General features: G+C 35.9%; 1 protein-coding gene and 2 long non-coding RNA genes across 5 annotated transcripts; 1 reads left to right on the top strand and 2 right to left on the bottom strand.

Moving 5' to 3' along the window:
* Positions 1–14596: 14596 nt before the first annotated feature.
* Positions 14597–15243, bottom strand: LOC145109785 (uncharacterized). The gene is made up of 2 exons (XR_013709209.1): positions 15129–15243; positions 14597–14865 (listed from the first exon to the last, which is right to left on the bottom strand). It is a non-coding gene; the product is annotated as an uncharacterized LOC145109785 (long non-coding RNA).
* Positions 15244–26476: 11233 nt separating this feature from the next.
* On the top strand, positions 26477–44227 carry LOC145109777 (uncharacterized). The gene is made up of 2 exons (XM_079046940.1): positions 26477–26529; positions 41811–44227. The coding sequence occupies exon 2, from the start codon at positions 41847–41849 to the stop codon at positions 44085–44087; it is 2241 nt and encodes a 746-aa protein (XP_078903066.1). The 5' UTR covers positions 26477–26529; positions 41811–41846; the 3' UTR covers positions 44088–44227.
* On the bottom strand, positions 28589–30669 carry LOC145167396 (uncharacterized). Of its 3 annotated transcripts, none has more exons than XR_013741115.1 (4): positions 30232–30668; positions 29856–30031; positions 29595–29703; positions 28589–28785 (listed from the first exon to the last, which is right to left on the bottom strand). It is a non-coding gene; the product is annotated as an uncharacterized LOC145167396 (long non-coding RNA). The 3 variants fall into 3 exon arrangements; XR_013741116.1 differs by lacking the exon at positions 28589–28785 and adding an exon at positions 29127–29387 and having other exon boundaries at positions 30232–30669; XR_013741114.1 differs by lacking the exon at positions 28589–28785 and having other exon boundaries at positions 29376–29703; positions 30232–30666.
* Positions 44228–72089: the final 27862 nt, after the last annotated feature.

Below are 72089 nucleotides of genomic sequence, written 5' to 3'. Positions count from 1 at the left end.
GGAGTTTATATTATCTTCATCAAGAGAATTCAAGATAGATACTATAATTATTAGAAACCCATAACTCTTTAACTTCATAATAAATGACTATATCATTATATTTTAACAATAAAACAGTTCAAAGTTCAACTTCTTAACCATTACAACTTAAAATGTTTTTTAAGTTATGTTATTTAATTGATACCTTTGATATATATATATATATATATATATATATATATATATATATATATATATATATATATATATATATATATATATATATATATATATATATATAAACCAAATTGAATGTTTTGATATTTCTATAAATAACTATGAACACATAGAGATGAACTTTGTAAATCAAAATATGCTTTAAGACGTGTAAAAATATATAATAATTTTGAAGATGAGCCTATGTAGTTTAATATCCTTGGAGTATTGCAAAAGAAAAGTAGGTAAAAGGGTTTAGAATAGCCTAGAAACAAGTTTATTTAAAAAAAAAAAGTTGAGATGAAAACCCAATCTTATGATTGTTGTAAATAATACGTAAGACACATAAGAGAACAAAGTATCCCAATCATTGGAATAGCATGAACAATAAAGAAAAAGAAAAAAAAAACATGTGTTGTTTCGGTGTTTAGATCATCCGTTATACTTACCACTAACCATATTAATGGTGAGTATCAAATCAACACCACACACAACCACTAAAAGGTTATATATCCACCACTATAACCCTCTTATTTTTTTTATTTTTAAATAAAAAATATATATTTTTTATTATACAAAGATAAAGAGAAAGTTAGACAGAGATAGAGAGAAAGAAATATATATGACATTGGCTTCCATTGTTTGTAACACAATCCATCACGACCACTAGCCATGATATTAAGGGGACCCCCCCAATTGTTTTTTTGTTTATAACTAGTTTCCCACTATATCTTATGTATATTAGACATAAAAACATAAAATTTAGACTTTGAATCATACTGTTTTTTTTAAGAACTATAGTTTTAATTTCAGCTCCTAACTAATTTGTTCAAGCTCCGCCACTGTTCGTAAATATATGTTTTTTACATAGTTGTTCATTCGTGAACATCAATTTCAAGACGTGTTCACTTATGAAACATATATGAACATGATCTGCAACTTAAAAGTAAAACATGTTACGTCACTAAAACATGTTGATGAAGAAGTCGAAATTGTCACCATTGATGGATAAATTGTTTTTCCTAGATGTTCACAAAAAAAAATCATTCGACGGCACTTAGACCATCCGTTATACCCACCACATACCACATATGTGGTGGGTGCCACATCAGCACCACATTCTCCTACCACTAGCATTGGATACCTATCACTAACACACCACTCCACCTCATTTTTTTTATTTAAATTTAATTCAAAAATACATTAAAATCATTTTTTTAATACTAGTTTTTCCATTAAATTAAAATATTATATATATATTAAAGTTGTGGAATAAAAGAATAGTAAACTTGAGATACTTTGTCCAAGTTTGGTCCCTTGATTTACATATTCGGTCTCTGTACTTCTTTAATTAATTTATTCATGTCCTTTTGTTTGTGTTTCATTCAACTTCTCATTTTTTTTGCAGAATTGGTCCCTATATTATTGTTGGAAGTTAGGAATACTAAATTTGGATGTTTTTTGGCAACTTTGGTCATTATTCTTTACCCATTTTGACATTTTTGGTCCTTGCAATCAATATTTTTACACTTTTTTGGAACCTTTTAATATTTAAAGTTTGGCCACAAAACTTTAACGGTTTGACAACTTTGATCCCTTTTCTAAAAAGTTGCTAATTCTTACCCCTTTAATTCTTTAGCCATTTTCACACTTCTGGTCCTTGCAGTCAAAACTTTTACATTTTTTGTCCGGGGCAACGCCCGGACTTTTCATCCTTGCACTTTCTATGTCTGTCATATTTATCAATTCGGAAACAACATTGAAAGCTTCTGGCCCCCGCGTAGCGGGGGTAACCTTTCTAGTTGAAATTAAAAAAAATACAATTAACAATAAAAATAAAAATTACATTAGTTAAAATAAAAAAAATTAAAAAATAAAAATAAAAGTTCCAACCATAAATAAAATAAACTACCCCCTACGCCTACGTCGGGCTTGAACCGACTCTTTCATCGCTTGGAAAAGTTCCAAGTCTTCGCCCTCGAGGTCGTCCGCTTTCATTTTCAAGATTTCCATATCGGTTTTTGTTTGGAGTGTCTCTTGTGCGTCTTGAAATGATGATTGTGCTTCGATCATTTTTTGTTCCATCCGAGTCATCACCTCGGCCTTCGTTTCTTGAAGTTGCACATATCGATCAAATATATCGCCAAACATATCCATAACACTAGAATTCGAAAATGTTGACGCCGCTTTTTTTGTTTTATTTCTTCCAACGGGCCGACGAAGAGGTTGGTCGTTTTCAAGATCTATCGGATCGTCGTTGATGTCGATGTGTGTTCGGCCGCCTGGTTGTTGAGAAGTTGCATTGGGGTTTCTCGAACGCTTTGAACCGGAAGATTGCGAAGTTCCTTCCATTTGCTCTTTCCATTTTGGCGCGTCTTTCAATTTTAGCCACGATTTCATATACGGAAAAGCTTTGCGTGTTGGCGTTGTTTTTTCAAATTGGTCCATGGCTGCCTTGAAAACATCAAAATCGTTCGAGCCGCTTTTGCGTATGTTTAGGAGGTTGTTGTAGATTCCTCCAAACTAGGTGCATTTTAGTCAAATATCTCGCCATTTCGACGTAATTTGATCGGCATTTCGAGTTTCACTTTCCATTAACTCCTAAAAAATGGCTCGGACTTTTTCCCAAAAACTTCCGTAAGGCTGACTATCTCCTACAATCGGATCTTCGGAAGCCGCCACCCATGCCTCCGCTAACTTTTCTTCTTCTTCTTTTGTCCATGGGACCCTTTCTTGAGTGGTAGTGGGTGGGACCAGTTTTTTTCCTTTTTTTCTTTTTTGGTTGACGTGGTGGTGAAGGTTGCGTTTCCGCAACAAAATCCGGTGAAAGTGGTGGTTGTGAGCTTGGTGGTTGTTGTTGTTGTGACGATTGTTGTTGGAGTTGTTGTAGTTGTTTGAATTGTTGAAATTGTTGGTATTGTTGTTGCATTTGTTGTTGTTGGAAAGACGGAAAAGGTTGATATTGTTGTTGGAAAAGTGGTGTTTGTTGGATAGGGGAACCGCTTTGAAGTAGATTGATAAAACCGCCTTGAGGTGACTCTATAGTCGGGAATTGGCGAGGAGTTGTATCTAACGCAAAAACGTTATCGGGCTTGCGATTTCTGTAGTTTGGAGGGGTATTTTGGTTGGGATCCATGGTTTTTGCTTGTGAAAATGTAGTGTGTAGTTTGTGTATAGAGAAAGAAAAGAATGGTGTAAAAATTAAGAAGTTAAGGTGTTGTATTTATAGGTAAATAAATTGGGTAATTTTTTTTAAACCAAAGTAGCCGTTGAACGGCTATAAAAAGTGGTCAAATGTGGGCTGAGATTCTATTGGCCGTTTACGTCCGTTGTGTGGAACACGAAAGTGTTGGATTAGTGTCTAAGGCTATAACTATATTTGGTAAGTACTTGACCCGGTTATGCATGGTCCTTTTGGGTTGCCTTCACCATAGCAACTTGACAGGATGATTTGTTAAGAGAGAAGAAATATTATTAATATATTATGAGAATAATATATTGAGGAAATAATAATATTATTTGATTAATATAAGTCATATATTAATTGAGAATTAATTTGGTGACTTAAAGAGGTTAATTGAATAAAGGGACATAAACTGTCAAATGTATGATAGTTGTATTTTGGGCTATGTATCCTTATGGATATTAGGGTGAACGAAATTTAGGGGCTTGGGAACCTTAATTTCGTCCAAGCCTATAATCTAGAAGGATCTTGGATTGCTTAGGGCCTAAGTCATTCAATTAGGGTTAAAGGAGAAACCCTAATAGCTCATAGTATAAATAGGACCCTTGGGATGGAGAAATCGACACTCTTGCAAGCCAAGGAACCCTAGGGCCGATTTCTATCCCTCCTCCCTCTCTCTCAAGATCATCTTCTTGCTATTTGGTGTTTGTAAGCCATTAGAGGAGTGACAATTGTGACTCTAAGCTCCAAGAAGAAGAAGTATCAAGCAAGTAATTCAAGGTATTCTTTCAGATCTGATTTCATATGATTAGATTCAATATATTACATTAGATCTAGTATTGAAAGTCTTGGATTCAATGCATGTTCAATTAGAGAAACCTAGATCCAAGCAATTAGGGTTTGCATGTGCACATAGGAAAGTTCTTATGGCTCAAACCCATCAGTGGTATCAGAGCTTTGATTGATTTCTATTGAATTGATGCATTGGTTGATTGCTTGTTGCTTGAAAAATTCGATTTTGTGATTCTGACTGCTGTACTCGGCGAGTTCCACTGTGGACTTGGCGAGTCCATAGAGGTACTCGGCGAGTGCATAGAGGTACTCGGCGAGTTCGAGCGTCAGAAGGAGGAAGTTTCGGGATTTCTTGCTGTTTTACTTGAGGATACTTGCCTTAACTGTTTTGGGTCATTAAAATCCGATTTTAATCATATATATGAGTATATTCTTTACCTAACAAAAGATAATTACCAATTAGTTGAATAATAATTTCCTTATATGATAATTGTTGATTATTTGAATTGAATTGGTAAATTGTTTTGCAAGTAACATTAAATAAGATCAAATTGAGATAATCTAATTAGATGATTTATATTATTTGCTATTTGATCCTTATGCTTTGAAAAAGTTCAAGACTTGTCCTCAAGCTTTGAAATTTTAAATTTTGTGATTAAAAGTTTAATTTGGATAATTTTAAATTTCAATCCATAGAATTTTACAAGTTTAAAATTCAACCCTATACTATTATATTATTACAAGCTTAATATATATATATATATATATATATATATATATATATATATATATATGTATAATTTAAAATGCTAGTCTTACCGTTAGTAGGCCTCATTCACGAAGCCAGACTATAAGGTGGGTATAAGGTTGCTGCCTATAAAATGGCGCTTAATGGGTGTACATTCACACCTACCGCTTGCTTGACTGGTGGAGGGTCGTTAGCCGAACGGGTAGGATAGGGCAAACCTCCTCTCATTAATAAGTATAATGAATCTATATAAAGTAACTAAACATGTTTTATAAAATTCCCAATCTTAGTTACTTTAGGAAAAGTGAATTGATGCAATCCCATGAAATTACACTTTGTACCCTCGCTAAGACATTAATGGAGCGTGTGTGGTTAACCGGCACATTAATTGGGTTCTAAGCAAAGGTGGCAAAGGGTGACTCATTATTTGTTATAGTTCAATGGAGCGTGTGTGGTTAACCAGCACATTGAATAGGTAACTGTAACAGTGGGGGCACCTTGTACATTTGCATGGTTATTCACACCCACTTTGTGATCCTCGGCATCCCAGTCACAAACGAGAGGGGCATATCGAGATTTAAACATGTCATTGAAAGGTTCAATGAATCTCAATGAAATCTAGGAATTCTCAATACATTTAAAACTTAAAGCTTATGTTTTTCATGGTGAAGAATTAGTGAATCGTCATTCACTTACCTCCAAATTATTTGCATATTGGATTACGGCATCCCTTTTCTAATATGTAAATAAAGTTGTTGGGTCCTAGCCCTAAATTTTTCATTTTGGGTGTTAATTAGGGACTTAATCTAATCAAACTTTGTTCTTTCTATTTGTAGATGTCTAACGCAAACAACGCAGCTACTAGCTCATTTCCTCTAATGAGCCTTTGTCAAAAGGTGACATTCGATGGAACGAACTTTAGCGAATGGATAAGATACATTCGCACAATCGCGCGTTACGAGGACAAAGAGTATGTTCTCGATGAGAAGCTCGAAAAGATCAATCCAGAAACTGCTACTCCTGAAGAAATGGCTATCTTTGAGAACCATGAGCGTGATGCAACGAAGGTCCATTGCATCATGATAGCCACAATGAACTCAGAATTCCAAAAGTCCTATGAGGACATGTATCCTTATGAGATGCATCTAGACTTGATGGAGAGGTATCACCAAAGCGCGAGGCAAGAGCGCTATGAAATCATAACGAATATGATTACTGCTAAAATGGGAAGTGGAGAGTCTCTTACTGTGCACTTGCAAAAGATGCAAAGGTATGTTGATCGTCTTCGCAAGTTGAATGTCAACTTTGGGGAAGATTTGGCTATCGACATTGTTCTTCACTCCTTACCCTCATGCTACAACCAATTTAGGATGACCTACCACATGAACAAGGAAGAGGTCACCCTAAGCAAACTCCAAGGGCTCCTGAGGACTGCTGAGAGCAACCTCAAGGACAAGTCTGTTGCACCAACTCCCAATCCACCCGTTGCTCCTGTTTTGGCTATTGGACAGGGAAAGGGCAAGAAGAGGAAGGCTTTTTCAAAGAACCACCACAAAAGGAAAGTCCCAAAATGGTTCCTCTTCTAGTAGGACCAAGGTTGATCCTGCTAAGCCCAACCCAAACCCAAAGGAGGCAGAGTGCCACCATTGCCACAAAATAGGGCATTGGAAGAGAAGCTGCCCGGAATATCTGCAAGCCATCAAGGATGGGAAGATCAAGCCATCTTTTGCAGGTATTTACACAATTAAATCTAATAATTCATCTCATGCTATTTCTTGGGTTCTTGATACAGGGTGTGGTTACCACATTTGTTCTGATTTGCAGGGACTAGGAAGAAATAGGGATGTGGAGCTTGGAAGAATAAATCTGATCATGGGAAACAGAAGAACGTCGCCTGTCACCAAGATTGGAGTGTATTCTTTAGAGCTTAGGAATGGTTTGAATTTAGAATTAAATAATTGTTGCTACTCGCCAGATATGGCAAGAAACATCATTTCTTTTCATGGTTTATTTAGACAAGGATTTAGATATTCGTTTAATAATGAGAATGGTTCGATTTATGCTTATCTAAATGGTGTTTTATATTTTGAAGAAATGCCTTGTAATGGAATTTATGAAACTGTTATGGTTGTAGATAACCTAGGAAATGATGTGTTGTGTATGGATTCTTCCAATGGTATGAATAAAGCATCCTTGTGGCATTGTCGTCTTGGACATGTCAACAAGAAGCGCATAGCCCAACACCAAAAGGATGGAGTGTTGGAGTCGTTCGACCTTAGGGAAGATGACACGTGCGAATCTTGTTTACTTGGAAAGATGACCAAGTCACCCTTCACTGGCACTTGTGCGAGGGGTGAGGGTTTATTGGATCTCATACATACAGATGTATGTGGACCCTTTAGATCCACCACAAGGGATGCAAATCGCTTCTATGTGACTTTCACAGATGATTATAGCAGATATGGGTATATCTACTTAATCAAGCACAAGTCAGAAACCTTTGAAAAGTTCAAAGAGTTTAAACAAGAAGTGGAGAATCAATTGGGCAAGAAAATCAAGATGCTTCGATCTGATCGAGGTGGAGAGTACCTAAGTCTTGAATTCCACGACTACCTCAAGGAATGTGGAATAGTTTCACAATTGACGCCACCTAGGACACCACAATTGAATGGTGTAGCTGAGAGGCGTAATCGAACCTTACTAGACATGGTTCGTTCCATGATGAGTCGTGCTTCACTACCTATCTCATTCTGGGGGTATGCCTTAGAGACTGCCGCCCATATCCTTAATTTAGTACCCACAAAGAAGGTTGCTAAAACACCTCACGAGATGTGGACAGGGAAAGCTCCCTCGTTGGCACACATCAAGGTTTGGGGCTGTGAAGTTTTCGTAAGACGAGAAACTCACGACAAGCTCGAACCTCGTAGTGAGCGATGTATATTCATCGGCTACCCACAGAAATCCTTTGGATATCTCTTCTATAGGCCGAGTGACAATGTTGTCTTCGTTGCGAGGAGAGGGGTTTTCCGAGAGCGAGAACTCATAAGCCAAGGAGACAGTGGGAGGCAAGTCGATCTTGAAGAAATTCAAGAGTCTAGCGATGAAGGAACCTCTAACACTGGCGCTCAACCCGAGGAGGAAACTCCAGTTGAACCAATTGACGAGTCCTTACCTCTTAGACGTTCCGAAAGAGTTAGAGTTCAACCCCAGTTTTATGGTTTTCATATTACCACCGAAGGGGACACGTATATTAGTGATGGTACACTAATAAATCTAGATGAACCTAATAGCTATAAGGAAGCCATGGCAGGCCCAGAGTCTGTAAAATGGAAAGAGGCGATGGACAGCGAGATTCAGTCCATGTATGACAACCAAGTTTGGAATTTGGTTGACAATGTACCAGGTCGTAAGACGGTCGGGTGCAAGTGGATCTTCAAGAAGAAGACCGACGTGGATGGGAACGTGCACACTTATAAGGCGCGATTGGTTGCGAAGGGTTTCACTCAGACTCCTGGAGTTGACTACGACGAAACCTTCTCACCAGTTGCGAAGATAAAGTCTATTAGGGTGATGCTAGCCATTGCTTCATTTCATGACTATGAAATATGGCAAATGGATGTAAAAACCGCTTTCCTTAATGGGAAGTTGGCTGAGGATGTTTAGATGGCTCAGCCAGAGGGTTTTGTCGATCCAAAGCATCCCAATAGAGTGTGTAAGCTTGAGAAGTCCATTTATGGGCTTAAGCAAGCGTCTCGCAGATGGAATCTTTGCTTCGATGAGAAAGTCAAAGAGTTTGGATTTGTACGAAGTGAAGATGAATCATGTGTATATGTCAAGGCCAGTGGGAGTATAGTTAGCTTTCTCGTTTTGTATGTCGATGACATACTGCTCATAGGAAACAACGTCCCGACTCTGCAGGAGGTTAAGTCCTGGCTCGGGAAGTGTTTCGCTATGAAGGACCTCGGAGAGGCTTCCTATATTTTAGGAATAAGGATAGTGAGAGAACGAAGTAAGAGACTAATAGGACTTAGTCAGAATACTTACTTGGATAAGGTACTAAAACGTTTTAGTATGGAAAACTCGAAAAAGGGAGAACTACCGATACAGAGTAATGCCAAATTGAGTAAGACTCAAAGCCCGAGTACATAAGCCGAGATAGCTGAGATGAGCCGAATACCCTATGCTTCCGCAGTTGGCTCAATCATGTACGCTATGACTTGTACTCGCCGTGATGTGGCCTTTGCTTTGAGCATGGTCAGTAGATATCAAGGGAACCCGGGCAGAGCTCATTGGATTGCGGTCAAGAATGTGACAACCATCAAATTTCGGTCAAGTCAAAGTCAAACAAAGTCAACTAGTCAAACCGGTCAACTCCATTAACCCTTGTATGATATGGTTTACGTTATGTAATCACTGTACAATTCGCTATTTTAATGAGAAAACATCATTTGGAAAGTTCATGTGTTTGATTTTCCTTAGCCTTAACAGTGCTAAACAATGAACCAAAGCGATAAAACACTATTGCACAATCATCGGGATTGTGTAGGACACTAAATCATGGCTTAACGGGGTCTATGGACCTTGCGTTGCGAAGCCGGACACTCAAAAAGATCACAAACGAAACCTCTCTCAATCTCATTCAAACCCTACTCAAGATTACTTGACGCTAATAGGATCAAAACCCATACACTACGATATAAATTGACGTTAATAGCAACATAGTATAGTACAACGTTATAACTATAATCAAATTAAATTATGATATCATATTAAAATCAAATCAAAGTATAATGCTCTAATTAAATTAAAAGAATCAAACTTGAATGCTATAATTAAACTTCAAATCAAAGTAGATTGTTATAATCAAATCATAACCTATCTTTTATAAAACTCCATTTTTATAAACTTTACATTAAATTTTATAAAACTCTATTTTTATAAACTTTACTTTAAATTTTATAAAACTCTTATATTAATTATGTAAAAGATGCTTGTGTTAGTGAGAAATTATGAAGACCACCAAAAGCAAAAAGATTATTCCCATGGTCTCCCACTCTCACCTCCCATCCACTTTCCTTTCCTTTTTCTCCCAACACATTATTCTCTTCACCACTTAAACCTTCTCTAATCTTTCTCTCACTCTCAATCTCGAAATTCCTCCAAGAAATACTCATATTCCATCCAAGAACAATCTATTATACTCAAATCTTCATCCCTCTTGAAGCATTCATCAATGTATGTTGTTAAAAGATTCAAATTCATACAAGAAACAAATTAAATCCACCAAAATATCTAAAACTCATTTTATGCATAAACCTGATTTTTCTCAGAATACCATCAATAAAATAAGAAGTTCTGGAAATTTTCAGAAAATAACTTATTTTTATTGAATTACTATAATTATTGCAATAAAGTAGGGCAATAATTCACATAAAATACTTTTTGCATTTAATAAATTCTGAGAAAATTCTGGGATGACCTATATATTGATTAAACATAATTTATGAAGTTTCATGCATTTATATTACTGGTTACTATTATTTATGATTTTATTGATTAATTAATAATGAAATATATAAAAAATACTTTTCATAGTCACAAATATCTGAAACTTATACACTGGGCTCTATATCATGTTATAAAACTATGGTTAATTTTACAGAATTTTTGGGAATCATTTATTATTTTTCCCAAATTTTGTTGTTGTTTAATCATTAAAGTATTAAATAAATACTAAAACAATTCAGAAAAATATAAAAATTTTAAAGTAATTAATATTGTATGAAATAATGATTTCCTAATAATTTCATAATTTTTCAATACTGTGTACTATTTAAAACCATTTTCCTAAGTATTTAAGCATGTAAAAATGCATTTTAATGATTATTTCATATAAATAATTGTTAAAATCGGTAAATAATTATAATTGGGCAAGTTATTATTTTAATAAGAAATTATTAAAATCTGGCCTAAATTGAAAATATAAATTAATTATGCAAAGTAATTAATTCAATTTAAATTTCATTTAACAAATGAATACCTTAATATTATAATCAAAATGAATTATTGTTAATTCATCTAATATAAGAATATGTGTCTAATTATTTGTATTAGTACTCTATTCTCGTTTAGCAGTTCCTAAACCAAAACTATTAATTATATTAGGTTCTACGCCATTTTGACTCGAACCGTCTATCGTACGACACACGCATTTTGTTTTGGGACTAATGTGAGTAATCTACCCCATACTTTATAATTTTCAATACTTTTGGGGTGTATCATGTGGTTCTAATATGTTCCAACTTCATTTTATTGTTTTATCACAATTGAGACATTGTTGAGACATTTATACGTGAGTCATTAATTGTATAACTATTGTTTGTTTACGCTACATGTACTTGTAGTGCATTATCATTTTTAGTCTAATCTCCATGACTATGCCCGTATTCTTGAGGTACGTTATGGACAATAATAGCGCTATTGGGTTGACCACCCCGCCTTGGGACGCTAAGATGATTGATCGCACGTGGTTGAGTGTGTATGATGATTAGATGTTCCATCCTATATATATATATATATATATATATATATATATATATATATATATATATATATACATATGTATATATAGGGTGAGGACTTATTGTTGTTGTTATCATTTGTTAATCAATTTTTGATTTATAAACCGTTATATCAAATACAATTGTTTGCCGACTTCAAAAGAAAACAAATTTCCAATTATAAAGGTTTCAACTTCACAATTTTCTCTACTAAAATTAGATTACTCACCAACTCTCGTAGTTGACCCATAAACCTGATTTTTATCAGAATACCATCAATAAAATAAGAAGTTCTGGAAATTTTCAGAAAATAACTTATTTTTATTGAATTACTATAATTATTGCAATAAATTAGGGCAATAATTCACATAAAATACTTTTTGCATTCAATAAATTCTGAGAAAATTCTTGGATGACCTATATATTGATTAAACATAATTTATGAAGTTTCATGCATTTATATTACTGTTTACTATTATTTACGATTTTATTGATTAATTAATAATGAAATATATAAAAAATACTTCTCCTAGTCACAAATATCTGAAACTTATACACTGGGCTCTATATCATGTTATAAAACTATGGTTAATTTTACAGAATTTTTGGGAATCATTTATTATTTTTCCCGAATTTTGTTGTTGTTTAATCATTAAAGTATTAAATAAATATTAAAACAGTTCAGAAAAATATAAAAATTTTACAGTAATTAATATTGTATGAAATAATGATTTCCTAATAATTTCATAATTTTTCAATACTGTGTACTATTTAAAACCATTTTCCTAAGTATTTAAGCATGTAAAAATGCATTTTAATGATTATTTCATATAAATAATTGTTAAAATCTGTAAATAATTATAATTGGGCAAGTTATTATTTTAATAAGAAATTATTAAAATCTGGCCTAAATTGAAAATATAAATTAATTATGCAAAGTAATTAATTCAATTTAAATTTCATTTAACAAATGAATACCTTAATATTATAATCAAAATGAATTATTGTTAATTCATCTAATATAAGAATATGTGTCTAATTATTTGTATTAGTACTCTATTCTCGTTTAGCAGTTCCTAAACCAAAACTATTAATTATATTAGGTTCTACGCCATTTTGACTCGAACCGTCTATCGTACGACACACGCATTTCGTTTTGGGACTAATGTGAGTAATCTACCCCATACTTTATAATTTTCAATACGTTTGGGGTGTATCATGTGGTTCTAATATGTTCCAACTTCATTTTATTGTTTTATCACAATTGAGACATTGTTGGGACATTTATACGTGAGTCATTAATTGTATAACTATTGTTTGTTTACGCTACATGTACTTGTAGTGCATTATCATTTTTAGTCTAATCTCCATGACTATGCCCGTATTCTTGAGGTACGTTATGGACAATAATAGCGCTATTGGGTTGACCACCCCGCCTTGGGACGCTAAGGTGATTGATCGCACGTGGTTGAGTGTGTATGATGATTAGATGCTCCATCCTATATATATTTATATATATATATATATATATATATATATATATATATATATACATATGTATATATAGGGTGAGGACTTATTGTTGTTGTTATCATTTGTTAATCAATTTTTGATTTATAAACCGTTATATCAAATACAATTGTTTGCCGACTTCAAAAGAAAACAAATTTCCAATTATAAAGGTTTCAACTTCACAATTTTCTCTACTAAAATTAGATTACTCACCAACTCTCGTAGTTGACCTGTTTTTACCCATGATGCAGATTTGAAGAATGAAGTTGATGAAAAATAGGTTGTGCCTTAGAAATCCACAAGACTATTTAAATTTGATGTAATAAATGTTGTTCGTATTTGGATTTATATTTGTATGTTGTGGATCTTGTTTGCATACTTAGTACTTAATTGAATCTAATCATATTATAACATAGTTGTCATGAGACTTTGAACAATATATCACGCCTCGATCGATTCCGACAAGGATCGGGGTATGAAAGATTGGTATCAGAGCCCTTGACTATAGGGAATTAGGTTAATTGCATTGACCTAGTCTATAGCCTCTAGGGTCCTCTCGTATGCTAGTTTATAAAATGCACACACAACTGCATGCAATTCACACTTAGAAAATCCTAGGAATGCCTTTGTGTGTTAATTGCTCCCTTATGTGCATACGTATTACTCCTGACACTTATATGTGTGCATACACTTGTGAATATTCTCCACTTTCTCTGAAAATCACACACATACTCAAGTTGTTTAACAAAATGTATATACATATATGTATTCCTTAGAGCTCATAGGAAATTCAAAGTCATCCACTCTAGTTGGGTAGGATCATAGTAATGGACGCGTAGTAACTGGAAGGGGGAGGTGCCGGTAGCCCAAAAGTCCTGACTAGGTAAGCATTCGTATACATCCCAATCAACCGAGGGACCAGTTTGCTTATCTGGGGACCAAAGGCGAGAGTTCCCAAACCTATAGGTCAAAGCGCGTCATTCACATTACTTTTGAGCCATCAAAATACCCGACCTTATCAAACGTATCCGAAAGGATACACTCCAAAATGGCCACCTCATTGGACTATTAAGTTCCCTAATGGGCCTAGAAGTGGGAAAGAAATGTGAAAACTTAGTTTTGTGGGGGCCCACTCAAGTGCTACATGTTTCACATTTAGTAACCATGGAAAGCCCAAAAGGTGCCCAACACTCCTAACCATGGCCCAACAAGTGTTTTACAATTATTTTACCCAACAATGTCTAAAAACTTTATTTCCATAATCAATTTACAAATAACTCACAAGTCCATATGCGTGTTTCTCGTAGTTGACTTGTTCTTTGTTTGGTTGTGGACTTAGGGTAGACTCATTAGGATCAACAGTCTAATAAAATTTTAATTACACGTAACTGGGGGCATGTCGAGTGAATCTTAAAGTGGATCAGACATGGAACAAATCACAAGATTATAATCAAGTTATTCCTACTAAATTCATAAGTCTATTTATATAGACCTCTAGTATAGAGTCGTCGGCGTAGTCGTGTCGGCAATCTAGAATATGGCTAAATACATAATACAAACTATAATACCTAAATTATACAAAATTTTCTGCATAAAAAAAATCAATAGACAAACAAACACAATGAAACTAAAAAGGGTATCAAACTATCAAGAGAAAAACACATACAATGTAGATTAAAATCCACTAATTATAACAAAATGGCTAAAAGAAAAGGTAAGGACTAAGGATTGTTAAGTCCTCTCTTCTTATAAATAGCTTTGAAGCAAGCTTGCCTAAGCTTCTTTGTTCTTTCTGTCAATTCCATACCTGACAATTTCTCCATCATCTTCTTGTGCCCTTCTAACGTCTCTATCTCCTCCTTTAATCCCAACTCCTAGTTTTTTTTTTTTTAAAAAAGGTAGATGCAATATATTTTTCGTGTGAGTTCACAAAATTTACAATGAGTTAAGTTTATATAAATATAAATCAGGAAATCGTAGTAAATCAATTGAATTGATGTGGAATATGCCTAGGGCCATTGTTTATATTATAAATAAACTAATAATTAAAATTTTAGAAAATACCAAAACTAGTTTGGTTACCAAGTGCAGGCATGCATGCATGAGTAATGTATAGAAGGTTATTATCGTAATTTACCTTGGCATTTTGAATGAGGGATTGTAGGCTCGTAAGTTTTCTATGAGGCCATCTGTTTATGTTTAGCTCTCTGCATCTTTTCTTCAACAATGTTAACCCTATCCCTAGTTCCTTTGCCGCCATGATTATCGGCATCTCAAAGTACTTCGCTATCTCTTCAAACTCCAATGGTCTCAATCTCTTTGCCACCTTTCGGCCACCGTGATCAGTGGTGGCAGCACTAGAACTACCTGTAGCCTCACCACCGGATTTACAGTCTTCACTGAAACTAACCAATGGTAAATTACCATCCTCCCAACAATCCCATAAGCTTATGTCTTTAAGGGGATCCAAATCGTGAAACTCATTTCTAGAAATGATGTTTTGATCTTTGTTAAGTACTGTGGAAACGTTCTGATCGAGCACTTCATGCAATTTTTCCGACAACTCGTAATCATGATGGTCGAGCATGTCAACACTGCAAAAATCCAAAAAAAAAAGCCTCAAGATAATCAAATCCAACACGATGAAAGACTCTTTTTGATCACTACAAATCCAAACCATGTTTTGATCAATATAGACAAAATCACTTTTCTGTGCGAAAGATGGGGTAATGAGTGACGTTTATATATACCTTAAAAGATCTTGATGATCAAAGTACTGAAACCAATCGAGGTCATCTATGGGGTTTTGATGATCTGCAGGTGGATCCATTTGTGAGGGAGAAGTTAAAAGTTGCGGTAAGAATGTGATGATTTATATAAGTGAAGTGGGAGAAGTAATTAATAACAAATAAAGAGGAAATGAATATATATGGTCTTTGAACTGTAACCTTCTTCTTCAATTCACACACATATACGTATATGTTGCCGCAAATTATGACTTATGTGCCTCATGCATTTAATACATCACATGCCTACTGCATATTCTTGACTTTGAAGCTACGTACCAGTTTCAAATTTCCCCAGTAGCACACTTTTCATTAGAAAGTACTCCAAGTCTTCACACATGAACCAGTTAGAAAGTACTCCAAGTCTTCACACACGAACCAATTAGAAAGTACTCCAAGTCTTCACACATGCAAATTATGACTTGTGTGTCGCTATAGGTAACTAATAAGACTTTATTTTTTAACCCCTTAAATATCAGTACAAGCTTCTAACCTCGACGTTTAAATTCTAAATTTCTTTTTATTACTAAAACTAGCATCGATTCAAGTATATAAACCATGAATCTTGAGAACACGGCAAAACCCAAATAAGTCTTATCATCTATGTAAAAAAAACTAAGGGTTTTTACTAGTAAATCTATCAGTGGCGGAGCTTGAACAATTAACTTGGGGGGGGGGGGGGGGGGCGAAAATATTATAAACTGAAATTAACATTAAAAAAAACAAACAGATTGTTTTCAACAAATAAACACCAAAAACACCTAGAAAAAGAATTACAACTCAGCCCGACAGCCTTTAATGTCTTTAAAAACAGATTATGAATGATATATTAGTAAGCAGACAACAATTTCTCTTTCAATGTTTTCATCTTTCCCATGATTATATCTAGAAAAATCAAAATGAAGGAACAATTGATCCAATCAAATTCAAAATTAGAACAATAACCAATAACTCATTTAACAATAACCAAATCAATCTTTGTTGTCACTTTTCAGTTTTGTTTGAAGCTGACAAGCTGTTAAGCATAACCAAATCTATAAGTTCATAACTTATAAATCAAATTGGCAAATCGCCAAATCGCAAATGACAGTCAAATTAAAAGGAAACTCAGTAAGACAGTAGTAACGCATAAATAGGCAACAGATTGACAGAAAACAGCAGCAGCAGTGCAATACGCCAACACCAACAATCAACAATCTTACAATCAGAAAAGAAAGAACAGCTGAACAGGATTTGGGTCTCGGGATTACATACCTGATTTCTGTGAAGTGAGAATGGGGACTTGGGCACTTGGCGATGGCGATTGGCGAGAGTGAGACCAGGCGACTGACTTGGCGAGACAACGACAAACGAACAACAGGCGAGATAGGCAGCGAATTGGGCAAATGGGGATGAATCGATTTTGATTTCTTGATACCACTTGGTCGGTTGGAGAATTGGGAGTATTGGACCATTCTGATTAGGAATCGGGAGGGGCCAAAGCCCAAGTTTGAAGATAGCAGGCTTATAACTATTTTTTATTGAACTACAATTCCTACTTCTAGCCCAATAATACTACGCCCCTGGAATCTATGAGGGCTAATGTAAACATTATGGTCATATATCATTAAGATTCTATGGACTTAGAATGTGTGATTCCGCCTCATTCCCTGTTCCTTGTTTGGTTGTGGGCTTAAGGCGGGGTCACCCATCCAAAATGCCCTTGCAATCTTAATGATATACGACTAGTTTACGTCAATCGACTATAAAAGAACTTGTAGGACTTATAATGCAAATTTTGTCAAAATTTGTTGAAACATTCGTAATGATGGAACTCGCTAACTACGTTATAAATATTCATAGTGGTAATACCAAGGATAAAACAGGGAGTATAAAAGCACACATAGAATACTCTATCATCCCAAAACAATAAACTCCTTTTAAATTGACTCAGTTCAAGTTACAATAAGAAATTTCCAAGGTCGTCATGTGACATCAGGAGGGTTGTTCCTCACCATAATCAATTTCTTGTACTACGAAAAGTTTTCCACATCTTTTTCCAAACTCTTGAAGTCCCAATCAAAATGCAAATTTCGGGACGAAATTCCCTCTAACGGGGGGATGATGTGACAACCATCAAATTTCGGTCAAACAAAGTCAACTAGTCAAACCGGTCAACTCCATTAACCCATGTATGATAGGGTTTACGTTATGTAATCACTGTACAATTCGCTATTTTAATGAGAAAACATCATTTGGAAAGATCATGTGTTTGATTTTCCTTAGCCTTAACAGTGCTAAACAATGAACCAAAGCGATAAAACACTATTGCACAATCATCGGGATTGTGTAGGACACTAAATCATGGCTTAACGGGGTCTATGGACCTTGCGTTGCGAAGCCGGACACTCAAAAAGATCACAAACGAAACCTCTCTCAATCTCATTCAAACCCTACTCAAGATTACTTGACGCTAATAGGATCAAAACCCATACACTACGATATAAATTGACGTTAATAGCAACATAGTATAGTACAACGTTATAACTATAATCAAATTAAATTATGATATCATATTAAAATCAAATCAAAGTATAATGCTCTAATTAAATTAAAAGAATCAAACTTGAATGCTATAATTAAACTTCAAATTAAAGTAGATTGTTATAATCAAATCATAACCTATCTTTTATAAAACTCCATTTTTATAAACTTTACATTAAATTTTATAAAACTCTATTTTTATAAACTTTACTTTAAATTTTATAAAACTCTTATATTAATTATGTAAAAGATGCTTGTGTTAGTGAGAAATTATGAAGACCACCAAAAGCAAAAAGATTATTCCCATGGTCTCCCACTCTCACCTCCCATCCACTTTCCTTTCCTTTTTCTCCCAACACATTATTCTCTTCACCACTTAAACCTTCTCTAATCTTTCTCTCACTCTCAATCTCGAAATTCCTCCAAGAAATACTCATATTCCATCCAAGAACAATCTATTATACTCAAATCTTCATCCCTCTTGAAGCATTCATCAATGTATGTTGTTAAAAGATTCAAATTCATACAAGAAACAAATTAAATCCACCAAAATATCTAAAACTCATTTTATGCATAAACCTGATTTTTCTCAGAATACCATCAATAAAATAAGAAGTTCTGGAAATTTTCAGAAAATAACTTATTTTTATTGAATTACTATAATTATTGCAATAAAGTAGGGCAATAATTCACATAAAATACTTTTTGCATTTAATAAATTCTGAGAAAATTCTGGGATGACCTATATATTGATTAAACATAATTTATGAAGTTTCATGCATTTATATTACTGGTTACTATTATTTATGATTTTATTGATTAATTAATAATGAAATATATAAAAAATACTTCTCATAGTCACAAATATCTGAAACTTATACACTGGGCTCTATATCATGTTATAAAACTATGGTTAATTTTACAGAATTTTTGGGAATTATTTATTATTTTTCCCAAATTTTGTTGTTGTTTAATCATTAAAGTATTAAATAAATACTAAAACAGTTCAGAAAAATATAAAAATTTTAAAGTAATTAATATTGTATGAAATAATGATTTCCTAATAATTTCATAATTTTTCAATACTGTGTACTATTTAAAACCATTTTCCTAAGTATTTAAGCATGTAAAAATGCATTTTAATGATTATTTCATATAAATAATTGTTAAAATCGGTAAATAATTATAATTGGGCAAGTTATTATTTTAATAAGAAATTATTAAAATCTGGCCTAAATTGAAAATATAAATTAATTATGCAAAGTAATTAATTCAATTTAAATTTCATTTAACAAATGAATACCTTAATATTATAATCAAAATGAATTATTGTTAATTCATCTAATATAAGAATATGTGTCTAATTATTTGTATTAGTACTCTATTCTCGTTTAGCAGTTCCTAAACCAAAACTATTAATTATATTAGGTTCTACGCCATTTTGACTCGAACCGTCTATCGTACGACACACGCATTTCGTTTTGGGACTAATGTGAGTAATCTACCCCATACTTTATAATTTTCAATACTTTTGGGGTGTATCATGTGGTTCTAATATGTTCCAACTTCATTTTATTGTTTTATCACAATTGAGACATTGTTGGGACATTTATACGTGAGTCATTAATTGTATAACTATTGTTTGTTTACGCTACATGTACTTGTAGTGCATTATCATTTTTAGTCTAATCTCCATGACTATGCCCGTATTCTTGAGGTACGTTATGGACAATAATAGCGTTATTGGGTTGACCACCCCGCCTTGGGACGCTAAGGTGATTGATCGCACGTGGTTGAGTGTGTATGATGATTAGATGTTCCATCCTATATATATATTTATATATATATATATATATATATATATATATATATATATATATATAGGGTGAGGACTTATTGTTGTTGTTATCATTTGTTAATCAATTTTTGATTTATAAACCGTTATATCAAATACAATTGTTTGCCGACTTCAAAAGAAAACAAATTTCCAATTATAAAGGTTTCAACTTCACAATTTTCTCTACTAAAATTAGATTACTCACCAATTCTCGTAGTTGACCTGTTTTTACCCATGATGCAGATTTGAAGAATGAAGTTGATGAAAAATAGGTTGTGCCTTAGAAATCCACAAGACTATTTAAATTTGATGTAATAAATGTTATTCGTATTTGGATTTATATTTGTATGTTGTGGATCTTGTTTGCATACTTAGTACTTAATTGAATCTAATCATATTATAACATAGTTGTCATGAGACTTTGAACAATATATCACGCCTCGATCGATTCCGACAAGGATCGGGGTGTGAAAAAGAATATATTTAAGTACCTTCGGAGGACCAAGGAATGGTTTTTAGTCCTTGGAGGGAGTGATGACTTAAAGGTACGAGGGTATAGTGATGCCAGTTTTCAGACCGACAGGGACAACTACCGTTCGCAGTCGGGCTGGGTCTTTACCCTCAATGGAGGAGCAGTGACTTGGAAAAGTTCCAAGCAAGAAACAGTAGCTGATTTAACGTGCGAATCAGAGTACATTGCAGCGAGCGAAGCGTCAAAGGAGGCTATGTGGTTGAAGAACTTCATTGGTGATCTTGGAGTTGTGCCTACCATAAAGGAGCCTATGGAAATTTTCTGTGATAATGAAAGAGCGGTTGCCTTGACCAAGGAACCGAGGGATCATGGTAGATCTCGACATATCGACAGAAAATATCATTTTATTAGACATCGAGTAGAAGAAGGACACCTCGTGGTAAAGAGGGTATCGTCAGAGGATAACCCAGCAGATCCGCTTACGAAGGGACTTAGCAGGGTTAAGCATTTGCAGCACGCTAGGAGCATTGGGCTGAAGGACGATATTAGTTTAGATTAGATAGTTTGGAAACGTGTAATAGCTAAATGTAATTGAAATTTGATGATTAAATAAAGGAGTATTATTTATAAGTAAAGTTACTGTCTTATGTTAATTGTTTAACTATTGTTTCATTTTGCATGTTTTGACTTCCTGAGTAATTAATTATTTGATAATAATCGAATTATTCGAATAGTCCACAGTCGTTCATATGTTGGAAGTAGATATGAATGAAGACTGTCATGAATTGGTGTGTAGATTGTCTAAAGTGTATTAGACATAGCAAAGGTTTGCTACAACGTTCATGCGTGCTTATGAACTTGATTTGAGCATTGGAATAAACCCGCACTTGTTGGAATCACTTCATGGAATTTATCACGAGTGATCACAAGATGGTAATATCATATAGTCTTAAAACCTAGATATATGGTTTATTGTTTGTTAATTGGTTATGCATTGATAATACGCAAACGCATCAGTAACTTGATGTTATAAAACGTATTGTTGTGTGTAAATTGATTAGTGGATAATAAATGCATATAAGTCGAAGTTTATCTGTTCCTTTTATCCTAAGAGGGTAAAAGCGATATCAGGGCCCCTCGATGATTTGATTTGACTTATGTGCCGGGCCCGGCCAGAATTAAATTGATGTGTTCGATTAAGTTCTATGTCAAATGAATCTGAGATCGAAAAACAAATTGCAGGACAATAAGTATGACCATGTTCCATGTAATTGTCCGCACGATATCTAGAATAGAGGATTATACGATCCCTTATCTAAAGGACAGGATACTGATAAGATCAGAGTTGACAACGTCTTTGAGAGCTACGATTGCTAATCGGATTATATTTGCATATATAGTTACTAGACTTATCCAAGTGGGAGACTGTTGGATTAGTGTCTAAGGCTATAACTATATTTGGTAAGTACTTGACCCGGTTATGCATGGTCCTTTTGGGTTGCCTTCACCATAGCAACTTGACAGGATGATTTGTTAAGAGAGAAGAAATATTATTAATATATTATGAGAATAATATATTGAGGAAATAATAATATTATTTGATTAATATAAGTCATATATTAATTGAGAATTAATTTGGTGACTTAAAGAGGTTAATTGAATAAAGGGGCATAAACTGTCAAATGTGTGATAATTGTATTTTGGGCTATGTATCCTTATGGATATTAGGGTGAACGAAATTTAGGGGCTTGGGAACCTTAATTTCGTCCAAGCCTATAATCTAGAAGGATCTTGGATTGCTTAGGGCCTAAGTCATTCAATTAGGGTTAAAGGAGAAACCCTAATAGCTCATAGTATAAATAGGACCCTTGGGATGGAGAAATCGACACTCTTGCAAGCCAAGGAACCCTAGGGCCGATTTCTATCCCTCCTCCCTCTCTCTCAAGATCATCTTCTTGCTATTTGGTGTTTGTAAGCCATTAGAGGAGTGACAATTGTGACTCTAAGCTCCAAGAAGAAGAAGTATCAAGCAAGTAATTCAAGGTATTCTTTCAGATCTGATTTCATATGATTAGATTCAATATATTACATTAGATCTAGTATTGCAAGTCTTGGATTCAATGCATGTTCAATTAGAGAAACCTAGATCCAAGCAATTAGGGTTTGCATGTGCACATAGGAAAGTTCTTATGGCTCAAACCCATCAGAAAGACCACGAAAACGAGCTACCACGAACCAACGGGGCGGTGTGCACGGCCATTGTTCGTGGCCAGCTCAACCACGACCGGTCTCGTGCTAGGTATACCATATGGCCTTAGAATGAAGATGTATGAAAACTTTTCTTGTTTTATGGGATTAATTTGGACCGCTTCCTTTTAATTAGCCAAGGACTAAGTTTTTTTCCTACGTTACTTAATAATGGTTTTTTTTTCCCATATCACCCTTATGCATCTTCATCTTCATATCGTAATATGGTTTTATGTTCTCTCTCTCTCTCTCTCTCTCTATATATATATATATATATATATATATATATATATATATATATATATATAACTATTTTTTTTCTTAAAAATGATAAATGTTTCAATTTTAATGATTCAAAAAAAAATTAATTTTTTTTTTCTCTCCGATGTAGTATTATGCTTGATTTTATGATTTGTATTTATTTTTAAATTTGTTTTCAATTTTTTAAGATGTTCTCACGAGTTCTCACTTTAAAAAGAGTCCTCATTCGATCCTGTTTATATATATATATATATATATATATATATATATATATATATATATATATATATATAGGGTGAGGTTCAATAGAGAACCATAATTAACCAATGAACCAATCTTTTTTTCAACTTTTAGAACTTATTTTTTATAAAAAAAAACTAAAAATACAGAAATTCATAACTTTTTATCATTTTTCCAAAGATATCAAATTCGATTTTTTTTTACGTCAAATTCACAATGTGAATCTTTGAAAATTCACAATGTGAATCCGGATTCACACGGTGAATCCGAAAAATATTTTTCACATTCACAATGTTAATATATGAATTTAGATATTTTTATATTTTTTTTTCGATAAAGAATAAGCTCTAGAAATTGAAAAAAAGATTTGGTTCCTTGAAGAACCAATAATTATGGTTCTCTATTGAACATTTTTCCATATATATATATATATATATATATATATATATATATATATATATATATATATATATATATATAGAGAGAGAGAGAGAGAGAGTTCAATTGAGAAAAAAAAAGATTGAGAATGGGGGAATCATTCTCAGCCACACATTTATTTTGCCGCAAAACATTTAGGCGTAACCGCGAAAATGGATAACGAATAAACATATGTTTTCCAACCAAACATTTTCCTTAAACTATGCTAATCATTAACTTAATATACACAAAAAACATATTTTTTTTTTGTTTTTTTTTATTTTTAGAAAACCATTTTTATCGAAAAATTATTTTAAATATATCAAAATTCATAATTTTTATTTTCTATAAAGAAACATCCATATTGATATAGTTTTAAGATAAAATATTTTTTTTTTAGAGTTTCATCTCTCGTTATTCATAAGTGAATAAAAATCTAAGACAGTACATTCGTTATTCATATATGAATATGACACGTAATAAAGTTTTCTTACTTAAAATATATTTTTTACATCATCTTTCGTCATATATTACATTTATATATGAATAAAATGTGTATTAGTTGTTGTCATATTTTATATTCATATATGAATAAAAATTTATCTAATTTTTGTTACTGTTAATTTGTTATTCATATATGAATAAGTAGTATAAATGATACTTAAATTGTAAAAAAAATTAATTATATATTTTTATTCATAAGTGAATAACGGATATACTGTAGCAAAATCTGATGCATTTTTATTCACTTATTAATAACGATAGTTGAATATATAAAAAAAATAAATTTTTTATTTTATTTTAAAAATATATCAATATGGATGTCTATTTGTAGAGAATAAAAAATCATGAATTTTGGTATATTTAAAATCATTTTTTGATAAAAATAACTCCTTAAAAATTAAAAAAACGAAAAAAAAACTATGTTTTTGTATATATATATATAAAGGTAATGATTATCATAGTTTAAGGAAACATGTTTTGTTGGAAACACATGTGTATTCCTTATTCATTTACGCTGGTACAACGGAGGCTTTTGCGGCAAAAATAAATGAGTGACTGAGAATGATTCCCCCATTCTCAACCTTTTTTATTTTCTCAATTGAACTTACATCTCTCTCTCTCTCTCTCTCTCTCTATATATATATATATATATATATATATATATATATATATATATATATATATATATATATATATATAGTGTTGTAAAACTCGCCGAGTTGGCCGATTACTCCTCCGAGTACTCGCTACTCCCCCCCTTGCCGAGGCGAGTTACATAATCTCGAGTACTCCCCGATCAGCCCCTTACGAACTGAGTAGTGTTGTGAAATTCGGTCAACTCGGTGATTAATATGTATAATATACCTAATGATTTATTATTTAACACACACACATGTGATTATTACTACATATATATATCTTAAATTTTCAGTAACTATTCACGAAGTGAGACCATTATGTGTTTTTCATTTTTTGTGTATTCACATGTATCCAATTTTGTTATATATTTCAATCAACTTATGATTTTATCTTATGATTTTGACATATATAATTTCCCTAAAAATATTTCTACACAAATTTCCAAATCCGAGTACTCCCCGAGTACTCGCTACTCGGTAGTCGGCCGAACAGATACCGAGTAACGAGTTCTGCAACCTTGTATATATATATAATTTCAAGTTGATACTTTTGCCGCAATAACTTTTGTTTTTTCGTAGTTTGGCCACATCACGTTCTCGGTCCCTACACTTTTGGGTTTCATATTTTGGCCACCAGAATTTCAAATATTGCTCGTTTGTACCCTATATTTTTTGAATTGGCAAGTTTGGTGAATGGACTTTAGTTTTTGTGTAAGTTTAGTCCTCCACAAAGTTGGGGAAATATCAATGTAGCTATGACGAATTAGATTTAAGCTATTGGAGGGAAGAACATACCGTGATTGGAGCATTGTTTTTGGTGAAATCGATATAATTTTTTTTTTCAATAAAAGCATTTATGAGAAAGAAATATGGGAGGGTGATCCAAAGACGGGGGAGGGAAGGGTATTTAGGGTGCAGTAATTTTTTGTAGTCCATGTTCCAGCAGATGGGGTCAAAGGATTCGAAGAGGAAACGGTGCATTGATGATTGATGAGATAGGCAAACATGAAGTGGTGGCTGAATCTTGAGGTCAAGGGTATATATATGTGGAACAAGAAGCAAAGCAAGAGGCAGCAAGCAGCTCTCAACCTTAGACCCTTGGTTTTTTTCCATACCATTTTGTTCTTTTGAAATGTAATTTGTGATCCTATACAAATGACTAACATAAAGGTGAAAATTAATTATCAAATGAAAAGTTGCCTAAGAAGAAGACCAAAGAAGATGAGAGTGGATGCCAGTGTGGTGATGGTGGCCGGTCTCTTCAAGAAATTAATGAAAAAACAATATAATTAAAAAAGAAAAAAATAAGGGTAAAATGGTCATTTTAAACGTATCAAACGAAACTTTTTAAAAGAGTTAGATGGAAGGACCAACAATATATTTTTAGAAAACAATAATAATATATCCTATCAATTTTTCAAAGATTTGGAATAAATCTGCAAATCTAACCAAACTATACGGACCATTTATGTAATTTACTTTTTTGTCTATGGCATTAACAACTCTTTCCTAGCATTTTCTTTAAATAGGCTTGAAGCTGTGGCTCTTTTTGACTAGAAAGGTTGAGTGCTTCCATATTTCAATCAAAGCATAAAGCAACATCTGTAGGTCAGGTACTCGTCTTTCTCACAATACTTTGCATATTTAATTAGAAGTGGAAATTTTCTTTCTTTCTGAAAAGATTTTAAGTTAATAACGGCATTATGTTGACATTAATATGTCATTTGCTGAAGAACCTTGACAAATGTCTTTGGCTCTTTAGGATTACTATATTCATTAGTTAATGAAATCAAATTTTGGTGCTACAACTTCAGCAAAATGGGTTGGAAGTGAGTTATATGGAACCTTAGAGTTTATAAATGGGTTTGAAAGTTCAATAAAAATGATCAAATAATCGGTTCTTTGGTTTAAAGTTCTAGTGATTCAAATTTTGCCCCATCGTGGTTAGCTTTTATTGCGTAAATACTAGTATTATCTTGAAATTAGAAAAATATTTGGTAAAAATGAGTTGGATCAGACAAATGGTTCAAATTATATATATATATATATATATATATATATATATATATATATATATATATATATATATATATATATATATATATATATATATATATATATATATATATAGAGAGAGAGAGAGAGAGAGAGAGAGAGAGAAAAAAAGAGAGAGAGATAGTGAGATTCACTAGAGAACCATAATCAACCAAGAAACTAATTTTTTTTTCAACTTTTAGAACTTATTTTTTATCAAAAAAACTAAAAATACAAAATTTCATAACTTTTTATCTTTTTCCAATGGTATCAAATTCGATATTTTTGTTTTCCATCAAATTCACAATGTGAATCTATGAAGATTTACAATGTGAATCTAAATTCACACGGTGAATCCGAAAAATATTTTTCACATTCACAATGTTAAGTTATGAATTTAGATATTTTTAGATTTTTTTTCGATAAAGAAAAAACTCTAGAACTTGAAAAAAAGATTTGGTTCCTTGGAAAACCAATAATTGTGGTTCTCTATTGAACTTTTCCTTTTATATATATATATATATATATATATATATATATATATATATATATATATATATATATATATATATATATATATATATATATATATATATATAGAAAATGTGAATATAACTTGTGTCTCGATAAGGTAATTTTCAACTCATGATTCGACTCGCGACTCGTAATAATCAGGATACAAAAAAAATTATTTATAGATATATCTACTCTAATAAATGAAAATCCTTTTGAAACATGTAACACTGTTATTGATTTGATCACATATTATTTTTGTGGTTATTTTTCAATTAAAAAACTTTTCACATGACATTTTATGGTTTTTTTTTCATTTTATTAATTTCACATATTATTTATAAGTCAAATGAATTTCCTTTCTTGATATAATAAATGGATTTCAAATTTAGGAATGTAATAAATGTAGATTATGTGTTACCCAAATTCAATTCACCCAGAACTATTATCTTGATTTTAACTATAATTAAGGTCAGAAAATAGAGATATTGTATTTAACACTAATATATACTTTTGGTCCATAAATTGAGAAAAAATATTTATTATGAAAAAACTCTAAATACTTTGATGCGTCGATTTTAATTTTCAGTAACTACTTTAGTCGCAAATCAAAAACTCGACATCACGTTTCTATTCACAATTGGTGGTAAAAAAAAATATTAAGCTGACTTATCTATAAAAAAATACGATCATAATTTATTTTTTAAACTTCTGATAATCATATTTTCAATGTGGGGATACAAAGTAGGATGTAAAAGGTAATCTTTTAACTTAATTAACGAAATTATAACCATAGATACAATGTGTTATGATAATTAGACATGTGGTGATAAAAAGTATGACATGATTATAAAAATATACTATTGTAAATATTAAAATATTAAGTTAAATACAAAAAATAAATCATATTATTATATAAAAAATATATTCAAATAATATTTTGAAATACTATTTTTCAAAATAGTTAAAAGTGTGTTGATATTGTAAATGTAAAACGGCAAGTCAATTTAAACTAGAGGGTTTTGCCCATGCTTTGCATGGGGCAGATAAGTTATGTTTAGAGATACATAGTCTGTTTATGTTTAGAGATACATAATTTTCTTATAATATCATATATTTCATTACATGGTAGAAACAGAGTATGGGTTAAATAGGAATTCCAAAACACATAACAAAAATGATTAAGGAAAATGTCAGCAAAAATTTAGAACTATTTAATATTTATCTACTAATAGCAGAACCGTGACTATTTATCCTATCACAATACCATCTTCAATTGAATTTTATTTATTTCCTTGTAATCTATTGGTCCCATTGACCCCCTGTACAAAAATTCAAAGAAAAAATAAATTAAAGAAAGTAAGATGTTTCTTCCTTTAACACAAATTAAGTGCTTCAAATAACAACTCACTATTACTTATTAGAAATCATTAAATTTGTTAAAATATAGAATAACACAAGAGCAATAAGCAAAGTATTATAAGTATCCAGGCTTTATTTCATAACAACCACAACACAATAGAATCATGCACTACCAATGATCATCCAACATCCACCACACCCATGTACCAAACATTTATAAATGCAACCTTCATATATGTAAATTTTGAAGCGATAATTTTGCTCCTTTTCATTCCCAAACTAAAATTTATCAACTCAAAAATGCACAAAATCCATTGAATAAACAAAAAGGAAGTGGGATGCTATAATAAATAGATTAATGAAAGTTGAGGCCTAATCCCAAAGCTTATTTTATCTATGACATTGTAAAATTCAAGAAGACAGGTAAAGGCAACACATAAAACCATTGAAAGTTCTTTGTCTGAGAATAGCTTTGATCTTTGACATTCCAAGTTCTTTGTCTGAATTTACCTTTGAAAATATAGACTCACTTAGACAATTCCACAAACAGTTGGCATGCATTCTATATTCATTAGCAACAAATAAAATGTCACAAACATAGTCAAATGACTCAAATTGAAGTATACTTCAACCGATTACATGTGCTTCCTTCTATATCTCTCATTTACATCACCTATACCAACTCCAGACGGAAAAGTAAAATATAATCTAATGTTCATACACAGATTAATGATTTAGAAAACAGAACTATTGAGAGATTTAAAATTACCATCGAGGATGTTAATGCCTTCGATTTGTTGCTTATGAAGATAGTGTTAGGCTATCAGTTCCCAGAATATCTTATTTCTGACCATGGCTGATAACCTCCATCATATAATCTACAATTATGAACAAATGTAATATTAAAAATTAGAAAAAAAATCGACGACATTGAATACGAATCGTAAATTTAACTTAAGTTGAGAAAGACAAAAACGATTAGAAAATGTGACTGTTGGCAGAAATAATAAAAGCACAGTTGATTACTAACCATCTCTAAGAAATCAATGTTAGGGCTTTCTTGGGCAACAACGGTAGAAGTAGAAGACCATGAAAATAGAAACATCATGAATGGCAGCTGGTTTTGTATATGTTGAAAGTTACTGATCTTTAACCCTCTGCATCACTCCCTAACAATCCTGTCGGCGTGAGTATGGTCGTTGTCATCTGAGAAAAGAAATTATAATTCATATAAAGTCAACAGTTAAGAAATAAAATCATATTTTGGAGTTCATATGATCAAATTCAAAGTCTATTACAACTTTGATTGCACCATTGTAGATCAAATCACATCAATGATGAAGGATAAGCAGTAATTTTAATAATAATCATCAGAAATGATGAAAACTTGGATTTCAAAAATAAACCTTTCGCTCATGTTGGTTCCATTCCGAAGTGGTAGAGACGGTGAACCCATCTGAGGGTAGAGGGCTTCTCGATTGTTTTACAGAGACGTGATTGGACGATTTTTCTCCGATCAACCATGGCACGCCGACTGCAGGATTGTTGATCGGAGATCAAAAGGAAGCTATGAAGAATCAGAATCCGAGGGTCGACGAGGTTTCGAGGAACAATACCTTGACCCCTACGATGTTGGTTGTTCCTTTTCCTGGTCATCGGCGTAGCTCTCTGGAAGGTAGATAAAAAAGAAACGAAGAAGAAAAGATAAGTGGTATCGGCTAATACTGTCTCTCTTTCGTTGGATGTAGAAGAAACGCAACAATCACAATTGATTGCAACTATTCTATAATACACCCGATGAGTTATCCTTAACCGCTTGATTTCAATTTTCATTGGATACTAAATAACGACGGAGGGAGAAAATTTTATACCGCTGCACTCTCCTGTTGTCGGCACTAGGGATGAAACTGGGTCCAAAACCGGATCAGTTTACCCGGACCGGAAAACCCGGAACCCGGAATTAAAGGATTATAAGAACCGAGAACCGGACCGGTATACGGCAAGTGGTTCGGGGTATCAAACCGGGTATAGTGGGTATAGAACCGGTTGGAACCGGAAATTGATAAATGGAACCGGATTTGTGTATTAGACCCGGAAATAACCGAAAACCGGTAAATGAAATCGAAACCCGGAATTTTTACACAAAAAAAATATATATTGTAACCCGGAATACTTTTTAATAAAAACTCCCCACCGATAACCAACGTCTTGAAATCAAAAACCTATTTTGCAAAACCATATATTTCAATTTTTTTCAAGTTATGTACATTAATTAAATTGTTATGGTTTTTTACATCAAACGTTTTATATATTAGAAATCAGTAGAGAGGTGGAACAAAATGTTTGTGTCCTCAATTAAAAAAGGGTAAATGGCACAAAAAACACTATTTTTACACAGAAATTCGATTTTAACACCGTGTTTTTTTTTGTGTCAATTTTGACACTGTGTTTTCCAATTTGTTACAATTCTAACCACTTGACTGGTTAACCAGGTTACATGCTGACGTGGCATGATGACGTGTCAGTTTTGATGACGTGGCATGCTGACATGATATGCTGACGTGTCAAAATTGATTTTTTTTCCACAAAAAACACTAAGTTTTCACTTTTTTCGATTTTGACACTAAGTTTAATTTTTTATTTCAATTTTGATACTATGTTTTTGTTGTTCCAATCGAACATCATTTATCAAATTTTGTTTAATTTTGTCTATTTTCCATTTGAAACCGTATAAATATATTTTTTTTTATTACATTTTAAACCGTATAAATATATTTTTTTCGTTTAAAAACCACATTTTTATACATAAAAATATGGTTTGAGTGTAAAAAAAAATATATTGTATTTATACAAAACTATGGTTTTTAAATGAAAAAAAAACATATTTATACGGTTTAAATGTATTAAAAAAATATTTATAGGGTTTCAAATAAAAAATTGTCAACATTGAACAAAATTGGAAAAATGATGTTCGATTTGGAATAAAAAAACATAGCGTTAAAGTTGAAAGAAAAAATTAAACTTAATGTCAAAATCGAAAAAAAAATGAAAACTTACTGTTTTTTGTGAGAAAAAAAATTTCAATTTTGACACGTCAGCATATCATGTCAGCATGCCACGTCATCAAAACTGACACGTCATCATGCCACGTCAGCATGTAACTTGGTTAACGGGTTAAGGGTCAGAATTATAACAAATTGGAAAACACAGTGTTAAAATTGACACAAAAAAAAACACGATGTCAAAATCGAATTTCTGTATAAAAAGAGTGTTTTTTGTGCCATTTACCCATTAAAAAACAACACCAAAATCATTTCATTTCCATAATCAGATCATGATGCACCTAATTGGAGTGTTATATGGTAAATTTAACTTTTCTTGGCACCAAATTATAAACCCACAGTGGATATAACTTCATGACAAACCCAAAAGAATTTTCATAAACTTTAACTGACATATACTGTAGAAGAACATTAAATACCTCTAATGCCCCTCCCCTATAAGACAAATATTTTTAACATTATGGTTTTATGGTCTCTTGTCGTTGATCACATATACGGCGAAAAAAAAAAAAAACGAGATTGGTGAATGTTCTAGTTGATGTTGATCACAGAAGTTATTTTTTTTATTTTTTTTATTTGTTTTAGAAGCCTTTCTCGTCGAGCAGATTAAACAGATGAATCAGGCGTATTCTTTTTGATAACCCTTTAGTGTCCGGTTCCGGTCCATTAAACCCGATTCCGGTTTTTTTTAGAAATCCGGTTCAAAAACCCGAAATACCCGCACCCGGAATACCCGGAACTCGGATAAGATTAATTGTGGAACCCAATACCCGGACCGTTTAAGGATATCCCGGTTAAACCGGATCCGATTCCGGTTAAACAGGATATCCTGGTTTTCCGGTTTTATAACTCATCCCTAGTCGACACCATCACCATCGGCGGCCGACCGCTTCTTTTCTATTCCGGTGACCACACAACAACATAGACGAATCCATAAAGGAAAACTGAAAGACCGTAAAACCCACCAACACAATCAAAATCGCAAAGACGGTACAAAGATGAATTCAACTTTTCAGATCAATTTACGATTTGCAAAAATCAAGAAACATTTCAGGCCTAACGGCCCTAAGAGAAATAGGAGAAAAGGAAATCGGAAGATGGATGAAATCAGAGAGTATGCATGCAGGGTTCGATTACGAAGACGATGTATGAAATCAGCGAGAGAAGATGGATTTGATGACCACCGATTTCATGTGCGACGAAATCGATGGAGGAAACGTGTTAGGTGGAGAGGCGATGGGAAGCATCGTGTTAGCTGGAGAGGCAGTGCGTATGGCGGTGGACAGTGGGTTTTTTTAGGAGATAACACGTGGAATCCATTATCCAGAAGATAAAACTAAAAGGAAAAAAAAAAGTCTAGCAAAGAAAAACAGAAAAAAAAATCCACCAATAGGAACAAAATGCTACTGTTTATGAAGGAATTCAAAATTAATATATTATATAGTAAATATTATCAAAAAAGTATTTTTATTATAATTCAATTTTTTCCAAGGTAGTGGTTTTTAATTAATTAATTAAAAGAACAAATTACATTGCATTAACTTACAAACAATACTTTATATATCAATTAACAAATCTTGATATAAATTATAAAAAATCAATAAATAAGCAATTTCTAAATAAACAATTACAAAGTTAAAGTGTAATATTAAATCCTAAACCACGTTTAATTTTATTTAAACACAAATCATGAATAGATGTTATTAAATTATACGAGTATATTATCTACCTATAATTGTATGTTATATGACAATAATTTTCTATTATTATGAAATTGAAGTACCTACTTATTTATTATTTCTATTGTATTTATTTCGAATTTTTATATTAAAAATGTTTAATGGTTACAAATTTATATATAACTTTTTGTTTTAATCAACCCGTATAATATACAGGTTTCACAATTACTATAATAAACATATAAAAACATATGTTGAATATTAACATACATAGTTACATCAGCCCCAAATAAAAATCTGTCTACCCTAATATCCAATCCTTACATTATGTGTTCCGCCTCTCACGTCGGCATCTCAACGCTCAACACTCTCACCCATCCTCCATCTCTTCCATATTCGCCTCCTTCTCCTCCATATCCATATGCGATTGCTGAGTGGAAGACAAATTAATCATCACCAAGCCATCGAACCTCAATCCAACCCTTATTTAACACTGATCTTTAAATGGAAGACGAAGTAGGCATTGCTTCTTCATCCATCGAAGGCAGAATCAGTTGTTGGGACCCTCGTTTACCCAATGTAGCAACTTATTACCAATAAATGTGACTCGTTTGATTAACGATTTAACTCCACTCAGAACGAGTTGGATACGGACTCGCAATTTTTGACCGAGTAACACCAAAAACCGATTCATACTCCTAGTCGCCTCTTTTCTGATATAATATGACTTGACGACGATTCGACTCGTGACTCGTACGAGTTTGACAACTATGGGTATAGAACCCTTCAAAACCGTAACCTTCTGTAAAATATTATCAAATATTGTTCCGAGAATATATGGTTCGTTCCATGCATATCGTCTGTTACCTTCTTTACCTATGCTAACGATATTCTACATGGATTGGTCATCCTAAATACTAAAACCATTTGCAATCTTTACTTCTATATTCTAAAGTCTTAAATCTCCAATTTGTAATAGTTGGTCGAATCATCAAAAATTGTCCATCTACTGTCAACTTGATTTGAGGTAAAAAAATCTTTATTCCTAACTTTCAGTCGGCCTAATATTCAATCGAATTATGAAACATATATATATATATATATATATATATATATATATATATATATATATATATATATACACGTTCTGTTGAAATTAAAAATAAAATAGAGATCTTAAGATTCAACCTTAGCCACATATTTCACATCTGCCGCTCTAACCCTCCAGTGCATCGGCGTTGGCAAGCCTAGTATAATCATAAATGATTATACAACGCCGCCCGTTTCTTTCAACTCCGCCACTATCCCCACCACCATAACCGCCACCGCTACCACTACTACCACCACCTTTGACACCTGCCGACGCCACCACTGTCACATCCGTTACTTATACCACTACTACCTCTGTCGTCACCACCTCTTCTTCCACCAACTGTCATAATAATTTATGATTACTCAATCTGTGAACATACATGTATGTATAATCATTTATGATTCGGCATATACGTATAAACATGTTTAATCCTATATGATTATACATCTCTGCCATATAATCAGTAATGATTAGGCATACCCCGTTGCTGCCGGTACGTCGGAGCATTAGAGCGGTAAATGAGAAATATGCGCCGCCCGTTCCTTTCTCTTCCGCCACCATCCCCACCACCATAACCGCCACCACTACTACCACCACCTTTGACACCTGCCGACGCCACCACTGTCGCATTCGTTACTTATAGCACTGCTACCTCTGTCACCACCACCTCTTCTTCCACCAATTGTCATAATCATTTATGATTCCTCAATCTGTGAACAAACGTGTATGTATAATCATTTATGATTAGACATATATGTATAAACATGTTTAATCTTATATGATTATACATCTCTGCCATATAATCATTTATGATTAGACATACCCCGTTGCTACCGGTACGTCGGAGCATTAGAGAGGTAAATGAGAAATATGTGGCTGAGGTTGAATCTCACGATCTCTATTTTTTTTAATCTCAAGTAAATTGTCCCATATATATATATATATATATATATATATATATATATATATATATATATATATATGTATATATATATATGTATACACACACACACACTAGTAGTGTACACGCGAGATGCGGTGACGGATAATAATTTTGTCGGGGAGTTGTTTCTTTTCGATGATTATTTTCTTTTTGGCATGTTGTTTTGTATTAGCGATTGCGTTTTTTTGGGCACATTGTTTTGTTTCAGATATTACGTTCTTTTTGCTGATTATGTTCTTTTAGCGCGTTGTTTCGTTTCGGCGATTACGTTTTTTTCGCCGAGCTGTTTCATCCATCGCTTTTTTTATTTTATTTTATTTCTCATTAGTTTCTTCCAAGTGAATAATGGTACGAGTTTTTATTACAACAACGACTAATATATTTTGGCAAACTGTTTTTGGTTAAATTAAAAGTACGTTTTTGTGTTAGGTTAAAAAATTATGTTGGATTAAAAGAAAGGTTCGTTGTAGTTTTGTGTTAAATGATAGTTTTGTATATAAACTATATTCATCGTAGTAATCTAGTGTCTAATTAAAGTTTGAATATTGTTAGAAATTTATCATAACAGATAAAAATATAGTATTAATACTGTTATTAATTAATATTGTTTATAATGATATAGAAAATATGTAAAATTATCAATTTGTTATTCTAATAATTTTAGTTTTGTATAATTAAAATAATTTATGACAACCAAATTACTAAAAGTGAAACTGATTTATGATATTTTATAACGAATTTGTATCGCTATATAATAAAGGAATCTCTATATCATCCCAGTTGCAACAACTTACCAAATAAAATGCAAAATTTTAGAACATGAAACAGAACACATTTCTACAAAAATCCAAAATTATGTTGTTCCATCCAAAACATGCAAAAACACATTAAAAAGCCAAAATTAGGTTATTTCATTCAAAAACTAATATCTAAATAAAAGATAAGAGTAATATAAAATAAGAGTAATATAAACATGTCACATGATTAAAGGTAATTGGCATAAAGATATAAAAAAAATACTGATGTAATAAAAATTCATAACTTGATAGATGATTTAAAAGATGGAAATCATAAAACATATAGTTTATTGCATTTAGGATTTGGCACATATATACAAAACAATTAAAAAATATAGCTATTGCATATATGATCTAAGAAATCAGAAACTTTCTAGATTAAAAATATAGCTATTGTCAGTATCATTTTCATTTTCACTTAATACATATCGAATGACTTGTACTGAACTATATATATTATACTTGTAAACTACAATACTATCCATTCATATAAAAGTCTCTTTCAAGTAAAAGTAGACGATTTAAAGACGGTTTTCAACGAAATATACTAAAATTTGTTTTTTTCGTTCTAAAAATAAATTAATAATAAGAAAAATTTATACTAATATCAGTAGATAAAAAAAAACTTGTTCGACTCATTCTGCATCGCCTATGGTTGAGGTAAAATATTTTTTAAGACAATATATTATTTAAACGGATAATGGGTCAAACAATATATTATTACCACTTGCTCGATTCATTCCGCATCAACTAAGATTGAGAAAAACGCCGATACTTTTTTGTTTTTAGTATGAAATTGATCCGATTTTGGTCTTATCTAAAATTTTGGGTTTTATTTTCGATTGCATTGGGTTAAACCAAATGGTAATTTATGTTTACACTCATTTATTGTTGTAATTAAATCAAATGGTGACTGATGTTTACGGTCATTTGTTGTTTGTAATCATCAAGTTGTGTTCACCAATATTTTTGGTTGACGATTTAGTTTATTTAGGATATAGTGCCGTAGGTAAGAACTTAAATAAATATAAATCATCTATTTATGTTTTACAAAATTTTCTAAGTCAGGATACATGCATATTTTAGTACAAAACTTTCATAATTGTCAAATTTTATACTACTAAAGACGTAATTTCTCATATTAAATTTTCGTTTATGCTTTTTGTTTAAAATTTTATTAATAACTTAATATTTTTAATATATTATAACTTATATTATTTATTTATGATAATAAAAACAAAAGTTTAGTACACTTGCAGAAAGTGAAAGCAAAGACAATCATTAGATTAAAAAAAAACTGACAATTAACCAAGTGACGATGAATAGAACTTGATTAACAAAAGAGGTATAGTCATAATGAGTGATTATTCCGTATTAACTTGATTAAGTTTCTAAAATTAATTGGATTTATTTTTTATAATAATTAATTTATATAATTAAATAACTATAATACTATTATGAGATGAGTGGACCACATTTGGTCATACATTCACATGATATTTATAGATAATATATGATTATATATATATATATATATATATATATATATATATATATATATATCATAATTTTAAATAACGTCACTCGTGACTTGATTGCAATGTAAAACATCAAGATTTTACGAGGCTTGGTGAGCCAAATCGTTTATATATATATATATATATATATATATATATATATATATATATATATATATATATATATATATATATATATGTGTGTGTGTGTGTGTATGTGTGTGTGTGTGTGTGTGTGTGTGTGTGGGTTAATTTGAGACAATCAGTTTTTTTACGAGATATTGGTATACAATCTTAGCCATTTATTTTGGAGATCGAAAAATAAATTAAGAAAATCTAAAATTGCAAAATAACTTTAAATTTAGAAATTTCTTAAATGTTATTTTGGTCATGTTAGCAAAAAAATTGAAAAAATAAATAATAATTTACCTTTACACACACACACACACACACACATATATATATATATATATATATATATATATATATATATATATATATATATATATATATATATATATATATGGAAAAGTTCAATAGAGAACCATAATTATTGGTTTTTCAATGAACCAAATCTTTTTTTCAATTTTTAGAACTTATTCTTTATCGAAAAAAAATCTAAAAATATCTAAATTCATATATTAACATTGTTAATGTGAAAATTATTTTTCGGATTCACATTGTGAATTTGACGTAAAAAAAAATTTGAATTTGATATCATTGGAAAAATGATAAAAAGTTATGAATTTCTGTATTTTTAGTTTTTTTTTTTGATAAAAAATAAGTTCTAAAAATTGAAAAAAAGATTGGTTCCTTGGTTCTTTGGTTAATTATGGTTCTCTATTGAACATCACCGTATATATATATATATATATATATATATATATATATATATATATATATATATATATATATATATATATATATATATATATATATATATATATATATATAGACACACGTGAAATATTTTTAACCGAAGCTTATGTGTTACAATTCTAACAATTGTATTAGAATATTAGAATATATTAACAATTTTATTTAAATATTTATAGTGTAATATTCTAATAGAATATTATAATATTATAATATTATAATAATTATTACACATTTCCATATAATGTAAAAAAACAATATTTTTTTATTTTTATTTATTTGTAATAAAAAAGTGACGAAAATAATATTTAAAAGATTCATAATTTTGAATTTATTTTGCAAAACGGGCTAAGACACATCTTCCTCAGAGCAACTAGATTCTTGTATTTGCTTAGGCTTGTCCAATAATTGATGATTTGGAAAAGAAAAAGAGCTCAAACAACTATGAAAAGTAAAACAACAAGTTGCTATGATAGTAGGTTGACACAAAGAGTTAGAAGATTGTATAGAGATGTTATGCCAAAACATAATTAGTAAGTTATGTGGGAGGAACCTGAGGCCTAGAATACCTTCTCACAGTGATAGAGAATTACGAAGAAACAAGTTTAGAAGTTTTTAAAGAGATATAGAGAGGATGGTGATGATGTAGGCGATGATATATATGAATTTGGAGAAATATGATGAGATGTTAAGTGGTTACTAGTGGAGTGGTAGTTGATATAACCGAAGATTTTGAGGTTAATTGAAGAAATGGTTAATATGTTCTGGAGAAGGGAAGATGGTGGTACTATGAGAATGATCAAGAGAAGGGAAATTTTGTTTAAGGAACATGACGTCCCTAGATTTTTGCAATCTACTTATATAAAGATTATACAACATGTATGCTTTCTTTCCAAGAGTATAACTTAGAAAAACACAATTAGAGGTTGTAGACATGAACTTGTCTCCTCTTGTTTACGGGTAGGAGCATAACAAAGATAACCAAAGGTCCTTAGATAGTCAAGAGACGGTGTGGTTCCAAAAAGAACCTCCAACGTGGTCTTATTTTTGAGTAATTTAGTAGGGATCCTGTTTATGACATATGCTTAAGAGATAGGTGGTAGTTAATATAAGATCAACACAAAACTTGAGAGGCAACATAGATTGGAATAACAATGATCTTGAAGTTTCAATAAGATGTTTGTTCTTTCTCTCCACAACACCATTTTGTTAAGGCGTTTCTACGGTGTTGGAACCTAACTCAAGAGCATTATTAGAACGTAATGTTATGATTTTAATATGGAATTGTGTTTCAACCATCGTCACAAAATCCATGATAGTGGGGAAAACTAGGGATGGGCATTAGAACCGCCGGAACCGAACCGGAACCGGACCGGAACCGGAACCGGAATTGGTAATAGGTCCGGTTACCGGTTCTCCATTTTTATGAAAACCGGTCCCGGTTCTAAAAACCGGAACCGGTTTGACATTTTTTTCATTTTTTAAAATGCGCATAACTCGCTCATATGAAGTCGAAATTATTTGATTTTTTTCCACCATGTAATTTGGAGTTTGTAATTCATTTTTGACGGTACAAACATATGTTTTGGTTAGATATTGAATCAGACACATGCCCCGAAAGAAAGCATATCGATGTCGCGTTTTTTTTATTTCAGCATTATTTTTTTGTTTTTTTGAATATGTCCCATTTTTTAAATGTGTATAACTCTTTCATATGACGTCAGAATTACTTAATTTTTTTTCCAGCATGTAATTTGGTGTTTGTAGTTCATTTTAGACTATAAAAACACATATTTTGGTTATATATTAAATCAGTTATAGACCCCGGAAGACAACATATCAATGCTGCGTTTTATCTGTTTCAACATTTTTTATTTTTTTGGAATCTGTCCCCGCTTTTAAAATGCGCATAACTCACTCATATGAAGTCGGAATTACTTGATTCTTTTTTCATCATGTAATTTAGTGTTTGTACTTCAATTTAGAATGTAAAAAGTCATAATTTAGTTAAATATTGAATCATTTACAAGCTCTAGAAGATAGCATATAATCTATAATATTTCAACCGGTTATACTTTGAAAAATAACTGAAAAACCGGGATCGGAACCGGAACCGGCGCTAGAACCGGCGGTCCGGTTCCCGGTTCTTATAATATAGGAAAACCGGTTCCAGTTCCGAACCGGTCCGGTTCCAAAGCTCATCCCTAGGAAAAACATTACTTTTGGTACTTAGCAAATGTGCTCTCATGGTTCGATTGAAATCTTTTGCAAAGTTAACTCAAAACAATGTCATTAATAATGTCTGCTAGAAATCTTTTGCAAAATTTAGAATAACATCTTGTCATTTTTGTCTTAAATTAGTTGTAAAATTTTGTACGTTACCATTTTAGTTCAATGGTAAATAAATTGCCGTTTCAATTTTGTCTCAAATTTGTCAAAATATCTACTATATATTTACCATTTCAGCTTCGTCATAAAAATTTAATAAAAAAAATTAGGTTTGAAATAAAAGAATTCCCAACCTATATATTCAAACAAAATTTTGTGAAACTTGAAAAGTCTATCACTGATTTTTCGTCAATATTTTTTTTTGCTATATCGTCATTGGTATATTGTTAACTATTGTGAGGACATGCATCATTGATGCATGAATTTGATATCTTCATGATACTTGGCATTTTCCAAATATGGAAAGCATTTAGATGCGTATGAATTTAGAGTTGAATGAGGTGGAAAACGTTTAATGGAAAACTTAATTGTCTATTGTTATGAGATGTCATATTGGCGTTGAATTGGCCATTGAACATTTCAATAGGAAAAAAATATTTTCCAACTCATAAATAAATATTTAAATATTTTCCATTAATTTAACTTTTGTTGAGTCGAAGGTATTGTAGAAAAAAATTGAAAGAAATATAAAATGATGATTGTGGCAATTAGTTCAATGCATTGTGCAAATTTGGGTTTATATGTGTCAACCATGCATTAATCGAAGTAACGATTTTCAATCTCGTGCAGATAACTTTAAGAAGCAATAACATTTAGCAAGGCAAAATGAGGAGAATGATGCTGGACCCGATTCCTCAAAAATGGAAACAGTTATATCATGCATGGGATATCCGAGTGTTCATTGTCTTGAGTCTTTCCTTACAAATGTTTTTGATTCTCGCTGCTCCTTTGAGAAAACGAACAAAAAACAACATGATAATCACATTATTGTGGTCTTCATATTTGCTAGCAGATTGTGTGGCTAACTTTGCTGCTGGGCTCATCTTGAGCAGCCAAGGGAACCCTAATGACAACCCGACCGGAAAAGATGATAGGGTAGCTGTGCAAAACCAAGACCTTCTTGCGTTCTGGGCGCCATTTCTTTTGGTGCACCTTGGTGGTCCGGACACTATTACAGCTTTTGCGATGGAAGACAATGAGTTGTGGCCCCGTCATCTTCTTGGTCTTGTTTTCCAGTGTGTAGCTGTAGTTTATGTGTTTCTTCAGTCGCTACCACAAAATCGGCTATGGATTCCAACAATGTTGATGTTTTTTACAGGAGTCATCAAATATGCGGAAAGAACACGTTCTCTTTATCTTGCTAGTTCCAAAATATTCAAAGAATACATTTATAAATGTCCTGATCCTGAGCCGGCAGATGCAAAAATCATAGAAGCATATATTTCAATGAAGAAGGCGAAACTACCTACTAGAATTGTGATGGTTCCCAAGCCAGATTATGGAGCCGCTAGGACTAAAAGAGGAAATTTGTCAGAAATGGAGGTCGTGCAGTATGCTTATCAATTGTTTGAAACATTTAAAGGGCTTGCTGTGGATATGATTTTGATTACTCAGATACAACAGAATCAAAGTCGGAATTTCTTCCTGTATCGGACCGCAAAAGACGCTTTCAAAGTGGTTGAGACTGAGTTAAATTTTATCTATGATGTTCTCTTCACAAAAAATTGGTTGCTATTTTCTTCAGCAGGAGTCGTCGCCATTGGCCGGTTTTTATCTTTTGCAACGATTTGTTCAGCAATCTTATTATTTATATTCGAAAACAAAACAAATTTTCGAAGCTCTGATGTGACGATTACTTATACTTTGTTGTTTGGTGCTTTGGTTTTGGATATGATCGCTCTGCTCATGCTTTTGTTTTCAAACTGGACCATCATTAGTTTACGAAAATCTCCTAATGCTCTGCTGGACAACAAGTCTCTTAAAACGCGAATCATCAGTTCATTTCTCAGATTCACGACTGAGGGCACCCTTCAGGACACAACATACCATGCTCAATCAAAAACAAGTGCACCACAAACTTGTAAATGTATACGACGAAGGTGGTCAGAATCCATTTCAACTTACAACCTAATCGATTACTGTTTACACCGACGTCCAGCCTTAGTTAATTTATGTTTGGATCAGCTGGGGCTTATTGGCTTTATGGACGGGTTCCAGTATGTAAAATCCCAAAAGTTCACCAACAAACTAAGAGACTTCATCTTCATGGAGCTAAAAGCAAAATCAGAACTCGCGGATGACTTGGAAACTGCCAAGGGGATAAGTTCAGCACGTGGCGATTGGGTGATCCGTGTGGAAGAAGGTTGGGGTGCCTTACTTAGATATGTTATAGATGTTGACTATGATCAAAGTCTCATTCTTTGGCACATCGCCACCGAGTTATGCTACAACAAAGAACTTAAAACGGTAACCGCAGATGCCAAAAATGATAATCACCGCCATATTGCAAAAGTATTATCAGATTACATGTTGTATCTTCTTATCATGCAACCAAGCTTGATGCCAGTAGCAGTAGTAGGTATTGGAAAAATGCGGTTCCGAGATACTTGTGTTGAGGCCATGATGCTTTTCGATAGTGGGAAAGGTCGTGAAGTAAAACAAGAGCAAAATCAAACTCAACGATATTGGAATATGGATGTAGTGGATTGGGAGCAGATAAATGCTTGCATGAAGATTCTTGAAGTATCCCCGGAAATGCCACCGGTGATCGGAAGGGGTGACCAGAGCAAGTCATTGCTCTTTGATGCTAGCAGTTTGGCCAAAACTATAATGGAGATAGAGGAGAAAGACCTGCGTATGAGTAAATGGTTTATTATAAGCAAGGTATGGGTGGAAATGTTATGTTATGGTGCAAATCATTCACCAGCCAATACTCTAGCAGACCAAGTGAGCAAAGGTGGGGAGCTCATTACCATCGTTTGGTTGTTGATGGCTCATTTTCGTTTGAGTGATCAATTCCCAATTACTGAAGGCCAAGAAATAGCAAAACTCATTATTGGCAAGTAGTTTTTAGTCTTATTTGGGTAATCTAATAGATCGTATAAAATAACACAAGCAAAGACATTCTGTGCTACTCTCGTTACTATCTGAGTTACAATTTCAAGTATATGTAGGGAGTTGTAGAAGACAAATAACTTTTGTGTCAACGAAATAAAGTTCTAATAAATCGAGTCTTGCATTATCTTTTTCATCCTTTCTAATTTATCATTGATGTAAAATTAATTGATATTTCATAACAGTGGAAGTGTGCCGATGAGAGAGAGTCTAAGGTTTGGGAAGAATAGAGAGAAAGAAGAGATTAGTTTTTTATTACAGGGTTGCAGTGAAAAAATGGAAGAAACATGAAAAATGGAAGAAATGGAAAAAACTCGTCCAAATTCAGGAAGAAGATAAAGGTTTTTCAAAATTTGACATAAAAGGTCCCTAGGGTTTAGTCTACTAACAAATATACCTCCCTAAACTCTTTCTATAAAAATAGTTTCTGAAATTACAAAATTAATCCTTAACTTAAAAATCATAATTATTATTCTAGTTAAATAAAATTTTATTTTTAAAAAACAAATACTATATTTGAAATGTTTAGTTTTTATATTAATTACTTTTAAAAAAAATGGCATGTCAAGTGTGGCAACCAACACCATTTATTGGCAAAATTAAAGAGAGTATGACAAATCCTAGGTGGTGCTGATGTTGACCGTGGCAAGTGTGGCACCATACCCACCAGCCTAATGTTTCACTTTTTATAATCTTTTGCAAAGTACATCGATGAAGTGGACACATATGCTTGTTTGAATAAGTAATCTCCTACCATGTGCATCCTAGAATATCTTTACTACCATTAAGACCCACTTGTATCCATACATCTTGACTTCTCATTATACATATAAATTTCACAGTAAGAAAAACTGTAGAAGGTCAGATACCTCTGCAACATTATTGGTAACAAGAACCGTTCTCATTGTCTTGTGACCAGTATACACTTTTGCTTTAATTCTTGATTTTAGAGAATAAAGAGAAACACCCATGTAAACATTCCTAGTGCCAAGTTAACAAAAATACCCTTGACTGATAATGCCAGCATGGATTACGACAACCATGCATCTTGTAGTTGTAGACCATTATACCTTAACTTTTCTTGCAGCCTTCTATTTTTTGTTATTCTGAGATTTTCAGTCTTGTACTCTTGTCACTTTTTCTTCCTTTTGTTTGGACGAGACCCATGAGCTTCAAGTACATACAAAATTCCTTTGAAAATTACCTTACAATCGACAATAAATCACCTTTTGATTCTTGCATGAGGAGCAAAGAGACATCAGACATGTAAGAAAGCTTATGTCAAAATCATCTTTCTTTACTTTTCTATGATTGCTTTACCTTTTGACTTTTAAGCGAATTGCACAGAAAAACCCAAAAACAAATTATTTTGCTATATTATTGTTGACAACGACTTAAACCAATAAATATCTCCCATGCACAAGTTGATTGACACTTTTGTGTTCCCAACATAGCTCGTTAATTCTCTTGTGGTTGTAGTGTTAGTCAATTAAAAAAATCAAACAACCCAGTAACACCATGTGCACCTTGTTTATTAAAGGAGTCAAGCATGTATGCGAGTCCACATTTAACCTACAACCATCGAAATTTAACCAACCCTCATGTCTTTTTGTTCAAGACCTACATACAACAAGCAACTCCTTTCACGCTGACCAAAAGAGTAGAGATGAAAATGTTGGAAATCAGGCCCTAAAGTTAAACCAGTAGACACTCACCAATATGTTTGTGTTTTGGTTTGATAAAGAATATGGTAAATACAATGGGAAAGAAAGTAACACAAACACTCTTTATGTTCATATATTCATGCAATAAAATACTAATTCTTCCTAAAGACTAGGTGAATGGCCGAACCCTTCTACCCAACTACCTCTTAAAATTCGGTGATAGCCTTTACCCAGTTCTATATTATTCAAAAACTAAAAACGTGACAACCCAAGTTAATCAAGATTACCCAACATTCACCCCCTAATCTTGATGATCTTGATCTGGCTTCTCTTGCTTTAATCTTGCTCAGACTTCTTTGTGTCTCATGCCCCTTTCATTGACAAAACGTGATCAACATTACTGATTGCTTCACCTTCTGCTTGCTTCATCTTGCTACTTCCTTTCTTCCTTTCTTGCTTTCTTTCTTATGTTTTTTTTACTCCCACTTGTTATGATTTTGCTGCTACTTGCTACAGACTTCTTGTTTGCTACTTGCTACAAACCTCTTGCTTGCTATCTTGCTTTTCTTGCTTTCAACCGGCCCTCTCTTGCTTGCTAATCACTTGATGCTTGCTTCTTCTTTCTTACCTGCTAACAAACAACAAAATTTTGCTGCTGCATCTTTCTTCTGATTAATAAAACATGATATGCTTTGCTGCTTATCTTTCATTCTTGCTTTCTTTCTTGCCTGCTACTTGCTACAGACTACTTTCTTTTCTTAATTCTTGCTTTCTAACATAGAACATACTTCTACTCCTTCTTGCTGCTTCTTTCTTCTGATCACCAAAAATGTGATCACTCACCTTGTTGCTTGTTTTTTTTCCTTATCTTTCTCAGGTAAGCAAGCAACCTGCCTCTTCTTTCTGTCTTTCTGTCTTTCTCCTTTCTTCTTTCTTCTTTCTTCTTTCTTCTTAATCCTCTATTTTTTTCTTTCTAGCAGCCTTCGGTGCTAGAGCAGCCAATCTTCAAATTTTCATGTGATTAACATGAGATCACCCCACCGTCCTCTTCTTTTGTTCTCAGCCCTACAGTCCAGGGCTGCTCCTCCTCTCTTGCCACCGACTCTCAAAACTGATTCTTCTAAATGAACCCTGGGCTCTGATACCAAATGTTGGAAATCAGGCCCTCAAGTTAAATCAGTAGATGTTGGTTTAATCCAGAGGGTATATTGGGAAATTTATGTTTATTTAGTGGCTTGACACTTTGAAAAGGCCATGTTGGCCATATTTCCTTTTCTTTAGGCGTAATCAAGAAGTGGGTTAGTTTCCCCATTAGTTTAGGAATCATTTCCTTATTTTCCTTTTTATATGTAGTCGATTTCCAGTCAAGCATTCGTATGAAGAATTAGAAAATTTGCCCCACTCTGTCTTTTTCAATTCTGCAGTGAGCAGATTTTGTCCCACCTGCACATGCCCTTCTTGTTCTCTATGATTACCCTTTGAATAAAGACCATACCTTTTTGTGCAAAAGACAATATTTTGGTATCAAATCCTAACCTGGTGTATGCCCAAATACCAACCTCGTACACTCAACATGGGAGACAGAAATGAAAGGAATGAGAAAGACGGACCCATCACGTTGCACTACCCCATGCTCTCAAGAAGCAATTACGCTGCGTTGGCAATAAAGATGCGTGTTTTCATGCAGGCTCAAGGCGTATGGGACGCTGTTGAACCCCCGCACCCCTAATACGGTTGTCGAAGTGAAGAAGGATAAGATGGCCTTGGCGACCATTTATCAAGGCATACCGGAAGATTTGTTATTGTCGTTGGCAGAGAAGCAAATGGCTAAGGAGGCATGGACATCACTCAAGACTATGTTCATGGGAGCAGATAGGGTGAATACTGCGAGAGTCCAAACCCTAAAGGCGGAGTTCGAACTGTTAAGCATGAAAGAAGCAGAGACGATTGACGAGTTTGTTGTGAAAGTAAACAATGTAGTAAGTAACATAAGAGCTTTGGGTGACACTGTAGAAGAAGATTATGTGGTAAAGAAGTTACTCCGTGCTATACTGTCCAATTTTGTTCAAATAGCTTCTACTATTGAACAATTCGCTGATTTAGACAAAATGTCTGTTGAAGAAGTAATTGGAAGATTGAAGGCTCATGAAGAACGGGTAAAAGGGCACAACGGGCATACAGAAAACACAGAAGGAAAACTTCTCTTGACCCATCAGGAGTGGTCTGATAGAACAAAGAAGAAAAGAGATGAAGATCAGAAGTCATCCCAGCGAGACAACCAACCCAATAGCAGTTCCCGTGGCCGAGGGAGAGGTCTTGGGAGGAGTGGTACCTGGGCTGGTCGTGGTGGGCGACGTGGTGGTGGTTCTCATCACAACGGAGAAGGAGGACGCGGATCATCAAACAATAGTGACAAAAAGAAGATACAGTGTTACAACTTTCAAGACTTTGGGCACTACGCTTACCAATGCAAAAATCCACATCGTGAAAGGAATCAAGAGGCCAACTTAACACAAGTACCAGATGATGATGAACCAGCTTTGTTGTTGTCTGCATACAACTCTGAAAAGGTGTTCCAGGAGGTGTTTCTTAATGAGGAAAAAGTCACGCCAAAGCTAAGATCAGAAGGGAATGAAACAAGCAAATCTAAGGTGTGGTACTTAGACAATGGAGCTAGCGATCATATGACAGGAGAAGAAGAAAATTTTTGTGAAATCGATAAGACCATAAAAGGATATGTTAGGTTTGGGGATGGCTCCAAAGTTCGAATAGAAGGCAAAGGAGCAATACTATTTCTATGCAAAAATGGTGAACAAAGACTGCTTCAGGAGGTGTATTATATCCCAAGCTTATGCAACAACATAATAAGCTTGGGACAGTTAGCTGAAGGGGGTGACAAGATACTTATGCATGGAGCATTTTTGTGGATCCATGACAGAACCGGGAGGCTGCTGATGAAGGTCACAAGATCAGCAAACCGTTTGTACAAGATAGCCTTGAATGAGGTTGAAGGGAAATGGTTACTCGGTAGTGAAGAAAACGAAAGAAGTTGGTTATGGCATAACCATCTAGGGCACGTGAACTTCACTTCACTTAGACATATGTCAGAGACCAACATGGTTCGTGGGCTGCCATGTATTCGAGCCCCCTTGAGTCCATGCGAAGGATGCTTAGTCGGGAAACAAACACGAACCTCACAGCCAACAGAAGCCAACATCAGAGCAACAAGAAGACTCGAGTCAGTTCACGGGGACTTGTGTGGTCCAATCACACCAGTCACACCATTAGGAAAAAGGTATTTCTTACTCCTAGTAGATGACTACACTCATGTTATGTGGCTTTATCTCATGAACACGAAATATGAGACTTTGGGTGTGTTCAAGAGATTCCGGGCACTTGTAGAAAATGAAACAGGTGACAAGATCAAGACTTTTAGAACAGACAGGGGTGGAGAGTTTGTATCAAAAGATTTCAGTAACTGTTGTGAAGAAACAGGTCTGAATCGACACTACACGACACCCTACACCCCCAACAAAACGGGGTCGTGGAGAGGAGGAATAGAACAGTAGTAGATATGGTTAGAACAATTCTGAAGTTCAAGGGGGTGCCAGAGACATTATTGGGAGAAGCAGCAAGACATGCAGTGTATGTGCTTAACCGTGTGTCAACAAAGGCTTTAGAAAACACAACCCCATACGAGTGTTGGACCGGAAGAAAACCAAATGTTGAACACCTGCGGGTGTTTGGCTGCATCGCTCATTCGAAAGTCATGAAAGGCCATCTCAAGAAACTTGAGGATAGGAGCAAGAAATATGTGTATCTTGGAACAAAAATCGGAAGCAAAGCATACAGATTGCTTGATCCCAACACTGGAAAGATTTGTGTGAGTAAAGATGTGTGCTTTGAGGAAGACAAAGGGTGGATATGGGATAACTCTGAACGATTTAAAGAACATTTAGGTTGTCCATTGGTTGTGGAAGGGTACAACGAGGAGGCTGGTGAAAAGGTACAATATGATGCACCTTCAGAGACGTGGGGCTTTAGTGAAGGTGATACTCCAATGGACTTCTTCAATGTAAGTCAACAGGCCCACTCAGAAAATGAACAGAGCCCAACAGAACAAGGCCCACAACTCTCCGATAAATATTCTTTCGTCTTCACCATCTAACCCTAGTACACCTACAAGTTCAACAGGATCAAATACCACCACCTCAGAATCAACAGGTGGTGGTGCACCAAAGAGATACCGTCGGCTGTCGGATATCTACAGACAAGAAGATGAACTCCTGCTCACTCTGGATCACGAAGAACCAACCTCTTTTGAAGCAGCAAAGAGTAATGTCGAGTGGGTAAAAGCCATGAAGAGCGAATTGAGTGCCATTGAGAAGAACAAGACATGGGAATTGGTGAAACTGCCACAGGGTCGAAAACCCATTGGTCTCAAGTGGGTTTTTAAACTGAAGTGGGTCCCAAAAGGAAACATCTTGAAGCATAAAGCTCGGTTAGTAGCGAAAGGGGTATGTTCAGAAACAAGGGATCGATTTTGAAGAAGTCTTCGCTCCAGTGACCTGTCTCGAAACAGTAAGAGTACTTCTAGCTCTCGCAGGCAAGAATGGATGGCGAGTCCATCATTTAGATGTGAAATCAGCATTTTTACACGGGAAGCTGGAGGAGGAAGTGTATGTATCGCAGCCGGAGGGCTATGTGAAGAAAAACACGACATGTATGGTGTACAAACTGTCCAAGGCACTGTATGGCCTTCGTCAAGCCCCTCAGGCTTGGAATGCACAACTTGACAAGTACCTGAAGCAGATTGGTTTCAAAAGATGTGTTCATGAGTATGCAGTGTACATAAGAAAGTCAAAAGAAAATGTGTTGATAGTAGGGGTCTACGTTGATGACCTCATTGTCACCGGAGGAAATGAGGATGAAGTAAACACATTCAAGAAACAAATGAACCAGTAATTTGAAATGAGCGACTTGGGGCTATTGTCATACTACTTGGGTATTGAGGTGACTCAAGAAGAGAACGGAATCAGCTTAAAACAAACAGGGTATGCTAAGAGTTTGTTGAAAAAGATAGACATGGAAGAATGCAATGGGGTTGAGGTACCCATGGAGCACAAGCTGGAATTGACAAAGGATGAATATGGGGAACCCGTAAATGCTACTGAATATAGAAGTATTGTTGGTGGTCTGAGATACTTATGCCACACTAGACCTGACATAGCATATTTAGTGGGAATTGTAAGTCGTTTCCTTGAAAGGCCCACTAAACTTCACCATCAAGCTGTGAAGAGAATTCTAAGATATGTACATGGAACTCTCAATCTTGGACTGTTTTACCCTCAAAGCTCTAGAAAGAATGAAGTGATTGCATTCTCAGATAGCAATCACGCCCAAGACCTGGTTGACAGAAGAAGTACAAGTGGAATGGTGTTCTATTTGAATGAAAGTCCAGTGACATGGAGTTCCCAGAAACAGAGGTGTGTTGTACTTTCACCGTGTGAAGCGGAGTTTATGGCAGCAACTATGGCAACATGTCAAGGAGTTTGGCTTCGTCGTTTGATCCATGAGGTAACAGGGGAAAAGCTAGGCCCAGTAACAATCCACATTGACAATAAGTCAGCTATTGAACTAGTAAAACATCACGTCTTCCATGGGAGAAGCAAGCACATAGACACCCAGTTTCACTTTATCAGAGAATGCATTGAAAGGGGGGATGTTGTTGTAAGGCATGTTGTAAGACATGAACATAGGGCTGATATCCTCACCAAACCGTTGGCAAGAATCATGTTCAAGGAGATGAGAGAAAAGCTTGTAATGAAGACTCTGGATTAAGGGAGAATATGTTGGTTTAATCCAGAGGGTATATTGGGAAATTTACGTTTATTTAGTGGCTTGACACTTTCAAAAGGACATGTTGGCCATATTTCCTTTTCTTTAGGCGTAATCAAGAAGTGGGTTAGTTGCCCCATTAGTTTAGGAAGCATATTCCTTATTTTCCTTTTTATATGTAGTCGATTTCCAGTCAAGCATTCGTATGAAGAATTAGAAAATTTTCCCCACTCTGTCTTTTTCAATTCTGCAGTGAGCAGATTTTGTCCCATCTGCACATGCCCTTCTTGTTCTCTGTGATTACCCTTTGAATAAAGCCCATACCTTTTTGTGCAAAAGACAATAGTAGACACTCACCAATATGTTTGTGTTTTGGTTTGATAAAGAATATGGTAAATATACAGTTAGAAAGAAAGTAACACAAACACTCTTTTTGTTCATTCATGCATTCATGCGTAGGTGGTTAGTTATAGCCAACATATGAGAAATTAATAAAATACTAATTCTTCCTAAAGACTAGGTGGATTGTTGACCCCTTCTATCCAACTACCTCCTAAAATTCGCTGATAGCTTTTACCCAGTTCTATATTATTCAAAAACTATAAACGTGAGAATCCAATTTAATCAAGATTACCCAAAAGAAAAGCCTTCTTTGTAGCTTTATTTTAAAATGACACAAGATACCAAAAGCTTTAACGTCACTTTCCTTTTATTGAACTTAGCTGCCAGCGATGCATTTGATTTAACTTTTGATTCACTAAAGCTAAACACTGCATCTCAACAATTTCATGACTTGTGCATAATTTTCAGCATGTAGTCTTCTTTTCCACTGACCCGCTGACTTGTACATGCAACTATTCTCAACTAAAATACTTTTTATAGACAAGACAAGTACGAAAGCTATCACTTTGAAGGTATGAACCTTTGTTTGACAAAACAACCTCTGTTAATGCTTTCTCTTTCTTCTATTCAAAAGAAAAAACTCCTTTTCTTGTAATGAAGCGACCTGACAACCTGATCTTTGACAAAGACCTCACATACAAATGTACAAACCAAATATGAACCAATGGGTAATTATAACCTATACTTGACACATTGATCTTGCTTTTTCCCGCACATTTAATCTTAGGGAGCATACATTTGACATTTGTCAAAACCTGACCAGAATTATGAATTTCACAAATCTTGTACTGAAAACTTTTGCAGATAAGTAGAATGGCTCAACAAAAAAATGAAAACTTTTACCCAAAGAATAGAGAATACTAGAATATACTTATTGAATTTTATCATCTCTCTCATATCTCTAGAATTAACAAGAGATCTTAGGAACCCAAATAAATTTGAATGATGAAACATACCTTAGTTCTTCAAAATGTTTCTGATTAGATATGAAGCCATCAGCTCCAAGTTTATATAGTCCTTTCTTTTTCTCTGTACACTTTTGATTTTTAGACTCTCGTCTAACATTTATGACTAGTGTTATTTCAAGTTGAACATATGTTTTCTTGATAACCCAGAGCCGCTTCATCTTGCTTGGTTCTAGAGATGACTTACTTGGAACCCAAGTCATCTTTGTTTGTTCCCTTTATTTTCTTTTCTTTGTTTGTTTTTCCCAGTACGAAGTATTATTAAAACAACAACAAACATTTGAGAATTTACCTACTTGAGCTTCTCTAATGTTTGGAGGTGGAGCTTGAGTCTTGACAGGGTGAGATGAAATCAATACAACTTGAGATGGCTTGACAGTGTGCATTGATTTATCAATGTGTGATGTCTTAATTGTGCGATACATCTTGGAAGCACGAACTGGAGTGGTAGTGAGAACTTTCTTGGTAGCGTGAGGCTTGTCAGTGCAAGAGTTGATGTGATGTTTATCAGGGTGAAGATTAGGGTTTCTTGATAACGAAAATTCTTCAAATACATCTTCTTTTGAACACTTACAGATTAAAAGCTTTTCTTCTTCACTTCCTTTTCTTTAATCTTCTCCTTCGGATCTGATATCTCTTTCCCCCTTTCAACTAGTTTCTTCTTCATCTCTTATATATCTTCTTGTTTTTTATTGATGATTTTATCTTTCATATCAAGTTCAGCAATGAAGAAAATAGATAGAGATGCCTTTAGATCATACATCACCTCTACAAAACTTGATAAATGTAACATCTTGTTCTTCCAGGTATTTAAACTTTATCCCCTTAGTATGTGATTATCGTGCAAAGTGGCAATCTGTGGCATTTTTGTAATTTGGGTTCAACATGGGTATGTTGGACGTAGACTTTGGTACTCTAGGTGTACCTGGTCTCAAGCATGTACGTTGAGCGTACGCTGGTACACACGGTGCACACAGTTTGGACCAAACCCTAATATTTAGGGTTTGTACACTGTATAAGCACCATTATTGCCCCCAAACCCTTCTTCTTATCTGCCTCTATCCCAAAAATCGACCCTCCTTGCTAACCCTAAACCAATTTTGAGCATTTTGAGCTTTTGAGTGAGTTGTACGCATTCTTATTTGTGAAGGAAGATCATCAAAGAAGTGGCTTTGCTCTCAAGACCTTGGATCCAAAATTTTCTCTTCATTGTGCACCATTTGGAGGTATAAAGCTCCAACATTGACTCATGTTTCTCTAGATCTTGATTAAGCTTAGATCTGCATCCCTTTTGTCCCAAAATGTAGGTCTTTGTGAGTATAAGATACTCCAAAGCCTTTAAGCTTTCCTTTAAGACACTTTAGGGTATTTTAAGTCATAAAAATGAAAGCTTGGATCTTGGTTTATCCCCATGAAAGAGTTATGGGGTAGCAAATGATTGCATAAGTGAGGTTTTAGTGTTGGAATCTTTGTTGCCATGAAAATGCATAAAGATTGCAACTTTATTGCCTTAGATGTTTTAATAAGCTCAAATCTAAAGATTATACTTAAGGTCTGAAGGCACTTAAACCTTAATGGAAATCTTGGACTTAGGGTGCGTACGTTGGGCGTAAAAGAGTGTATGTTGTGCGTACTACACCTCGACCCCTATTCTCTCTCACTTCATATGTTGTACGCAGGGCATACAAGGTGGTACGTGGGAATTTCAGTATAGTTCCAGAGCTTGGGCTATTCTTTTGGGCTTTGGATCACTAGGTTTTGGGCTTTTTAGGATGGGACCGAATGGGATGGGCAAAATGACCTTTTTGCCCTTATTTAGGTTATGAGGTTCGTCGGACCATTTATTATGGGATAAAACTCGGATTATTAATTAGGGTTATTTACTTTGGGATCTCTTTAGTGTGAGGAGCAATATTAGCATCAACTCGAGAGTGTGGCTCGGATATTCTCTTTGGAGCTGAGTCTTCTCACCGTATTCTTGGGTCGAAGGCTCCAATATCGGCACATTATTGTATTATTTAGGATGATAGCTTATATGTGGCTTATATGTGATAGTATGCTGGGTTGAAATACACCGCAGGGCAGGGCCCACTATTATATGTTCGGGATGAAATAGACCCCAGGGTAGGGCCCACAATTGTATGATTGGATTGAAAGATACCCCAAGGCGAAACCCCAGGGTAGGGCCTATATGTCTTGATCGGGTTGAAATACACCCCAAGACGAGGCCCCAGGACGGGGCCCATATGTGTATATTAGGTTGGATTATACCCCAAGGTTTAAGCCCAATTGTATGATTGTATGTGGTACTTTGGGAAACCCTCTAAGCTTTGTGCTTACAGTTTACGTTTATGGTTTCAGGTACTTCTGCTTCGAAAGGAAAGGGCCCTACTCGATGGCACAACATCCTCCCCTCATGATGTATGCATTATGAATAATTGTACTCTAATGTTTTGAATATTATGACTTGGTGTTGATTTTGAACAACTGATAAATGCTTTGATATGAAAAAAAATATTACTGTTTTTGGGTCATTACAAGTTGGTATCAGAGCCTTGGTTTGAGGGATTCAAACACACTTTCGGGTGTGTCAGAACTCAAACTGAGGAAATGATAATCTTTTAAAGAAATATGAAATTTAACTTCTGAAATTATTTTTACTAAGAAAAGTGGGTGTGATGCGTGCAATTAGTCGAGCTCAAGTAAGTGAATTCCCAAGTTACCCATACATATGTGTTATGAGTAGTGTGCTTGATAAGAGAATTGTATGCTAGATTAGGGCTAATTATACCTTTAGGAATCATATAATAGAATTCCTTGATTTGTGTGATGCCTTATAGCCTAGAGGAATTTGATGTTATATATTACTTGGTATTAATATCATATTTGTTAAATGGTAAGTGTATGCTTTCAAAATTGTATACGACTAGGATCATATGGCCCTAGAATGATTGATTCTGCCTCATTTCCTATTCCTTGTTTGGTTGTGGACTTGGGGTAGAGTTATCATTTGACAGTCTATGTGATTGTATTTGTCTGGTCAAGCTTGAGTTAGCAAGATAATTCTAAGATCACTGACGGAATTCCTTTCACAATAGTTCATGTAGGTAAAGTTTACTCAAGCAGTGTCGCTAATAATGTTGTTAGAAATATGCTGCAAAATTTAGGATAACAACTTCTTGTTTTTGTCTTATAACAGTTGCAAAATTTTGTACATTACCAGTTCAGTTCATTGGCAAATAAATTGCTATTTCAGTTCTGTCGCAAACTTTCAAAATATCTACCATATTTTCCATTCAGTTTCATCACAAAATTCCTAGATTTAATTTAAAAACTTTATATTCATGAGAGTTGAAATAAAAAATTCACAAACTATATATTCCAAAATCAAAATTCAGTGAAAATCAGAAGTTTGTCGCTTGTTTACATCAATAAACTTTTGTGGCCATATCATCATTGGTTGGCTGACTACTGTTGATCCATAATGGTGATATCAAGAAGAGAGTTGCACCCATGTCGCAACTATAGTTGTCATTTAATAGATGAAACGCCATCATTACGAGACTACTGACGGATTTAATATATATCCTCGGGTAGCCCAGGACACCCCTAAAAAAATTTCAATAGTGTAATTTTTTCTGGAATTTTTTTCTTATTGTGTATTACGCGATTTTTTTTGTTGGGACATCCCTTTACTTTGATCCTACATCCGCCACTGTGTGAGGTGTCCTCTTGACATTATTTGGAGTTCAAACTCTTCAATAAGAAAACTTAATTCTTAAATATATACTATTAATTAGTTTTTTATAATGTTCTGTTAAAGTTTATAGAGTTCAATTATTGTAGGAAAAGTTAATAGAGTTGCATGGAGTGTAGAAAGATTATGTGACAATCTAGTAAACTCTGTGAAATTTAGTACATCGTAGACGTGGATATACATGCAGGTTCCGATCCCTTTAAGAAACACACACACAACACTTACTACTCATGTAATTAGATAATCTTTTCACTGCATGAACATCTTTCACTAATCCCACTAATTACATTAAATAAGAAAACAAACTAACAAACTATCTACTAAATAGGACATTAACAAAAGAATAGGTAATCATCAAAACCCACGCTCAACTCCTACTTTTCAGGTCAACCAAGACCAAGTTTACTGTTGATCTAAACCTACCCATGACACATGATCCATGATTCGCTCGCCCGTTAACATGTTAACTGGCTAAACAAACTGATTAACCCAACAATCACCCCCTTAATCAGTTTGTTCATGCTATTTAAATTGCTCTTTTGTTCCTAACTTGATTCTTTCTTCTCTTAAACTACCAATAGATCTTCTTTTCTTTCTTCAATCCACCCACACACACTCACTTGTAGGTGCACGTTTTTTGATCACACATACCTTCTTTTTTTTCACGTTCACTTGCTTTTCCACATATATTAGCTTCACCACAAATGTTGTTTGTCTTCTTGTTGTTTCACCCATAAATTGAATTCGATGCAACACACAACCTTTGCTACAACTCAGACAAATCGATGTTCAAAACTCTACTCACACAGATTTATTGTTTTGAACTCGGATTTGCTTTAACTCAAATAGATTGATCTTTAAAACTCTATTCACATAGATTTTTTCTTTGAACTCGGCTCACGTAGAGCTTTTTCACACAGTACTGCAACCGGTTCACATAGAAACTCTTCCAAAGATCATACGACTTGAACCATTAGCCCCCCTGTCTCAAACGGTACTTGCCATCTTCCCCCGCTACAATGGTCGATCGGAATCCATACACAACAAATAATCATATCATTGAAATTTTTTACCAATTTCACTTCCTTCCTCGCTTCCTTGACCGAAGGTTTAGGTCGTTAATTTCTGAATTGTCTGCTTTCTTTAAAATTCTCGTAGGTGATATCTTTCCTGCTCTTGGACTATCCTCTTCTCATTGACATTTATCTTCTTTTAATATCATTGCTTTTGTTAGACATGGGCGCATATCTTTGGTGCTCATTGTATTATTGGAAGACTCTCCGACATCTCTCCTTTAGATATCCTCATTGAGGATTAGATCTCGGATGCCCTTACCTTTGTAGGCCCCTTTTAAATACTAAATGATGTGACTGTTCACGACCAACTTTCTAGCAACAAAGATAGTAACAAGAGTGCCTAGAATTTGTCTTCAAATTTCAATAGATATTACCATTGATATTATTGAGTTAAACTCGTTATTGATATTATAGAGTTAAACTCATTGGCATGATATGTCACTAAGTAGCCTTCCTTTATCTTCATGTTAACCAACTATTTAATCAAGAAAAGCCTGCTCTTCGTTGAGGGTTTCTCGTACATGATAAACAACACCTTGATCAACACAAATGTTTTTCTTTCATTTCCAATGTTATAAGTACCGTTCATTATGTAACATCCCAAAAGAGTGATAAAAATTTCATTTATAAATCATTACTACTATACATCAGATGTCTCAAAATCAACCACGATACAGTATATCCAAAATTCATCAGAGTAAAAATAGTCGTAAATGTGGAATCATGGGGGGGTTGATGTACTATCACGTCAGGTCCTCCCTTTCATACTAGAAGTACCTGAAATTGTAAACATAAAGCTGTAAGCACAAAGCTTAGTGAGTTCACCAAAGTACCACATACCATACATACAGTTGGGTCTAACCTTGGGTTATATTCCTACCTAACATACACTCATGGGTCCAATCTTAGGGTAGGTTTCAACCCAAACATGCAATAATTGGCCCAGCTCTGGGTTTATTTTAACCCAAACATACAACTAAGGGCTCAGCCCTAGGCTATATTTAAACCTAATCATACATGAAATAGTAACAAAGATAATTAGCATCCTACATAACACAATCCAGTGGGACGACATTGAGAAGACTCACCTCTCAGCCGATACTCAACTTCTAATGCTCTTATTTCCAGAAATACATATACTATGTACCACCTATAAAGTTATACCAAATAAGCCCTTACCCCTTCTTCCAAAATTATGAGTTTGACCAAAAGTCAACTCAAGTAAAAAAGTCAACGATCAAAGTTGACTATAGTCAATCTCCATGACGTGGGCATCCATGGCCACGTCATGGCCCTTATTCATCGAGAAAGTCGGGCTTTTCCTAGTCGCCACATCGTGGTCGCTGGGTTTCCAACAACTTAACAGGTTAAGCTGTTTTCTTCGATTCCAAGAGCTCTATAGCTCAGATCTGGTCCGAAACATGGTCTATAAGGATAAAGTTTCCAGCTTTATCCATTAAAACTACCCAAAAGGTCTAAATTTCAAACCTCGGTTCCAAAAAGGCTAAACAAGACATGGATTCATCCATTAAGCACTTATTCCAAAAAGTTCGTAGCCCATTAATTCTAGAAGGGTTTCTAACACCAAAACTAACATAAAAATTGGTGCTTTATAGACATGCATGTTTTGAAGCCATAATGAGTCAAAATAAGGGTTTTTGATAAAAATCTTATGCATGGCTCAAAAGTCAACTATACTTCAGATCCAAACCAACAATCATACAAAAAGTTCCAGAGAATCATAAACTTGCAAACTTTATGAGATCTCACCACTCCAACTAACAAGACCATGAAGATTAAGGGACAAAATTCAAGATCTAGCAACCTAACATAATAAAAATCGAGTCTTGGATACTTACAAAGGTCCAGAAGAGTGCTACGACGAAGAATGGAGACTTGCTTGCTGAATCTTAGCTTCCTCTTCCTTCTTCCTTCAAGAACTTCCAAGAACACTAAAAATGGCTTCAACAATGGAGGAAGGATATTAGTGTGACAACCGTCAATTTCTGGTCAAGTCAAAGTCAAACAAAGTCAACAAGTCAAACCGGTCAACTCAACTAATCCTTGTATTCTAGGGTTTTCATTATGTCTACTATTGTACACCTCATTAAATCAATGCAATGTATCACTTAGAGTTTTCATGTGTTCAGAAAATCAAAACCCTAATTAGGGTAAGTGATGAAACTACTCAATAATACACTATTGCATACCCTTCGTAGGTGTATAACACCTCATAACGAGACATAACGGGGCTTACAAACCCTGCATTGCGAGGCTAAACACTAAAAAAGGTTACAAACGATATCTCTCTAAATCTCTCTCACTCTATGAAAATCTCTCCCAAATCTCTCTCAAAACATCATTCAACTTTGTATAATCATTCGAGGGCATCCCGACCCTTAACATAGGCAAAAACCACTCGAAACGGGAAGTTTATTGGTAAAACAACCCTATAGGACCGAAGCCCTAATGGAACCGAGCCTCCAAGACCGAAACACCTCATTGGACCGAAGCTTCCTTATGACCGAACTGCATAAGACCGAAACTACTTATGGGACCTAACCCACTTTCGGTTCGGATGAATCGCTTCGGTTCGACTCCAATTACTCCCGGTTCGGTTCGCTCCACCCCGCCTTCGGTTCCCTACTCGACCAACTTCGCTAGCCAGACCCTCGGACCGAAACTCCTTTTGGTTCTCATTAAACAATCGAACCTACCTTCGGTTCTAGTTGCTGAGACCGAACCTTCGGCCCTGACTTCGGATCCTCACCACTTTTTCCCGGTTTTCGACCCCGACTTCGTTTTAAGCCCGTTTTCGATGATTTTCGCGCGGGATTTTCGTATCAATCCATATTTTATTATTTTTAACCTTCTAAGATCATAAAATATGCATATCCTAAGGATTTTCTTATTAAAAAATCCACACTTTTCTTAAAAACAAAGGCAATGTACAAAAGGTGATCTTTGACTTTTCCCATGAAGCTATGACACCTTCAGTTCACTATTCATGCTTTATGTCACTATTCACATCAGCCTTGTCAACTCTTTGTACCCTTAAACCTTCCTCAACAAGTTTCACTAATCCTCACACAATCAAAGAGTCCATATTCTTCCCACATTTACTAACTCTATTTCACTCACACATTAAGCTAAACACTTTTCTCTCTCCACCTCTCTCCAAGATTTCGAGATTCTCCAGGGGTTTTGTGTAACGCCCCGATTCCAGGTATGGATTTAAATATAGAATAATTGGCTTTATGTCCTACTCGACGATTTGGTTGCCCTACTCGTCGAGTAGCAGCGGGGATAGAACGCGTGTTTAGTGACCTACTCGGCGAGTCCACTAAGGGACTCGGCGAGTAGGATCTGGCAGATGAAACCCTAAATTCTGGGGGTTTTGCACCTATTTAAAGGATCATTGGCCTCCACCAGCCTCCTCTTACTGCTTCTTGTCCCTCTCAAACCCTAAATTGTGTGTGTGTGTGCTCTTTGGTGTGTTCAAGCTTGGAGGAGTAACCTTGGAGAAGGAAGCACTTGAGGTAGCAAGGAAAAGCAAGGCCAAGAACTCGTGGGGAGCTAAGGGATTTCCTCAGTTATCACTCTTTGGAAGGTATTAGGCTGTTCCTTTAGCTCATTTCTCTTTTAACCTCTTTTGGATGGGTGTTATGAAGGGCTCTCCATGTTTAAGCTAAGATCTGAAGTTGTAACTTCAGATCTGGACTTCCCTTGACCTCTAGATCCATAAAGTTCCCAGCTTGTACAAGGATGAGACTCTCCCAAGGTGTGAAACTCCATTAAGAGCTTAGATTGGTCATTTAGGGCCTTTAGAGCCTTGCATGTGCGTAAAGTTTGCAACTTTACGTGATAAACATGCCTTAGGAGCTTGGATCTGTAATCTGGGACCTTGCCATGGCTTAAAAAGCATCTGCATGGATTAAGAACTGCAAGGACTCGGCGAGTTGAATGAGCAACTCGGCGAGTCCGTTGAAGATGGCCATGAACTCGGCGAGTTGGATGAACAACTCGGCGAGGTCGTTGAAGATTGCCTTGAACTCGGCGAGTTGTTAGAAGACTCGGCGAGTTGGCTAGGGTTTCTCCCAAATCTTGGACACGTATGAACTCGACGAGTTAAAAGGGAACTCGACGAGCCAATCAAGGATTTCACGACTTCTCGAGTTCAGGAAGGACTCGACGAGTCGGTGATCTGCACTCGACGAGTCGAGTCAACATAGACTGTTGACTCTGACTGTGGACTTTGACTTGGACCAAGGGTTGACCAGTTAACTTCTGATGGCTTCTGGTAATTTGGAGATTTATGAAAAAGGTTGGTATGGTACCTATAGGTGGTGGAGTTCGTGTTGGGTCCGGGAGTTGAGCTTTCTTATTTCCGACGACAGTTACAAGGTGAGTTATCCTCACTATACTAAGGGGTCTAAGGCACCAAGGCCGGCCCATTGGATATGTTATCCTAGCAGTGTTAGATGTTGAGTATGAGTTAGTTTTGCATGCTAGTGGTTATGCCAGTTAGGTAGACCTGTAGGACTACCTGTGATGTTATGTGATTATTGCATGCTCAGTGGTTATGATATGTGTTTGTTATATGGGATGGGTTGAGGTTGTACTGTTTCGTGCGGTAGCCAACAAACCCTAGGAGCAATCCAGTTACGGGCTAAGGGAGACTCGTATTGTGGGCTCGGGAACAATCCAGTTACGGGCTAAGGGAGACTCATATGGTGGGCTTGGGAGCATTCCAGTTACGGGCTAAGGGAGACTCGTACTGTGGGTTCGGGAGCATTCCAGTTACGGGCTAAGGGAGACTCGTACTGTGGGCTCGTGGGTATTTCAGTCTGTAGGGCTGTAGACCCGTTATGTGCTGTTCTGCTCAGTTTGTTATGATATGGTGTGACATGGTTATGTGGATTGTATGTGTATCGGTATTTTGGGGGTAACTCACTAAGCTCTCGGGCTTACAGTTTCAGTTTATTGTTTCAGGTACATCAGGGGATCGCGGCAAGGCGAAGGCATGATCGTACAACTCCTCCTATTATGTTATGTTTCTGGGAATACTCTGATATAAATGTATTTTGAAAACAAAGTTGTAATGTTTTGATGAATTCGACTTGTTTTGAAAGTTTAAATTTGTTCAAAATTTTTGGGTGTTACAAGTTGGTATCAGAGCCTTGGTTTGAGTGAATTGGAGGAACACTCATGTGAATCCAGTCTCAAATCAAGGAAAGATTTTCAAAATGATTTTAATGGTTTCCAAAATAAATAAAGGAGGATGCAGGGCGTACGATCAGCCATAGCCAGTAAGTAGACCCCAAAATACCATACAAGTTATCTGATTATGTGATATGATAGAACAGCATGATAGTACTAGGCTAGGGATCTTCAGGAATTGCATGATAGAATTGCCTGATTTCATGATGCCTGCTAGCCTAGGGTTTCCTTTATATGAGATTGACATCATTACTGTAGTTGCTTAGTGTATGCATCACGGTTGTACATAATTAAGATCTTATAGCCTGAGAATGTTTGATTTGGCCTTATGTTCTGTTCTTGTTTGATTGGGAGCTTAGGGTAGGATTGGATATTCGAAAGTCTATCGGGTCCAGCGTTATGTATGACTAGCATACACTAGCGCTGAAGGGTTGGTGGAAGTTTCATGGATGGGTGGGTTGTGGGGGCCGGGAGGCCAGTTATGAGATATTTAGCATTCCTCTAGGAGTGAGGATTGAGTGCTCGCCATGTTGTGTATATTGGTATGGTATTGTGGTGATGCTTGAAACAAATATGGGTAGGTGCGGAAGGAAATAGGGGCCCATACTACTGAAAGCACAGGACCTATACGCGTGTCAAGTGAGGCACAATCCCTATGGTTAGTAGGGAGTTGGTTCCCAGTGATTTATATGGATTATCTGATATCTTGTGGTATGTTTCAGAATGGTGATGACGAGGCGCTTTGTGGCTGGATCCGGTTCGGGATCAGGATCAGGGGATAGAGGCCAGGAGGGGCCGACAACACCTGAGCTGGTGGTGCAGATGAGTACAGGGGAGTTGGATGCCAGGATTCGAGAGATCCTGCATGATAAGGTTGCGGCTGCATTCCGGGCCCAGTTACCGGAGATGTTCGGGTCGATTAAGACCGCCATGGTGGAGTATTTTGACGAGCGCTACGCAGCCCTTGCAGAGACAGCCGCCGCGGCAGCTGCATCAGCTGTATCAGCGGCGAGAGGAGGAGTTGGTAGAGGTTTTCAGTACAGGGACTTCGATAACACGAAGCCCCCTACTTTTGATGGGACGCAGGATCCCATCAAGGCTATGAGATGGATTTCAGATGTGGAGGGGTGTTTCTTCACCTGCTCGTGTCCTGCTGACCAGAAGGTCAGGTGTGCTCTGAACCTGCTTAGGTCCGGGGCTAAGGACTGGTGGAGACTTGCGACTGGGTCGTACACTGATGATCAGAGAGCTGCTGTTACTTGGGAGCAGTTCCGGGATATGTTCCGTGCCCGTTACATTCCACGGGTTGAGCGGGAGGGATTGGCACAAGAGTTTTTGAGTTTGAGACAGGATGGGGAGTCGGTGACGGAGATTACCCGGATGTTCACTGAGAGGGCGATGTTTTGCCCGGAGTTTGCTTCAGTGCAGGCTCAGATGACCCGTTATCTGAGCATGCTCAAGACGGATATCCGTCAGTTTGTGTCCACCTAACGATGTGATACTCTTCTAGAGTTGCAGGAGGCCGCCAGACGGCGTGAGTTGGAGATTGAGCAGCAGTTGAGAGAACAACGGCAGGCCCCGACACATTCTCAGCCGGCGCCGAAGCGGTCTAAGACCGCTGATACTAGGACCGGGGGTCAGCAGAGCCGCACTTGTGGGAAGTGTGGCAAGGGTCATTCTGGTGTGTGTCGAGCCAGCAATGGGTGCCACAGGTGTGGCAAGGAGGGACACTATGCGAAGGATTGTCGCCAGGCCGTTCCGTATGTTAGCATTGTGATCAGGTTGGCCATTTGAAGGCCAACTGCCCGTTACTCGCCACCAAACCGGCGCAGGCTCCAGCGCCGGCTACTTTGAGGATCACGGATGGGAGACAAGTCAGGGCAGAGCCTCCAAAGGCTCAGGGTCGTGCCTTCCAGCGTACAGCAGAGGAGGCCAGAGCAGCACCAGATGTGGTTGCTGGTATGTTTCTATCCTTTATCTCGTTTTCCTATATCTGTTGTATGCTTATCTGTGGTACCTGTGGTTAGGTACGTTTTTAGTGAACTCCTTGCCTGATTTGGTCTTATTTGATTCGGGGGCGAGTCGGTCCTTCGTATCTCAGTCGTTTAGTAGGGAGTTCAGTGCGCCTGTGGGCGAGCTAGAGTGTCCGTTGCGAGTGTCTATCGCCAACGAGCACGGGGTTTCTGCTTCTTCAGTTTATAGAGGGTGTGACTTGGAGATTTTCGGGGTATCCTTTCCGATAGATTTGATTCCGATCCCCATGGGGGAGGTATGCGTGATTGTAGGTATGGATTGGCTCAGTCAGTTCGGTGCTATGATTGATTGCGAGGGCCAACGAGTCGTAGTTCGAACCCCGAGTAGGGAGAGCTGATTTTATATGGCGAGGGCACCAGAGTGGGATCAGGGTTTTGTTCAGCTGCCAGGGCACGACAATACATTCAGCACATGTGTGCGGGTTATCTAGCATATGTGGTAGATACGCGAGTCAGAGATCAGATTTCGGTTTCCGATGTACCGGTGAGTTCGCAGACGTATTTCCGGAGGAGTTACCAGGGATACCTCCGGAGAGGCAGGTCGAGTTCAGGATCGACCTGGTGCCAGGTGCGGCCCCTATTGCTAAGGCGTCGTACCGATTGGCACCACCAGAGATGCAAGAGCTGTCATCACAGCTACAGGAACTGCTGGGCAAGCAGTTCATTCGACCTAGCAGTTCTCCATGGGGAGCACCGATACTTTTCGTCCGGAAGAAGGACGGTTCGTACCGGATGTGTATCGATTACTGGGAGTTGAATAAGTTGACGGTGAAGAACCGTTACCCACTCCCGAGGATAGACGATCTCTTCGATCAGTTACAGGGTGCATCGTGGTTTTCCAAGATAGATTTGAGGTCTGGGTATCATCAGGTCAGGGTCAGAGAGGAGGTCGTGGAGAAGACCGCATTCCGAACTCGTTATGGACATTACGAGTTCGTGGTGATGCCGTTTGGGCTCACCAACGCGCCAACGGTGTTCATGGACCTGATGAATCTGGTCTGTAGACCGATGCTTGATCGCTCGGTCATAGTGTTTATAGATGATATCTTGGTGTATTCCAAGACCCGAGAGCAGCATGAGGAACATCTGCGAGAGCTGTTGGGAGTTCTGAGACGGGAACGGCTGTACGCCAAGTTCTCGAAGTGTGAGTTTTGGTTACGGGAGGTCCAGTTCCTCGGACATCTCGTTAAACAGGAGGGGATTTTGGTCAATCCAGCCAAAATCGAGGCGGTTATGCAGTGGGAGGTTCCGAAATCTCCCTCATATATTAGAAGCTTTCTGGGGTTGGCAGGGTACTACCGGAGGTTCATACGGGATTTCTCCAAGATTGCAGTGCCCCTCACGCGTCTGACAAGGAAGGGGGTGGATTTCCGATGGGGTCCCGAGCAGCAGAGGGCGTTTGAGACCCTCCGTCAGCACTTGTGCGAGACTCCAGTATTGACATTCCCGGAGGGAGTCAAGGATTTTGTGGTGTTCTGTGATGCATCCATCACAGGTTTAGGGGTGGTCCTCATGCAGAGAGGACGAGTGATAGCCTACGCATCGCGGCAGCTGAAGCCGCATGAGACGAGATACCCTACGCATGACTTGGAACTGGGGGCAGTGGTGTTTGCCCTCAAGATATGGAGACACTACCTCTATGGGGTCCGCTGTACCATTTACACGGACCACAAGAGCTTCAGACATATCATGGATCAGCAGAACCTGAACATGAGGCAGGGCAGGTGGCTGGACGTAGTCAAGGACTACGATTGCGAGATCCTTTACCATCCTGGTAAAGCGAATGTAGTGGCGGACGCTTTGAGCCGCAAGTCAGCGGGGTCTTCCACCCCAGCGGTATGTATGAGAATATCAGTGGATTCTCCGCTGGTGAGTTTGATCAGAGATGCCCAGGTTGAGGGCATCCGCCCAGAAAATTGGAAGCTGGAAAGGATCAAGGGCGAGAATACCCGGTTCGTGCAGGATAGTCGGGGATTAATGACCCGATGCGGTCGGGTTTGGGTTCCAATGACGGGTGGGGTTAGGCAGACGGTTATGGAGGAGGCTCATAAGTCTCATTTCTCTATTCACCCGGGGGCCACCAAGATGTATCGGGATTTGAGTTTGAGCTATTGGTGGCCGTGCATGAAGCGAGAAATCGCTTGATACGTCGAGAGGTGCTTGACCTGTAGGATGGTCAAGGCCGAGCATTAGAGGCCTCATGGAAAGCTGCAGCCCCTGGAGATTCCCATGTGGAAATGGGAACAGATCACGATGGATTTTATTACCAAATTGCCGAAGACGGCAAAGGGGTTTGATGCTATATGGGTCATCGTGGATCGATTGACCAAGAGCGCCCATTTCTTGGCTATACGAGAGAGCTCATCGGCCGAGAAATTAGCCGAATTGTATGTTCGGGAGATCGTGTCTCGCCATGGGGTTCCTGTCTCCATTGTCTCTGATCGGGATGTCAGGTTCACCTCCCGTTTCTGGCAAAGGTTTCACGAGGAGCTAGGCACGCGGTTGCACTTCAGCACAACATTCCACCCGCAGACAGACGGCCAGAGCGAACGGACTATTCAGACCCTCGAGGACATGTTGATGGCGTGTGTCATTGATTTCGGTGGGAGTTGGGATTCTCACCTACCGCTTGCGGAGTTCGCCTACAACAACAGCTATCATTATAGCCTTGGCGCCCCGCCATTCGAGCTGTTGTACGGGCGGAGATGTCGCACCCCAGTCTGTTGGGGTGAAGTTGGACACAGAGTGATGGGTAGTACGGAGGTGGTCTTGCAGAATACCGAAAAGATCCAGCAGGTTAGACAGCGTTTGCAGACCGCTCAGAGTCGGCAGAAGATCTATGCCGAGAGACGCCGATCTGAGTTGGAATTTCAGGTGGGTGACATGGTGCTCCAGAAGGTCTCGCCCTGGAAAGGCGTGATTCGCTTCAGGAAGAGGGGGAAATTGGGTCCCCGATATATTGGACCGTTCAGGATCATTGCCAGGGTTGGCAAGGTGGCTTACAGACTAGAGCTGCCAGAAGAGCTTAGTCGGATACACAACACTTTCCACGTTTCGCAGCTGCGAAAGTGCGTCATGGACCAGGAGGCAGTAGTATCGCTGGACGATATTCAGGTCGATGAGCGCCTGAACTATGTGGAGAGACCTGTGGCCATTTTGGAGAAGAAGAGGAAGATTCGGAGGAATAAGGAGATATCTTTGGTGAAAGTACAGTGGGAGCATCGAAGGGGGTCCGAGTGGACATGGGAGTCGGATACCGAAATGCGGGAGCATTACCCGGAGTTATTCGCTGCAGCAGACTTCGAGGACGAAGTCTAGTTCAAGTGGGGCAGAATTGTAATGCCCCGATTCCAGGTATGGATTTAAATATAGAATAATTGGCTTTATGTCCTACTCGACGATTTGGTTGCCCTACTCGTCGAGTAGCAGCGGGGATAGAACGCGTGTTTAGTGACCTACTCGGCGAGTCCACTAAGGGACTCGGCGAGTAGGAGCTGGCAGATGAAACCCTAAATTCTGGGGGTTTTGCACCTATTTAAAGGATCATTGGCCTCCACCAGCCTCCCCTTACTGCTTCTTGTCCCTCTCAAACCCTAAATTGTGTGTGTGTGCTCTTTGGTGTGTTCAAGCTTGGAGGAGTAACCTTGGAGAAGGAAGCACTTGAGGTAGCAAGGAAAAGCAAGGCCAAGAACTCGTGGGGAGCTAAGGGATTTCCTCAGTTATCACTCTTTGGAAGGTATTAGGCTGTTCCTTTAGCTCATTTCTCTTTTAACCTCTTTTGGATGGGTGTTATGAAGGGCTCTCCATGTTTAAGCTAAGATCTGAAGTTGTAACTTCATATCTGGACTTCCCTTGACCTCTAGATCCATAAAGTTCCCAGCTTGTACAAGGATGAGACTCTCCCAAGGTGTGAAACTCCATTAAGAGCTTAGATTGGTCATTTAGGGCCTTTAGAGCCTTGCATGTGCGTAAAGTTTGCAACTTTACGTGATAAACATGCCTTAGGAGCTTGGATCTGTAATCTGGAACCTTGCCATGGCTTAAAAAGCATCTGCATGGATTAAGAACTGCAAGGACTCGGCGAGTTGAATGAGCAACTCGGCGAGTCCGTTGAAGATGGCCATGAACTCGGCGAGTTGGATGAACAACTCGACGAGTTCGTTGAAGATTGCCTTGAACTCGGCGAGTTGTTAGAAGACTCGACGAGTTGGCTAGGGTTTCTCCCAAATCTTGGACACGTATGAACTCGACGAGTTAAAAGGGAACTCGACGAGCCAATCAAGGATTTCACGACTTCTCGAGTTCAGGAAGGACTCGACGAGTCGGTGATCTGCACTCGACGAGTCGAGTCAACATAGACTGTTGACTCTGAATGTGGACTTTGACTTGGACCAAGGGTTGACCAGTTGACTTCTGATGGCTTCTGGTAATTTGGAGATTTATGAAAAAGGTTGGTATGGTACCTATAGGTGGTGGAGTTCGTGTTGGGTCCGGGAGTTGAGCTTTCTTATTTCCGACGACAGTTACAAGGTGAGTTATCCTCACTATACTAAGCGGTCTAAGGCACCAAGGCCGGCCCATTGGATATGTTATCCTAGCAGTGTTAGATGTTGAGTATGAGTTAGTTTTGCATGCTAGTGGTTATGCCAGTTAGGTAGACCTGTAGGACTACCTGTGATGTTATGTGATTATTGCATGCTCAGTGGTTATGATATGTGTTTGTTATATGGGATGGGTTGAGGTTGTACTGTTTCGTGCGGTAGCCAACAAACCCTAGGAGCAATCCAGTTACGGGCTAAGGGAGACTCGTACTGTGGGCTCGGGAACAATCCAGTTACGGGCTAAGGGAGACTCGTATGGTGGGCTTGGGAGCATTCCAGTTACGGGCTAAGGGAGACTCGTACTGTGGGCTCGGGAGCATTCCAGTTACGGGCTAAGGGAGACCCGTACTGTGGGCTCGTGGGTATTTCAGTCTGTAGGGCTGTAGACCCGTTATGTGCTGTTCTGCTCAGTTTGTTATGATATGGTGTGACATGGTTATGTGGACTGTATGTGTATCGGTATTTTGGGGGTAACTCACTAAGCTCTCGGGCTTACAGTTTCAGTTTATTGTTTCAGGTACATCAGGGGATCACGGCAAGGCGAAGGCATGATCGTACAGCTCCTCCTATTATGTTATGTTTCTGGGAATACTCTGATATAAATGTATTTTGAAAACAAAGTTGTAATGTTTTGATGAATTCGACTTGTTTTGAAAGTTTAAATTTGTTCAAAATTTTTGGGTGTTACATTTTGAGCTTTTCATCCTCTTCTGGTAAGTAAATTTCATCCTTCACTTTATTAGCCTACACTTCTTCACTCAAGTCAGGGATTTCTCACACAAATATCGTCATATTTCTTGCTAGATCTTCGAATCTTCGAGCATCTCCCAAGTGTTCTTGACTTGGAAACTTCTTCTCTTCAACATCCATCCTAAGAAATCACTCAAGGTGAGTTCATACCCCTACATTTTCATGTTTTCTTCAGGTTTTAGGGGGGGGGGGGATACAAGCTATAACAGGAAAAAATTAACTTAAACTTATACTTCAGCTTTCATCAGAAAAGTTGAGGTCCATTCACAGACTGTTTTGAACACCTTAAACATTTTAGTGTTCAAAACTGTACTACATACAAATATTTCAGGTCCATACCTTTAAAATGACTACTTTCACAAGTTCATACGATTTTTCTACAATTTATGGCGATTTTTACAAAACAACCTATCATTTCTGAAACAACTTCGGACCAGTATGTGAAGTTGGACATTTTTACACTAGTTAAATGTCACTAAAAATTATAATAAAATTTGTGGACAAACTATACACATTTTCCAAACTATCAGAATTTACGGATTCTGATTTGGACCTTTGATGATTTTTCTATAATTTTTCTAATATCAGGAACAGAAAAAGTTAAAACTAGAAAAATGATAACCATTTCATTTACACCTTGTAACTTGCTGAGCAAGGTGTGTATTATTATGTAAACATATGTTGTTATATTATATGATATTTTACCTTAGGAAAAAGGTATTAAACAGAAAACAAAAGGATTTATAACTCTACAAACAATTGATAAACTATTATAGGCATAGTTTATGTTCACTACACTACAAACATTTGATAAACTATAAAAGATATAGTTTATGTCCATTACATTACAAACATTTTGATAAACTATAATAGGTATAGTTTGTGGTTCATTTACATTACAAACTCATACTAAAGGTTTCATTTACACTAAAAGAGTTTTCATTTCGCTATACGTAAATCCGTTAATGAATAAATTGTGAGACATTCGCTTCACGTTACTTTTCAAGTAATGCATTTTAAGTCCTGTATTGTAACCAGAGTCTCTTGTAGGGAGAGCGTGATAGTTGTGAATAGATCTATATTGGATTTGACAAACGCACACCTTAGCTGCATGCAACAGCTAGACCGGCAGGTCTGGGTTGACAAATGTCATAACATTTCCGACGCCTGAAGAACGTCGTCACAGGCCATCTAGGTCATAACATGGTTATAATAACTCACATGGAATATTAACAAAACATAAGATTTACGGGAATTTCATTAAAACAAACGAGTTATGTCGCTTTAAACTTGCATGTTTTACTATAAGTATGGAAATTACTTGTACATTTCAGTCTTTGGATTTTAAGACTACAATTCACTCTTTAAGGAAAATATTGGATTTTTCTGGAACAAACACCACTTTTACAATGAAAGGTTTTCAACACTACATTCAAAAGCTTATAAACTCACCAACTTAATTGTTGACACTCTTTCAAAACTACTTATATTATCAGGAAGTCAGTAAAACAGGTAACCAGCTGCTTTTGAGGATGGGACGCTAAGACGTCAAACAAGTTATTTTGTCATCATAATGTAATTGATTTTGAAACATGTAAACTTATACTATGATGTAACTTTTTTCAATTATATTTATGATGGTTATGTT

This window comes from Lactuca virosa, chromosome 1, assembly GCF_052849685.1.
Source record: "Lactuca virosa cultivar CGN04683 chromosome 1, Lactuca_virosa_CGN04683_v6, whole genome shotgun sequence".
Taxonomy (NCBI): domain Eukaryota; kingdom Viridiplantae; phylum Streptophyta; class Magnoliopsida; order Asterales; family Asteraceae; genus Lactuca; species Lactuca virosa.
The sequence above is the reverse complement of the archived record's forward strand: the minus strand, read 5'-3'. Positions and strand labels throughout refer to the sequence as shown.

Bases quoted from the DNA above. Each gene is read 5' to 3' on its own strand.
- LOC145109777 (XM_079046940.1), top strand. From the start codon at position 41,847: ATGAGGAGAATGATGCTGGACCCGATTCCTCAAAAATGGAAACAGTTA.